The following is a 72,089-nucleotide window of genomic DNA, read 5'->3' as shown; positions in this document are numbered from 1 at the left end:
GAGATCTTATGAAGCTTGGGTCTTGAAAAACACTTCTCTTTGAGGTGGTCTTCTTCTTCATGATTTCTCCTTGATTTGATTTGTCTTTGTGATTGCCACTTTGGAAATCGTCTTACCTAATCACACTTGAAATATAATCATTAGTTCTAAACCTTGTTTTGTTATCATCAAAATCAAGATTAACCAAACCTTGGTTTTACACTTATTTTATAGCTTCCGACTATGAACAATTAACGCATATTAATATAATTTTCGACTATATAAGATTTTAGAAATTATAAATTTTTGGCAAAGAAATATCATCGTTTACAAGATTCTAACTTTAGCATTCTTAGCTTCTAGTAATTAAAAGTTTTTATATAGCTTCTGGTGATATAAAATTAAAATATTAATAATTACAAGCTTCTCGCTAGATCATTCGTAGTTTCTAACTATGAAAAAAGATTTGTAAAGTTTTTTATTATATGAAATTAAAATATCAATGATTACAATCTTTTGGGTTATGAAAACTTATTAATTTTATATAGTTGTTAGTTATGAGAAAATACAACATAATTAGAAAAATAATTGTGTGAATTATAAAATAATATAAACTTTATAATACATCATTGAATAATGTGTTTGAAAATAAACCTAAGAGGAAACAAATAATGATTTCATTTTTTTAGTAGCTCAAAAACCCTTATTCATATGGTAAGGGTATTATTCCCATGTTGGTAATAATACTATCATCCACCAACTACCATTAACGTTTATAATAATAAATGCTTTGCAAGGCTAACTATTTCTCAAGTTCTTCTCAAAGCTTAAGTGTCAAAATTAAGCCTATTGGAGACTTCACTAGATTAATTCGATTTCAAATATCAAATCAAATAATTATATACATTTTCAATTTAAAGAACATCACAAAAAAATTGCACTCACATATTAATGAATTAAAAATAAATTATTTTTAAATTTTTATAATTTTAAATACATTAAAAATAAATATCATAAATTTACAATTTACCTTTCGAAATATAGATTTCTTATTTGTTTTATGTATAAATTTTTTTAGAGGATGAAAGGTCCCTTATTGTGAGGTATTTACTATTTACTTTTCAAACTCTCATCAATACAATGACAAAAGAATATTAGTACCTTTGTGTGATCATATAGGATTGCATTGTTTCCTTCCTTAATGGTTGTCCTAATGTTCCTTGCATCTAAACGAATTTCAGCATCAAGGATCTAGTTTTTACCCAAAACATTAAGTGCAACAAACTCAAACTTTGTAATTTTGACATTATCCAATAATTATATATTGAATAATTAAATTAGGATTATATAAAAAAACTATTGCCCAATAAATTAAATTTATTTTATTCTAAATATTGTAAATGAATAAAATACAAATTATATATGGTGACAATAAAAAAAACATCAATATTCTCTAACGCATAACCAATAGTTAAAAGTAGTACAAAATTTTGTTTTATATAGTTTTTGGTAAAGTTTAGAGTAATAGCTTTTAGCTAATGCTAATTTTCTCCTTTCCTATTTTATAGCCTCGACTATAAACAATTAACACATAATAATATAATCTCCGGCTATATAAGATTTTAGAAATTATAAATTTTTGGCAAAAAAAATATCATCATTTACAAGATTCTAACTTTAGCATTCTTAGCTTCTAGTAATTAAAAGGTTTTATATAGCTTCTGGTGATATAAAATTAAAATATTAATAATTACAAGCTTCTGCGAGATCATTCATAGTTTCTAACTATGAAAAAAGATTTGTAAAGCTTTTGACTATATAAAATTAAAATATCAATTATTACAATCTTTTGGGTTATGAAAACTTATTAATTTCATATAGTTGTTAATTATGATAAAATACAACATAATTAGAAAAATAATTGTGTGAATTATAAAATAATATAAACTTTATAATACATCATTGAATAATGTGTTTGAAAATAAACCTAAGAGGAAACAAATAATGATTTCATTTTTTTAGTAGCTCAAAAACCCTTATTCATATGGTAAGGGTATTATTACAATGTTGGTAATAATACTATCATCTACCAACTACCATTAACGTCTATAATAATAAAAGCTTTTCAAGGCTAACTATTTCTCAAGTTCTTCTCAAAGCTTAAGTGTCAAAATTAAGCCTATTGAGACTTCACTATATTAATTCGATTTCAAATATCAAATCAAATAATTATATACATTTTCAATTTAAAGAACATCACAAAAAATTGCACTCACATATTTATTAAATAAAAATAAATTATTTTTAAATTTTTATAATTTTAAATACATTAAAAATAAATATCATAAATTTACAATTTACTTTTTGGAAGATAGATTTCTTATTTGTTTTATGCATAAAAAATGGAAAAGTAAAAAAAAAAATTACTTATACAGGGTGGATCGAGATGGTAAGGACAATGATTGTACCGCACTAAATCCGATCCCAATTCATTAAAAAAAAAAAAAAATTCAAACTTGTCCCGAACCCATTTAATTTTATCCCACAAAACAGCCGCATTAGAAGCGGATCCAATTGCCATCTCCATTGCCATCATGGCAATAACTTGAAAGTGTAAATGGATCCTTTAAGTTGTACACGTTATGCCTTACTATAATATGAGAAATAAACAATCATAGTCAAATTAAATTAAACAAGTCGAGTAATGGATGGTTGAATCAAGCTTTGGGACATTCAAAACCATGCTTTTTTCGTGGCTCATAAGTAATTGACGTTGACCAGTAATCCAGTCAAAAGTTGATATATATATATTTTTTTTAAGTTGTATGCAATAACTTCTTGCCTCTTTATGGACATTGGCTTATTTAATGTTATAAATTCATTTTATTTATGAAATAAATTTGAAAAATAATTTTGGTTTTTTTTAATTGATATAATTATATTTTTCGTTGAATCTATGATGCTTTATTTTTCATTCAAGTGCTTTTATAATTTCAATCATTTTAAATGTTATATTTTTTATTCATTTAAGCCATTGATAATAAAAGCTTACTCTATGATTTCTTAAGAGGAAAAAAAAAACAAAAATCCAGCAACAAGGGTCAACCATGTCAATTGCATCCGACGGCTGTGATGAGCCGAAAACAGAAGAAATTTCCCAAAAAAGCCCTACTCCCAGGACCCAACTCAATAGAAAATCAACATCGTGGGTCAGACAGTCCCTTCACGTGACCACACTCCTTCCTTTTTTCAACAGGAGGGTCCTTAAACCCAACCGATCACAAACGAGGAGCGGAGCCACTCTTCAACATCCCCGTCAAAGGACCCACAAATGTCACAGACCAATAACAGAGACCCACGCGTCCGATGGAACATTACACATAAAGCATTTGCTTTTGCTTCCCTTGGATGCTTCCGTAGACTGTCGGCAACCTCTGTGCTTAGCTGTCACTAGACTTATCTGACAGACTCAACACGTGTGAGGCCTCTCATTGGTCAACAAAACTTCCTGTCATTTCTCTACTGTCTTGTAAGCAAACCTTTTCATTGCCGTATAAAACCCCATCCCCGCGCTACAGCGTGTTTGTGTCGGCAGAATATAGTTCACAGCCCTAGATATTTTCTCTCATTTTCCCGAGAAAAATCCATTTTGAACGCTCAATTGTAGTGATTTTTCCGGCAAAGATGATGAAGGGGAGATCGGATTATAGTGGGTGCATGAGCGAGGGCTCGGCGACGACGACGTCGTCTACGTCTAAAGATGAAGAGATTGAGTGGGAGATGAGGCCCGGAGGAATGTTGGTGCAGAAGCGAACCGAGAAATCGGATTCTTTGGCTCCGAATTTGTTGATTCGCGTTGCCTATGGTGCTCTTCGGTACGAGATCTCCGTCAATTCTCAGGCGACTTTTGGTATGATTGATCGATCTGTGTGTCTTTTTATGTGTTATTTTTTCTGTTTGACTGCCGAGAAAATGGAGGAGAGGAAACGAAAATGCTGAATGGCACAGTCCTCTTTGATTCCTGAAAACAGAGGATTTTCACGACACGTCTACATGAGAGGCGTTGCATGTTTTCTTTTCCTTGTGTCTTTTTGTTTTATTGGTTCTTTTTTTCTTCCCTCAAGATCTACGTTTTATTTTTCTGTTATTTTCTTCTCCCTCGTGTTCTCGGCAAGCAAACAAGGTAATACCATTTTCATGCCCTAGAAAATCGCAATTTTGCATTTCCTTTTGTGTTGTCATCCTTTCTCGGGAAGTTTCATGCGTTCATAATTGTTTTGGAAGGAGCCAATTTTATCTGACCATAATGGCCTCATCAAGACGAAAAAATCACGAAGTTTGTATAATGTAGCAGGCATAATAATTGCAACTTTAGAGGGTAATATCGTAAATGTGGTTATGCGTGGTGGCAGGAGAGTTGAAGAAGCTTCTGACGGCGGAGACTGGGTTACAGCCGGGTGAACAGAGGTTAATATTCCGAGGAAAGGAGAGAGAAAATGGGGAATATTTGGACATGTGCGGCGTCAAAGGTCGATCAAAAGTCATACTAATGGAGGATCCATCGAGCAGAGAGAGGAGAGCCATCGAGATGCGCAGGAACGCCAAGATCCAGACCGCACATCGCGCCATTTCGAACGTGTCCATGGAGGTTGATAAGTTAGCGGAGCAGGTAAGCCAATCTGATGAAGTTTACTACACATTACAAAACTCACTATTAGTTATTAATTAAATTAAAAAAAATAGGAACACGTTTTGGAGGCATTTTTGTAGTGGTACGACTCAATGGCATCCGTTAGATCTGGAGAATAATGATGTGTTAAAAAAGTTGGCGGACAGCATTGAGTCATAATCCCACAGCTGGCAGCGATGGGGTGCGACATCAGTATATAATATGGTTTTTGTGTCATCATTGGCCCTGGAATCTTGACCGTCAAGTGGCTATTAAATGGGCCCAATCACCTCTAAAGATGAGATAGTGCCCTGTTGCCACTCGGTGGGCCGCCCCATCCAGAGTGGCAGCTTCAAGCTTGTCCCTTTCATATTCATATTCAGTAAATACACTATAACGTAGTTGGTTGAATGCCCCGAATAATTAGTGAATTTTGAAAATCATGTGTTTCTTCTATCTTCCATAGGTTTCTGCAATTGAGAAGTCAATTTCGAATGGGACTAAGGTACCAGAGGTTCAGATCACTACATTGATTGAGATGCTCATGAGACAGGCTATCAAACTGGATGGCATTGCTGCAGAAGGAGATGCGTCTGCTCAGAAAAATTTGCAGGTACATTTTGCCATTGTTTGCTCCGATTATTTCCATGCGCAAATGATAATATTTTCATCCTTTTGCCCATTGATGCCATATGGGAACCCGCAGCCTGCCTTTTCAGCTTGGGAATTATGATGGAATTTGTGGTGCCACTAAATTACTAATACCATCTACATATACAATGTGACCACCCAAGTTGGGAAATAGTGAAATACTGTAAAGCATAATGCAGATTTCACCTTTATTTTGGCTCTTGAAATAAAAATAATAATTACTCTTTTCAAAATGCGGGAAGTACATTTAGGCTATGTTTGGTTCCCGGAAAATTTGAGGGAAAATACGAGGGAAGGAAAAGTAGAAGGAAAATAAAAAAATAGATTAAAAGTTGATAAATTATTTTTTTTGTTACTTCAAACTCATTTTATTTATTTTAACTCATCAATATAAAAATTAAATAATTTAAAAATACATAAATTTTTAATTAGTTTTAATTATATTTGATTTTCTTTGATATTTTACATAGGACAACCAAATATGAGAAAATCATTTTCCTTAGCATTTTTTTTATTTCCTTTGTACTTTCCGGGACCAAACATAGCCTTAGTAACCAATCAAAAATTTAAACGTGCAAAACGAGTAAAGACTTGTATAATGCTAAGGGAATAGTGCCTTAGCTATCAACCAATAATTTTTAAGTGTGGAAGCGATTATCTTATATCGACAGTTGCTTTCGTTGCACTTGCACCCTTTATTCCTTTTCCATTATGCTTCAGAATTTATGAATTTGGATGTTGTAGATGTGGACTCCAAAAGAGTATAGCATTGATACTAGATCGCTGTTTAACGTTATCTTTGCAGGGTAAGAGAGTGCAGAAGTGTGTGGAAACGCTAGATGTGCTGAAGATATCAAACGGGAAAGTGAAGCCTGTGATTGTCACAACCAAGTGGGAGACCTTTGACCCTCCTCCAACCACAGCTCATTGGGAATTTTTTGATTGATCTTTGATTATTTTCCATTTTTGTTCATTCATCATTTTTATGTATTTAGCTCGAGAGATGCATGAGCGAGCAACTCTACTTGTACTTATGGCCCTTCCTTCCCATGAACTTGCCAATAAGCATCGGTTAATTAGATAATTGCAGTTTTGTTGAACACTGGTGTATATCTATATATATATGGCTATTTCTATCAGAAATTAGAAACAAGTTTGTGCATTCAATCAGCTCTCTCAAGCCTAATTAAGAATAGTAAATTATCATTTTCGAATTTGTATTTCTGTCCAGTATAGGAAGAACTGGAAACTGTACTTGGGTACAGCAACCCCAAAAACCAACTTCCACTTTCCACAAGTACTAAGTACTGATTGATAAGAAGAAACCAAGAAAGATAAAAAAAAAAAAAACATCGATTGCCACCGTCTCATCATCCTCACTACCTATTCTTTTTTTCACATGCAGCAGCACCTCCGGCTCTTCATTGTGCCAACATTGTGCGTCATCTGCTATCACTACTATGCCCTACAACCACCACCCCCATTATTCCACACACCACCATCTCCTACCTCCGCCAAGCATTTCAACATCACCATCATATCACTTTCACCTACCAGTACCACTACTAAAATCTCAACACTTGTGATTATTCCCAACACTACTTGTGCACCCACTTCCTCAACTCTTCACCCCCTTTGAAGGCATCGATCGTCTCATGGTGATAGGTCCATAAGATTTCAACTAATATTGATATCGATATTGAAATATTGAAGGTGGATGGACACAATGAATCGGCTTGAGGGCTGTCATCAAAGAGCTCTAAGAGTTAAGGTGCTTCAACACAAATGTAGCCCATGTTCTATGGTGGAAGAGTGAAGCCAATAGGTTAACAAGAAAACCTACTTTCCGTCTCTTCCCGGTTCTCACAGCTTGGGACCCAAGTCATATATTTTATCAAGTACCATGGACGTGCAGGCTAGCACGATTATTCCTTGACTTTGGTTACAGTTATTACTTTTTAACTTGAGGTTTAATTAAAGGAATAAAATGATTAAGATGTTGGTGCAATAGGGTGAGAAGAAGAACCAAAAAGCCCTGATTCATTTGGTTCTCTCCTTCACTAACTAAATCATTGAGAGCTCTAATGTAACTTTTTGTACAATGATACACAACACAACTCGAACATTGAATGAAGTTAGTTTCAGTATTAGACAAATGATCATTTTTCAGTCGTCAGATTCGAAGACTGAGAGAAAGGATATGGATCGAAAAGGAAATGTGGATAGAGTTGAAAGGGCAAATTTCCTTTTACAGCTTATGCACTTGTCTTAGTCTACCATACCAATGCCATGAGCTTGAAACCAATTATAAAAGGCAGACTGATGGATGATGCGGGACCTGCGGGAGAATTCTTGGACTTTCTGTCTTTGTGGATGCATTCATGTGTGGTTGCTTCTCCTTTTAGCTGTAATGGGCTAATGCAAACCCAAGCATTGGCTTGAGAATGTCCTCCATGTGCCATGCCCGCTTTTATTGACATCGAAACATGAAGAATGTTTGGATGAGAGCTAAAATTATACAGCAACTTATCATATCTCCTACAGTCCATCATGACAGTGACTAGACTACATGTAAGGGAGAGACCCAAATTTATTATTTGCCTATATTGCTCTGCTAATGCTATTGCTGTGGAAAGTCTGGACAAGAGTGCTGAATTATGGGCTGAATAATATATTAATAATTGGTATGGTGATAGAGATTTGAAAGCTACTACACCTAATTGCTTGATAAAATTCCCAGTTACACCTTGCTTTTTTATTGAAGTTTTGGTTTTGGTTGGTATTTTTAAGCTTTTGTCTCATTCTTACAAATTAAAATATTTTTCATCCTCATTACCTCGGAGGTTGTCAACTTCTTTAATGGGCATGAAACCTAAAAAATGGCTTGAGAAAGTTGTCCATGATCACTTCATGTGCCATGCTTGCTTTAATTGATATTGAAGCTTGGAGAACTTTAGGATGAGGGCTAAAAATTAATTATAGGGCAACATGTCATATATATATATATATTAAACATCCCAGCATAACAGTGAGGAGTAGATGCTAGCATCATTTCTCTATAATGCACTGATAATGTTATGAACAGTTGGGACCAAGGCCTAAATCATAGGGCTAAGAGTACTTAGTGACAATTAATGTGATTTCCTGAGAAACCCAGGCCTAACTTTTTCACAAGATTCGGAGTCAAAACACAACTTCAAAGCAATCAAAGCTTTCAAGTAACTACTGCTTGTATTCATTGAAAAAGAAAATATTTCTGCTGATTTAGGGTTAAGTACTCTATCAGTAGTGCTGCCGGAGACATAGTGTGATTACATTAATATGATATAAAATAAACTTAATATTCTAACATGTTGAACCCCTGTCTCCTATCTGTTGAAGGGTAATATTGTCTAAAAAAAAAATCGTATTTCATATTTTTAAGAGAAAATTCATTTGATCAAATTAACCTTATCAGGTTGATGAAAACCCTTCCAAAATCGAAGGATAAAAGTAAAAGGGCAATACTAAAAGGAGGCTCCTTCCTCACACACCCACGTATCTCATGCACTCGAATCAGCTGGGTAGGCAGCCCTCAATCCCAACCCATAGCCCCAGAAAACATTTTGCTTTCACAATCTCCACGTCAACCTGCCCAGAAAGCCCCAAATCCTATATTCTCAAGAAATGCATTGCTCTTTTGTTAAGCTGTGCTTCTTCCAAATTCAAAGTCAGGCAAATCCATGCATTCTCTATCAGACATGGTGTCCCCCTCACCAACCCGGATATGGGCAAGTACTTGATATTCACCCTTTTGTCATTCTGCTCGCCCATGTCCTATGCCCACCAAATCTTTTCCCAAATCCAAAACCCAAATATTTTCACGTGGAATACTATGATAAGGGGCTATGCAGAGAGTGAAAATCCTATGCCAGCCCTTGAATTGTACCGTCAAATGCATGTATCTTGCATTGAACCTGATACACACACTTACCCCTTTCTTCTCAAGGCCATTGCTAAGTTGATGGACGTTAGGGAGGGGGAAAAGGTTCATTCCATCGCTATAAGAAATGGGTTTGAGTCGTTGGTGTTTGTTCAGAACACTTTGGTTCATATGTATGCGGCTTGTGGGCATGCTGAGAGTGCTCACAAGCTGTTCGAGTTGATGGCTGAGAGGAATCTTGTGACTTGGAATTCTGTAATTAATGGATATGCTCTTAATGGGAGGCCTAATGAGGCTTTGACTCTTTTCAGGGAAATGGGTTTGCGGGGCGTGGAGCCAGATGGGTTCACCATGGTTAGCTTGCTTTCTGCATGTGCTGAGCTTGGGGCTCTGGCTTTGGGCAGGAGGGCTCATGTGTACATGGTAAAAGTGGGTTTGGATGGGAACTTGCATGCTGGCAATGCCCTTTTGGATCTTTATGCAAAGTGTGGGAGCATTAGACAAGCACATAAAGTGTTTGACGAGATGGAGGAAAAGAGTGTGGTTTCCTGGACTTCTTTGATTGTGGGATTGGCTGTTAATGGGTTTGGAAAGGAAGCACTTGAGCTTTTCAAGGAGTTGGAGAGGAAGGGCTTGATGCCCAGTGAGATTACTTTTGTTGGGGTCTTGTATGCTTGTAGTCATTGTGGGATGGTGGATGAGGGGTTTGATTACTTCAAGAGGATGAAAGAGGAATATGGCATTGTACCAAAGATAGAGCATTATGGTTGCATGGTTGATTTGTTGGGTAGGGCAGGCTTGGTGAAACAAGCACATGAATTTATCCAAAACATGCCAATGCAGCCCAATGCTGTTGTTTGGAGGACCTTACTGGGAGCATGCACCATACATGGGCATTTGGCTCTTGGGGAGGTTGCAAGAGCCCAACTCCTCCAGTTAGAGCCTAAACACAGTGGGGATTATGTGCTCCTCTCCAACCTCTATGCATCTGAGCAGCGTTGGTCAGACGTGCACAAGGTGAGGAGGACAATGCTGAGGGAAGGAGTGAAGAAAACTCCGGGGCATAGCCTTGTTGAGTTAAGAAATCGCCTCCATGAGTTTGTAATGGGAGATAGATCCCATCCCCAAACTGAGGAAATATATGTGAAGCTAGCAGAGATCACAAAGTTGTTGAAATTGGAAGGTTACGTGCCTCACATCTCAAATGTGCTTGCAGACATAGAGGAGGAGGAAAAGGAGACTGCTCTGTCTTATCACAGTGAGAAGATTGCAATTGCTTTTATGCTGATTAATACAGCAGCCGGCATCCCAATCAGGGTTGTGAAGAATCTGAGGGTGTGTGCAGATTGTCACTTAGCAATTAAACTTATTTCAAAGGTATTTGATCGAGAGATAGTTGTGAGGGACCGCAGCCGGTTCCACCATTTCAAAGATGGACATTGTTCTTGCAAGGATTATTGGTAAATCATATGATGTCTGGCATCCACGGAGTGTTTGTGTATTCCAAACAGCATCCATTGGGATGTTGAAGAATTGAACTTGAGAGTTGATGACAATCATCAAAGACCGCTGTTGAATTCTGTGTGGCATCAATGGCTGATTATTGGTGGAGAAGAAGCATCTTATCCATCATGTTCTTTTGCATGTATCAATTGTTTCTGTGCTAAAAGCTCTTAGAATGACCTTGGTTATTCTAAATTCCAACCACATCATTGTGACCTGTAACTTCTTAAATTTGAAAGTCAATAAGAGGCCATGGTTAATTTTTTAAAAATTTGAGAGAAAATGTAACGGAAATAAAATAGAGGAAAAATATATATATATAAAAATTAATAAAAAAAAATCTAAAGTTAACAAATCATTTTTATATACTGCTTTAAATTTATTTGATTTGTTTTAACTTTTGTATATAAATATTAAATAATTTAAAATGTATAAATATTGAATTAATTTTAATTATATGCATGTATTGTATTTCATTTAAGAAATGGAAAATGAAAATGTGAAAGGGAAATTAAAGCAAAAATGAAAATAAAAGTGTGTTTGGTAGTGATTTTATAAAATGTTTTGTCTTTCTAATACTTTAATAATAAAAATTTTTAAATGTTAAAAATATTAAAAATGTTTTTTCAAATCACTATCAAGGTTCTAAGTTGTGTTTAAATGTTTTATAGTAACGAAGGCAAAAGCAAGTAAATAATAATAATAAGTTAATAACATTAATAGCGAGTGTGGCGGGTGAAGCGGAGTCAGATTGGCGGGTTGAAATTTTGAAAAAGGTCCTAACCCCCAAAGCCCAAAATCAAAAGTGGCGCCACTTGTTTCTCCATCCCTTTAATTCTTTACATTTCAGAAGGAATTCGGATCCTTCATTTTTCTTCTTCCTCAATCTTTCTTCCTCTCTCTCTAAATCGCTTGCAGCAAAATGGGCGATTCTTCACACCTGGAGAGGATGGGGAGAGAACTCAACTGCCCCATTTGGTAACTACCCATTATCTCTGTAATCCCCACTTGCTTTCTTCTTTGCCTTCTCATTTGATTCACCTCCGTTTGGTTGCTGAGGAGCCAGAGGAAAATAAAAACAAGTCAAAATCTGTTTTCTTTTGTGCTTTCTGTTGTGTTTGGCTCAGTTGGGTCGAGCCCGTTTGTGTTCTCGGGTACTGAACAATGGGAAGTTTTCATTTTTTCAGAGATTTTTATCTATTTCCCACATTTTCTGAGCAACCAAGCAGAATGGTCAATTTTCCCAGATTTTTTCGGCAACTAAACGGACCCCAAGGCACAACTACTATGGTTGTTGCTGTTGATTTATCAAGAAATTTTGTATAATCCAGAAACCTGAACGTGTGTGCTTCTGTATTTATTAATTTTCTTTCAAAATTTATTTTTATTTTAACATTTAACTTCAATATTTTTCCTGGTTAGTTGGTTGCTATATCCTTATTACATAGGAACCCTAATCATATGTATGGATCGTTTTTTTCATTTGGGTTTCTAATTCATCAATTTGCTTTTTGTGGGTTTCCATGATTTTGCCTTAAAAGTTTACGAGTGTGACATTCTCTTATGGGACTATAGTGTCCTGTACCTCTAATGTATGTTCTGTTTACATTTTTCAGTTTGAGTTTACTAAATTCTGCAGTTTCGCTTACATGCAATCATGTGTTCTGCAAGTAAGCTCTTCTTGTTCATTTCGTGTCATTTTTCTTTTTTGGCTATATGTTTATTTGTTCTTAAAATCGAGAAATCAAACCTCATTCTGTGTTTTTTTGGTTGTTTTCAGTTCATGTATCATGAAGTCAATGAAGTCAGGTTCAAATTGCCCAGTTTGTAAAGTGCCATATGGGCGTCGAGGTATGCATAGCCATTGTACATAAAAAGTTATGAAATCTAAGCAGTCAGATTGGTATCATGCACATATTTGGGTCTATCTGCATAGGATAATGCTTATTACAAGGGAAAGAATTTTCATCATTGAAATATACTGTTGAATGTCATGTTAAAGGGGCTAAATTTTTAGCAGTTAATAACTGATAAATAGATAAATGACTGTTAGCATTAAAAGCAATGATGTATGTGGTTAGGCAAATGTAACCATGTTAATTGAAATTATAATGAATCCATTATAAATTTGTAATGGGTAAAACCTATTGATTTGTAACATGTGCCATGCCCACAAAAAAGACCTTGGGTGGCAAAAACCTATTGAATGCTTCAGGAACAAAAAACAGGCTTCTCATGCCATTTTCTAAAATACCATTTCAATCTTTTTCTGGTTTATCATTTTCATTAAATTGCACAAGTTAATATATACTCCAAATCCATTCATCCAAATCAAAATAATCTTTTTGCTTTTGTTGTTGCTAGATCTTTTTCTCTAAGTTTCTTTGTCTTGTATGCTTTGCTTATACCCTTTGCTGCAGAGGTTCGCCCTGTGCCTCACATGGATAGCTTGGTCAGCATCTACAAAAGCATGGAAGCTGCTTCGGGAATCAATATTTTTGTCACTCAGAATGCACCATCAACTAAATTATCAGGTGATACATGCATTCCAAATATGAGAATGTGTAAGTGTTGTGGGATCAATAGGTTGTAGTGATAAGAAAAACAAGGAAAGAATTAAATCGATATGACTGAATGAATGTGTGCATTAACATATGGGATTTTTGTTCCCTTTAACTAATATTTTGAATATGACATTTATGAGCCAAAAAAGAATGGACTGCCCATCCTTTGCATTACTATGCATGGAGTTCCTATCAGGAAATTTTTTGACTGTGAAATGTTAGTTTTTATGAAATACAGAAACAGTTTCAGAATGCAGTTGAAGATTTGTTTTGAGCTTTGCTCTTCACAGTCATATCTGCTGCAGTTCTGTCTATTTTGTATCATTAAGTCTGCATGATTATTCCTTTGCTGAAACTGCAATTTATTTGGACACCAATTTTTATGTTCAGTTGTAGTCTTGTAGAAGATATCCATCTGGCTTGAGAGAATTCTGCCTGTTTATCTCTGAGGGAGATTACAGTGTTTCTCTATCTTACATGTTTCTCTTTTGTTGTGCCTTGTCTCTATTTTAAAGATAAACAGCAAACTGAAGGTGATCAAAATTGTGGGGGACAAAAAGCAGATAATGCTAGTGAGGAGAGAGCAAAGAATCAAAGAAAACTGAAAGGGAAGGGACCAAAAAGATCACTTAAAACCAATCCAGAAGATTCTGGTCTCAATCCTGCAAAACCTTCCTTTCCAGGCAAGAAAAGGGTTCAGGTGCCACAGTATCCTCTGTCAGAAACCCCCAAACGGCCTGCAAAGTTGGATGGTGGTTTGAGTGAAATGAGCAAAGGTGGGCCTAAGAACAATTCAGTTGTACTAAATGAGAAACCTGCTCTAAATGACAATGGAGAACTGGTATTTTCACCTTTTTTCTGGTTGCGAGAGGATGAAGATGTAGAAAACTCAAGTCAGCAGATGGATGGGGATCTTGCCTTGAGCTCATCACTGCCAAATGTTCCTTCTTTCAGTGATATCAAGGGTTCAGATGATGAAATGCCTTCTGAATTGACCCCAAAAGTAAGTAGTCAGTATATTGCACTATGGACTTAATTTGGAAGTTCTTTGTAAACTTTACAAAGAATGTTTGGTAGAGGGGCTAGTAAAAAGCAGTAGATGTTCTATGTCTGTAACCAAATGTTAATAAGCTGTTTTGACATGTAATCTGAAAATAGTAGATATTCAATTTCTACATATTACTTAAGCCATTGCAAAAACTGGAGTGATTTGATAACTTAAATTTGATTTGTCATACCTTGATAATGTTATGTAGGGGAAGGTGGATACCGAATTCAATGTTGCAGACCCATTTGATAGTGAGATATTTGAATGGACACAAAGAGCTTGCTCCCCTGAGCTCTGTTCAAGTCCCATGGAAATGCAGGTATGGCATCATCTCTTTGTATTTCAGGTGTTTTTTTTTCCTAAAAATATATTATCCTTAATATTTTGTTAATTTCAGAAAAGAAAACCTTGCCATGTGCATTTGTCATTTTGCCATTACTGAAATTTGAAGTGAAATGCAGGTTCCAGATTCTGATGAATTTGATGAAATTCAAAAAGGGGAAAATAAACCAGATTCACAGAGTGCAACTAAAGAAGAGGAAGCTCCTAGAACAGAGAACATGAATGGCATGAACTGCAAAGAAGGAACAGGCTGTGCAGCTATGAGATTGCCTGCTATGTCCTCCCCAGAAACCAAAAATGCCAATGGTCAAAATGGGATTGGAATATCAAAAAAGAGAGGTAGGAAATCAAATAAAAAGGGTCAAAAGAAACGTGCCAAGAGAGGTGCTGATGAAGTTCTTGGAATCCATATTAATGCACAGAGTGTAGCTGAAGATTTTATTCCAGTACAAGATTGTGACAAGGATGGCAGTTCAAATTTGAGGAAAAAAACTCACAAAGGGTGTGAGAAGGCTTGCTTTGATAACAATGCTACTGGTGCAGCACCAGAAAATGTTTCCAGCGTATCTGTTGGATCAAAATCTCTGAATCAGGATGATGAGAATATAATTACTGCATTGCCTGCTTCATTAGTTAAGAAACATGTCAGTGATGAAAATCTTAACTTAAAGAAAAGGGGCAGAAGGTGTGATAATGTCAACACCCAGAGCCAGAAAGGTCATACTGTAAGATCTAAAAATCAGAAGTTAGAATCTGCTGAGGATGACATGCTTGGGAAAGGTGCAATTACCCTAAACCAAATAAATTATGATATGTTCTCCCATTCACCTTGTGTTTCTTTGCCTATGGCTGATGATGGGAAAGCTTCTGATCGTGGTGAGAAAGCCAGCAAACATGGCAGAATAATTAGTAAAGTTAATCAGAAGCATGATAAAAGATTGAGACCTTCAAAAAAGTTGAAGGTTTCAACAGATGACATCTCAAAATATGGGTTGATCGATGACACTCAAGAAGGCCATACCAAGGTTTCTGCAAAGAGTACCCAACCAATTAATAACAATCAATGCAATCCTGAAGTCAGAGTTCTTGATTATTCATCAACAGCAAAGAAGGCTCTTTCTGCCACTAGTGGAGGGGCTTTGCGGAAATGTGAGAGCATTCCTAATAAAATTAGTTGTGCTTTTTGTCATTCTGCTGAAGATTCAGAGGTATGCCTTGCCTTCATGTCAAATATATGCATCTCTTTCCCTTATGTATACGCTGGTCTGTTATTTGAATGCTTATACCAACAAAATACCTTTTTTTTTTCCCTCTTTTTTTCGTTGTCTTCTTATTATTTTGTAAAATCTGCAACCAAAATTACAGGCTTCAGGAGAGATGGTCCACTACTTCAATGGGAGGCCCATTGCAGCAGATCACAATGGAGGATCTAACATCATACATTCGCACAGGAACTGCACAGAATGGTATAATATCCTTAATTGTCAGATATGTTCAGATCAGCATGTAATACAGATGCATTTTTTCTACTATGAACCAGAATACATCAAATAGGATTATCATTTTACTATTGATCAAGATGCCTCAATTTTATGTCAATATGTTGTATGAAATCAAAAGAAGTCAGGTGAAATGCTTACTCAAAAAATTGTATCTCTATGAATTTATGGAACTTCTGATTTATGTAAAGAAACTCAATAAGAATCATTCTTTAAAACTCAGCAATTAGTTTTTGCTTCTAATGTTTACAAGCTCCATGTTGTTGATATGGTTTAGCCATTAAACAAATTTGTGCAGGGCCCCTAATGTTTATTTTGAGGATGGTACCGCAGTCAATCTCAAAGCTGAATTAACAAGAAGTCGGAGGATTACATGCTGCTGCTGTGGTATCAAAGGGGCATCTCTAGGTTGCTATGAGAAGAGTTGTCGCAAAAGCTTTCATTTTCCTTGTGCAAAGCTAACCCCACAATGTCGATGGGATACTGTTAAGTGTTAAATAGATTGAAATGCTGTCTAAAAAAATTCATAGAGAACATCAGGTCATTTCTTTTCTTTTTATCATGGGATGTGTCTACCTATTCATTTTTTTAATTGTGCTACAGGACAACTTTGTCATGTTGTGTCCTCTTCATGCCTCTTCTAAGTTGCCAAATGAAATTTCTGAACGTCCAGCAAAAACTAGAAAGAAATGCAGTACAAAAGGGTACACTGACATTTATATAAAACTCGTTTTAAAAGTTGCTGCGAGTGGACTTTCAAGTATTTCTGCAATATAAAAATCTCATTATATGCCTTGATTTTTTCCATTCTTTTCCAGACGATCAGACATTCAACGAGCTCAAGTTGCTGTTAAACATGACATCAGTACTAGTCAGCACTGGAATTCCCATGGATCACCTGGTAAATTGGTTCTTTGTTGCTCAGCTCTCACAGTTGCAGAGAAGGTAAAATACACATCTAAATAGGTTTAGGCTTGAATCTTAGGAAGTATAATTCCAATATTTTCTCAACTTCACATTGGAATTGGCAGGATATTGTTTCAGAATTTGAGAGGTTATCTGGAGTTACAGTGTTGAAGAAATGGGGTCCAGGTATCACCCATGTCATTGCATCAACAGATGAAAATGGAGCATGCAGAAGAACCCTAAAATTTTTGATGGGTATCTTGGAGGGAAAGTGGATTCTGAACACTGAGTGTTAGTATTAGTTTTTTTTTTTTTCTTACACAATGGATCAGTATCTCAGAGCTCCAGTGTATACATATATACACTGAGTTTTCTTTTCTTAATCTTTTTGATTTTTTATTATTACTTTTTTTTACAGGGATTAAAGCTTGCATGAAAGCGAAGGAGCCTGTTGCAGAGGAGCAGTATGAAATTGGTATTGACATTCATGGAATCAGAGATGGTCCTCGACTTGGGAGACTAAGACTCCTGAATAAGGTTATTTCTTGTAACCATCATTTGATCATCTTTCAATTGCATCTCGCATAGACTAATTTTGTTATTTAGACTCCCCTTGAATCAATCTATTTGTAGGTATACTTGTAACTTTGGCCCATCTGAAACATCTTCTTATATAAGTCTTAATGGTGTGATATATATTTCTATATTCTTTGAGGTAACTTTTGTCCTACCAAATGATTTTCAATTTTATTCTGAAATCTGTGGTATGCCATAGATCAAAATTCAGGGAGTTTTGTAATTTAGCATGATCTTTCTCAGAAATTTGAAGGTGGTTCAGTAATACCATCATGTATTATCATGACAATAAATTTCCACTAATTAGGTCATATGATCAGTTTTCCCTTTGTTTCTCCTTTCACCACTCAAAGGCACGAAATAAGCTAATTTGAAGTTTTCTTCATAATTCAATGTGGATTCCGAAGCTTGAGAAAATGATGTCTTTGTGTGGTATTTATATTTGTCTGCATGTACAAAGAACTGGACATTTTATTAACAAGTTTTATTCCATGCAGCAACCAAAGCTTTTCAGTGGCTTTAAGTTCTATTTCTTTGGAGACTTCATGCCTTCATACAAGGGCTACCTACAAGATCTTGTAATTGCAGCTGGAGGAACTGTTCTACATAGAAAACCCATTTTGGGAAACCAGGAAACTCTATCATCTGGATCCTCCATGTACGAAACTTTCATTATTTACAGCCTTGAACTGCCTGAGAAGTGTGGTCCTGACATGAAGAATCAGATTTTTACCTGCCGCCGATCTGAAGCTGAGGCCCTTGTAAGATCAACCGGAGCCAAAGTAGCAAGCAATTCATGGTTTCTGAACTCCATTGCTGCTTGCCAGGTGCAAAATGTTGCTGAGTAATAGACTTTCTTGATTCAGGATTCAATTTCATCCTTTATTCTCTCAAAAGTAAATGGTACCCTTGGCTGGTGATATTATGTAAAGGTTATGGTATGTCTATATGTTACAACTGGGAGTTTGCTTCAGATACAACATTGAGAATTTTATTTGAGTCTGAAGTATCTATCTTGTTGAGCAATTCAAAGCAGTATTTGAAAAATTCACCATCTTGTATCCTGTTGTATGCATGCATATTTAGGTATATTTATGGATGCATCACCCAAGAGGCTTTTGTGGAAACCTTTTGTATGCTACCTCTGCAACGAATGCTATGTATGCTATGATGGATTTTAATGCTAGAATTCTGGAACAAATTCTCAGTTCTAGCTGTGCTTCCTATACTGTTTCCAAACAGCATTCACTCTTTGGTATTGTGGTTGTGAGCCTGCAAGTAAGTAGAAACCAGAATCCTGCTCAAGGATGCATAAAATGGAAAGTGTCAGAAGTATTCAAGAAAATCTTCTCATTAACAATGGCATACAAGATGGGGGAAGAAGGTCAAAAAAGGGAATTACACAACTATTCCGGGGCAGGGGATATAGGCTGGAATGCTGAACCTGTTATTGGATCACTAATTACAAACACTCAAACCTCTTATTTAAAATTCCAAACTATGGGATAATTTGCATTTTCCTTGACAGGAAAAAACAAAACTAGCAGAGCCCCAATTGTCACTTTGTTTTCTTAGTCCTCCTTGCTTCTCATGCGAGAACTGAAGGGCTACTGGCTTTAATCACAACCTTTGGTTTTACACACTCACTTTTCTTCTGTCTATGCTTTGTTGCCTTGATTTCAAAGCGTTCAAACATATGTACCAATGCCGACATTTCCTCTTCAATATCCACTGCTTGTTCATTCCCTGTGATGATCCGCTGCCTGAAGCTACGGATTTGGTCTAGGCCAGCTGCTACATCCACCCCCACTTCCTCCAATGTCATGTGAAGTCCTGCATTCTCCTCCTGGGCCTCTTTCAACTTCCTCTTCAAGGATCGATACCCATCAATGGACTTGAGGAGCTTCTCTGAGAGCGCCTTGTTACGCTCTTGGAGGGCTTCATTTCCTAGAGTTTCCTCCTCTTTGTGCTCAGCCACAAAATTTTGTACTTTCTCCAACAGCATCTCATTTTGGGCTTTGAGGTCATTGACAAGCTCCTCTGTCCCACTCAATTCTTGGACCCTCCTTGCAAGTTCTGTTGCCATAATCTCCTTCTCCTTCCCCAAGCTTGAACACATTATTTCAAGGCTCTTCTGTGCTGCCAAGCTCGCATTCAGCTCCTTTTTCATCTTCTGTTTCTCCTCGCCTCCTGCTTCAGTAGGCTTTTTGTCTCTGGGGACATGGCCAGGCCTAAGGTCAGTGTTGCACCGCCTGAGCTCCGCCTCTCGTTTCTTGCTAAGAGTTTGGCACTTTTGGATTCTGAATTTAACATCATCAAGAATGTTTGTCATCATTCCTGCCACTCTCTGTAGTTTCCGCTCATCGTTAATGTCTTTCGCGCATGCCTCATTGTGATCTTGGATCAGTTTTAGCAGTAGCTTTATATTTGTCGAAACACCTAATTAAACAATGAGAAACACAAACAAAGAAAGCTTCAATGCAGCCTACATTTTGTGAAGAGACGAGCAAGATCCATCACACAATTCTTGAATTCCTTCATATCATGCACTAATTTTGAATGCCAAATTACTACCAATCCAAATGTGAAAAAAGAAGAAGCTGATCATCTGCATTTGATCATATCATAGACCCATAACACATAGCATGGTCATCTGCATTCTAAATTAAAACATATCATAGAAGCAAAAATCAGTGATCACCTTCTAAGCTCAAATCATCTGGGCGATCTTGAATATTCTGGTTGTGATTGGTATGATCATTCAAGGAAGAAGGAAGCAAATCAGGAGACGAAATGGCACGAACCCGGCTCATGTTTTCCAAGGAGAGTGAAGGGAGAATCTGAGAGAGAAAAATTTAAAGAGGAAAGAAGTATGATCAAAGATCAAACAAACAGAAGTAATCATGAAAATAGATATGAAAATGAGGAGAAAGAAATTAAAAAAGGGTGGTTATATTAAGAAAATATATTATTTGAGAGCAGATTGAGAGATCCAAAAAAGAGAGATTGCATGGGGCATATGCACCCTCTCCTTTCTCTCTCTTTCTGTGAGTTTTGTTGAACCCTTTCTTTATGTAATACTCCACTTTTGTTGAGCAGTCATGTGACATGTGGTTGGTTGATGTTGATTATTTCTGCGATGTTTTTGGTGATTGCTCGACTTTTTCTTCGTCCGTTGGTTGCTTTGACTTCATATGACACCACAGCTCTACCCTCTTACCATTTATCTGCATCTCTCCCCTCATTTTTCTTCTGGTCGTTCGTATCTAAATATAAGGATCCTTTCTCGACAGAAAAATCGCCACCAATCAGCTATTACCACTTGTTTTACCGAGGTTCCATGTGTTAGATTTTTTTGAAGTTGAGTTCCGAGGAATTTAATATATTTTTGTAAGATTATTATTTGAGTCGTTTCTACAAGTTTTTGAATTTGAGGTGTGAAATAATTGTCATACCATTAGAGTGATTTTTTGGGATGATACATAATATCTCGACTTCCGGCTCTGAACCCTAAACCTAAAAATTTTCATGATTTACAATTAATTAATAGACATTGTAATTTAATAAATGAAGTAATTTAAGGTCTTGAAGAAAGAAAAATAATTTTTGTACTAGAATTTTTTTTTAAAAAAAATAATTCAAAAAGGAATTTAAAATTTCAAATGATTTTTTTTTAAAACAATCAAGGATTGCAAAAAATCTCAATAGGAATTTTTTAATAATTTTTTGTAATTCTTATAGAAAAAATTTAATTTTTTTTTAACAATTCCTTAATTTCTCTAATACATTTTAACATTCTTTTAAAAAATAATATAAATTAGTTGATACAATATAAGAGATGTAAATATCATAAATATAAAACTTCATTTTATATATTAAACTGAACAATAAGGAAGAGTATTAAAGAAATTTTATGAATATTTCATTTATTTTAATTAATTTTATTTAAAATTTAAGAAAATAATTTGCTTTCAATCCTATAATATTTCATATAACTTTGGATCATTAAAAATCAATTACACGAGAGTTAAATATTCTAATATTGGTTTGTTTAGAGTTTTAGTTATGTCTTTTTATATAATTGCTTATTTTAAATAGTTTTAATATGATTGTTAAGTTAGTTTTCCCTTAAATTATTTAAAAAAATCGAAATATTGTAACTGCAAATTATCATCAAAATTTGTGTTAATTTCATTGATCTCTCGGGAGGTTTTGCTTAAATACACTTAGCACTTGATAATTTCATTACATGTCTCCCATATTCTTCTTATTTGACAATTTCATTCGCATTCATTCTAATTTAAAATGAGGGAAGTATTTGATAAATTTTCAAATCAATTGAAGCTAATTGTATTTAGATAAAACCTCAAAGGAAGTAAGTGAAATCATCTCAAAATTTTAGTATAAAGTTCTATATAATAAGAAATTAAAGAATTTTTACCCAAAATTTTGGTTTTCTCATGTTACAAAAGTTCTTAATTAGTGTTATCATGGAATTAAAATTGTTTGATATATGAAAACTAATTTAGTTGAATATTCTTAAATGCTGAAGATTTATTTACACTAATTATTATATATGTTTTTTTTTAATCCTCATATCATGTTAATTTTCAATATTTTGAGAAATTATTGGTTTTAAGGCGACAAAGAATTTCTTTTTCATATCCATCTTTTGAACCATGATATTTTATACCAAATATTTATTATTTGAAAGTGTTAGAAATTTGAGGCTAATCCAACCTATGGTAATCACCCTAGAGGGGGGAGTGAATAGGGTGATGGTCTCTTTTCGCAAATTTAAACAAGTGAATGCAAGAGACAATTATATGCAAGTATATAATAATCAATATATAGACAATTGCATATAAATTAAAGAGTAGGGAAGAGAAAATGCAAACACAAGAGTTTATAATGGTTCGGCGCAACCCGACCTACATCCACTCTCCTCTAGCTTCAATCCCGAACTTGAGGTTCCACTAATCCAAGGCTTCCAAACCAAGCCTTCAAGCAATACAATTAGATTATGGTTCCAATTCACCATCTTGGACTTTTGGCTCCAAGCACCCTTTACACTTCTCAAGAGATATCCCACTCTTGAACAACCCCTCAAGTGATACCCCACACTTGAGAAACTTTATCTCAAAGATTTACAAATGAATAATCTCTCAAAAATCCTAACACAAGAACTTTAAGCTCAAATGATACAAGAAAAACTAGGATTGAATGGTGCACTAAAGATATGCAAGTTTTGAAATAATGGTGCACTCAAAAAAACTCTTCCAAGGCTCAAATATAATCAAGAAAGATTTGGGAAGGTTAAGCTCATGAAACAATGAAGATTGGAGTCTTTTTATAGAAGAAAAAAGTTAAACTAGCCGTTGGGGGTTCGACCGGTCGAGTTAGGGGTCGACCGGTTGACTAGCCGTTAGCATTAAATATTTGGTAGATGACCGTTGGACCTCAACCGGAACTCGACCGGACCTCAACCGGTTGAGGTTCAACCTTGACCGGGAAGAGAAGACCACTGGGAGAGAGAGAAACTTTTTGGCCTCCCTTAACCGGTCCTCGATGGGACGAGCACAGCCGGTTGAGCCATTTTTTTGGCTCAACACCCAACCTTTTTCAACTTAAAACCTTTTAACACAAGGTTTTAGTTGAAAACATGAAATCATCCGATTCTTAAGATATTTAAAACAATATTACTCTTGGATGATTTTGGTGCATAAATAAAGAATGAAATGCATGAAAGTCCTAGTGCACCAACAACCTTACAAAGAGATCTTATGAAGCTTTGGTCTTGAAAAACTCTTCTCTTTGAGATGGTCTTCTTCTTCATGATTTCTCTTTGACTTGATTTGTCTTTGTGATTACCACTTTGGAAATCGTCTTCCCTAATCACACTTGAAATATGATCATTAGTTCTAAACCTTGTTTTGTTATCATCAAAATCAAGATTAACCAAACCTTGGTTTCATAGAAAGGTACAAGATTTGCAATTTTTATTATTATCTTTTGGAATTTTAGGCCTTGCTTTTAATTATGAGATGTATTTCTTTATCTCTATAAATAAGGAGTATCAAAATGTTTTTAATAAATCAACTCACTAAGCAAAGTCATTGAAGAGCTTTAGTCTCCTAACCTAGTTAAGTAGTTGAGGCTCATCCTACGAGTAATTTTTCTCCTAACCCTAATCATGATAATCATATTTATACCATGACAGATATTTTTGATGTATAAATGTTGGGGGATAAATAACCCCAACCAACCGCTTTGTCTAATGAAACAAAACTCTCTAAGGATTAGATGCAATTATGGTTTTTTGTTATTCATGATTATGGCTTAATAATTTATTATAATGAAGATTTATCAAAACTTCTCAAGGATTAGATGTAATAAGGGTACGTTTGATTGACGGAATAAAATAGGATATGTATATCATATGATCTTATATCCCATTGAACATGATATTTTAAGATAACATATCCAATGTGATATGTTAAGTTATATTATATTTATATTTAATTTGTAAAATGAATAAAAAATAATATGAAATTTATATTATTTTTATACTTAAAATTAAAATTACATAACATTCCAATATTTTCTATTTAAAAAATTAAAATTTCTCGTACATTTAACAATATTCATAATTAAAATATTTAAACTTTATAAATAAAAAAATTTATATTATGGTTTTCAATATATAAAAATAATTTATATATTATATATTAATATTATTTTATAATTTTTTTTAGTTTTTCATTTTTAATCATATATTTAATTTATAATAAAAATTATTATTTTGCAAAATGAGCATATAAAAAAAATTGATAAAAAAAATAAATTTATGATACATGAGATATGCATATCATATATCTTAGCATGAAGTTAACATATCCTATGTAGAAGAGATTAAAAAAAAGAGTGGATAATAGAGTCCATCGCTTATCTTATTCCATATTCGATCGAATATAGGATATGATAAGTGATGAAATAACTTATTATATCTAATCATCAACCAAACATGAAATAGAATATAATATCTTTTGTTTTATCCAATTTTATGTTATATCCAACCAACCAAATATGACCTAAGGCTACATTTGGTTGACGGGATAGGATATGCATATCTTAGGATACGATTTTCAATGGGATGTGATATATTTGGATATGCATATCTTATGGACATGATATTTTAATGTAGCATATTCAATGGGATATGCTATATTATATTATATTTATATTTAATTTGTGAAATGAATAAAAAATAATATGAAATATATATTATTTTCAATGTTTAAAATAAAAATTATATTACATTCAAATATTTTCTATTTAAAAAAATGAAAATTTTGTTATGTTTAATAATATTCATAATTCAAATATTTAAACTTTACAAATAATTTTTTTATATTATGTTATTTAATATATATAAATAAATTATGTATCATATATTAATATTATTTTATAAATATTTTTTTAGTTTTTATTTTTTAATCATAAATTTAATTTATAATAAAAAATTTATTTTGTAAAATGAATTTATTAAAAAATAAAAAATTGATAGAATAAATAAATTTTTTATTCAATGTATATTTTATATCTTATCTTGAGATTAACATATCCCATGTGAAAGGGATGAAAAAAAAAAGTAGATAATATATCTCACCACTTATCCTACCCCATGTTTGGTTGAACATATGATAGGATAAGTGATGTGATAACTTATCCTATTTCATCATCAACTAAACATGGGATATGATATAATATCCCCTCCCTTTATCTTGTCCCATGCTCCGACCAACCAAACATGGTGTAATAGTTTTTTGTTATTCATAGTGACAATTTATAGTTAGTAGATATTTGAAGAGAAGAGTTATGTATTAGGTTGATTTAGTATTTTCTTTATACTATTGTAGAACCCATTTTTTGGACCAATAGACATTTGTTTTTTATTACTATTATTTATTTCATTTTATGAGAATATATATATATATATATATATATATATATATTGCTTTTTCCTTGTCACCACTTTTTGGCCACCCGAGAATGAACTGGGTATTTTATTTGGGAGAGGGAGTGAACATTGTTTTGGAGAGGGGGGGAGTATAGAAGAAAACGAGCAGTGAGAGGGAGTTGGAGGAGATTCGAAGAATAGACCAAAGAAAAATAGAGAAAGAAGCTGGAGTAGAGAGTAGGAAGAGGGGATTCATTAGCCTACATCCTCTAAGAGGTAAGTTTTTCACGATTAAATATCTGCTCCTTTTTACATTTCTTTCATTTGCTAATATTGAGACTTGTTGGATGCTTTAGTGTGGCCACCTGAGCCCTATTTGCTCGCTATTGACTTTAGGTATGGATATCATGTCATGCATTTGACTTTTTCATTGATCTTTGAATTGTTTAGATTAGGTCAGAATGTGTTCATGTTTCATTTTTAATTAGTTTTGTTGAGATTAGTTTGGCTCTATTTTAGTTCCTTTGTAAGATGCCTGCAACCATGTTTTGATTCTTATTTAAAATATGTTTTGGCTCACTCACCTACATCTAAGCCCGTTGATTGAAACATCAAACGTGGCTTTTGCTAGTTCATTTTGTTCCCATCGTTTGTGCTTTGTCTTGCCATCTTCTTCTGTTTCTGGTATCTGCCCATGGCGCACATCAGGTTTCACATCTCTACCTGAAGGAGTTGGGAACTACATATACAATATTTTTAGTTCGTGGGTGTGAAGGGTTACAACATGCTCGTCAAGTTGTGAGAATGCTCAAAATGGGTCATGGGTATGGTTAGAAGTAGATCTCAACTCATTGATGTTGAGGGTGATTGAGGTTCTTTTGGGTGGTGTTGAGATTGTTACTCGCTCTAGAATCTTGCCTGCCTAATCTTCTTTAATCCGGGTCAACCGCCTATTACACTGGATTAGTTAAAACTAGAACATCAGAAGATGAGAAACAGAAAGCGAAAAGATGGTTGTTTGAACTAGGATGATCATGAGAGAGTGAGTTTTGAAAATGTCATTTATGAAGCTTGGTTCGACAAAATTTCCCTAATCATAGTTCTTTTCCATGATTTTAGATATTGCTACATGTAGAGTCTTCAAAGGCACTTGGATCTCATATGATCGCTTTTGTTTCAGAATCCAAGAGAATTCTTGTCGATACCTAAATATTCGTTTGTGGTGAAAATTCAATTCTGCATTCTTTAATAGACTCTTTGCTCATATATATACAATTTTGAAAACAAGGTGAATTTTGGAGATGGATCTATGGAGGTTCTGGCCACCACTTGGACACCAGGGAAAGCAGGACATAAGTGGTTTCGGACTCTCAACTCATCCATTTAGCAAAGTTCTTCGTACTATCATGAAACAGAGAACAACATAAGGAAGGATGGACTCATTCCTAATCCTGTCAATTCAAATTCATACGGTCATGGAGTAGATAACAATAGAAGGAAATAAGAGGCTCATTTCTAACCTTTTCAAGCCATCCCCTTTACCTCCTTTCTACATGCATCAAATCTGAATCCCAAGTTGAACAACTCCATGTTCAAAACCTTAGGACCAACCCACCATCTCCCCACCCGTCATACCCATCAGTTTGTCTTCCATCATGATGCCCACCAATCACTCCTCATTCCTACCCAACCTAGCTCCATCTCTTCCACCCAACATGGGCCCTTGAACACCACCCAGTTTCGATTCCTCAGCTCCAACTAATCTATACCACTTTCCCACTGGGCTCTTTCCCACCCTGTACCCACTTGTGCATGGGAACACATGGCCACCTTTGGGTGTGTCATTTTCAAAGCCAAACAACTCCATGCATAAAGCCTCAGAACAAACCCATCATTCCCCTAACCTTCATACCTATTAAGATCATCACCATACCCACCACATTCAGCTCATCTCTCGTTCCATACTCACCACCATCAACCTAACCCATGTCATCATTGCCCAAGACGACTTCGATATAACCATAACCACAGTTCAGCTGGTAGACATGTCCATGCACAACGTTACTTCCACTTAGCATGAAGAGAAATACTATGGCTTGTTGCAACAAGTCATCACAATTCTTGATGGAAAAAAAACCAGATATTGCTTGTCTTGCTATAAAAGTTGATGATTTAATATTAGAAGATGAAAATATAGAGTTCAGGTAAAAATGAATGATTCTACATTGGTTTTTCCCACCTATTTATTCATCCAAAATCGATAAACCACTTGTGTGTAGGCATCAGAATTCTCAAGATCCCAGAACAGGCTCCATGCTAATGGTAGCAGCAAAGTTAGCAGAGTCATGGAACCTAAAGCCTCTAGTAGTATGAGACTGTCATAGGAAAATTCAATGAGAAGAAACACAAGGTTGGACGCCATCTTCAACTGAGCATGTAATGTCGTATAGTTCTTCTCATTCTCAATACCCAAAGCTTGGAGGAAGATCTAAGGCGACACAATTTCAACAAGCTATGCACCTGATAATGGCACTATGTGCATGAAGTTTCTACATGCACGATTATCTTTCAATGCGCCACTCAAGAACACATGGCCCTTTTGAATCCGACGATGTTCTTATTTATGATAGTGAAATAGATGAGGGTTAGGCTCAAAGCAAATGTCTATCAAAAGCATGGTGTTCCACTCCGGATTCAGGTTGAGCATGACACATTGCAGTGATAATGGGCTTGTATTTGCTGAGAGATTTAGAAATTTTGCTAAGTCTGAAAAGGTTTTCAAAGCAGAATGTCATAAGGCTTGGGAAGAAAACATATGCCTTAAAGAAGAAGATCCAATGAAGAGCATGGATCCTTCAACTTATGTACCACGGGTATTGTGCGCTCTGGCTGGTTAGAACCATGCCAAATCTAGCACCAATCTTTCCATTTTTTATTTTTTATTTATTTTTTAATACTAAGGATATTAGGTTTCCAATGATGTAGAACTAGATTGGCATGGTGGCTTTAATGGTGCACTACTTCATGGACTTGCAAAAGACGTAACACTAGACACTTTGAATGTTTCAATTGGGTTTACTCTGTTTTTGGCTAGGGCTGTGATTGGTAATGTCATAGCTCCTATGAATTTGATAGTGATGATGGGTCTAATACTCCACACAAATACCCAGGTTTTGATTCATTGCTTTGCAAGCTATAAAAGCATGTCCCATGTTGGGTAATAATTGTTGCTTTGGATGCTAAAGTTGAAAGAAGTCTCACAAAGGATTGCCTACGACTCGGGAAACTTGATCTTAGTAGAATCTTCCCAACTCCCAAAAGAAACCCACAAGTTGAAATCTCATTTGAAGTTGATGGATGAGTGTATCTTAAATTCCAATTGGCTCTCTTATTGTCTTCGCTTTTGCAATCGCCAACTCCAATAACAGTCACAGTAAGCTCTAGGCCCCACTTGAAGATGGCTCACATAGCCACATTGCAATACTTGGGAGTCACTGCATGCGCCTCATTTGGAGGTGGCAGAATGTTGTAGCTCTCTTGTAGTACCATTGTCGGAAAACAATGTTCTATATGCTTCTGTGACTTATGACCGGGTGAAGAGTGCTTTTTGGAATTTTTGCTTTGAGTAGTGGGTTGAATATTAATGGTGATTCAGTTCCGAATAAGCTTGAGATATTGGGTTTTACCGTCTTGCTGAAAATGATCATGCTAATAATGGAACTGGTGAGAAAACAAAAATCAAATGAAAGAACAAAGACTGGAAATTCAAGGCATCACTTACTCTTCTTACGGCTGCATGCAACTCAGCTCATATAATGACTGAGTATTTTAGGTCACGTTATAATTTCAAGTTTGAAAAGTAAAAAAAGTTATTGGAGAACACGTGTCAATTTTGGATTGGCAGAATTCAAAATATTTTGTTAGTCAATTAAGCGAGTTGAATTTCTTTTGTGCTACGTCATCTTTATGATAGAAAATTTCTTAGGATTGTAGAAATTGAAAATTTTCAAAAACGAAAAGCGAAAAAAAAAACATAAACGAAAAATGAAAAAAAATGAATGAATTAAAATTAATTAGAACTAATTAAGTAAAATTTAAATTAAATTGCTTAATAATAAATTTGAGAAAATTAAAATTTTTGGGATGGTGTTTGATAATTTATTTTGTGTTGTTTAAAAAAAAATAATGAATTGAATTGAAAAATAAAATAACATAAAAACTATATATATATATATATATATATATAAGTGGAGTGTTGTGCTATGGTATTTTAAAATAACAAAAGAAATCAAATAATCATAAGACTTTTGAAATGGTGTTTAGGTTGTGGGCCACTTGGTGGTTGGGGGGTTTAAAAACAAAATGAAGAAGAAATGAAAAAGAAAATGAATAAAAGAAAGATGAAGATAAAGTGGAGTGAGAGTGGTAATGACTCTCAGGTGTAGGGAAGAGTGGTAGCGTCGTCCACTTTGGTTGACTGTTTCGACGACCAAACAAGTTCATTTTCACGTGAAATTTTGAGGAAGAGTTATACTTAACGTGACGCGACGAACATTCCTACGATGACGGATTTCGTTTTCAACGGTTGGATTGTTAGATCTGTGGTAGGGAGACTTAACCCTAAAACTTTTATTTAATGTTTTTTTCTTTTAAAAAAAAATATAAATCTCGTTGTTGGAAGGTAAATAGGTAATATTTATGATGTGAGAAAGTTTATTGGGTGATTTAGGAATTTTCCTTGGGATTTTTGTGTGATAATAGAAGTGTTTAATTGTGGAAAATAATTATGTTTGATTGTTGGAATTATTGGGGTTGTTGAGAAATTATGGAATGTTGGTGGAAATTATGCTTAATTGATATTTGAATTATTGCAAATTTATTTGGTTATTTTTGGTAATTTTAATTACGGAGAAATAATTATATTTGATTATTGGAATTATTGGGATTGTTGAAAAATTATGAAATTTTGGTATAAATTGTAATTTTAATGATATTTGGACTAGTGAGAATTTTATTTGATATTTGTGAATGAGAATAATTAACCTCATTGCATTTCATTTGCATCATGGTTGTGTGAAGGAAAATAAAAACTATGAAAAGTGCATGAAATGGAAAAAGAAAGAAAAATAAAATAGTAATGAAAAGTAATGGCTCGTGTGAGGCGAATTAAGAAGGGAGTGAAATCCCTAGGGTGAAAGACCTAAAAATCTACCCCGGGAAGACTCTAAATGGGGAGTGTATTTTGGTACGAATGCGTATCTGTGGACCCCGCATTTCGTGCTCATGCGTTTCCCACTCGATGGCGAGCTCGATTTTTATTTGATTTGAAAAATGATTTTTATTTGAAAAATTGATTTTATTCATTGTTTGAAAAATGACTTGGAGTCGCCACTTATTTTTGTTTTATTTTTAAAAGGGTAAACAAAATAAGAAAGAAAAACCCTAAATGTGACTCATTATTTTGAAAAAGGCGGTCTGCGAAAAATCGGATCGGGTTCGGGGGTCAGGTTACTTATCGGGAAGGTACGGTAAAGACCGTAGCACCCCTCTAAGTCCCTAAAGTCGGGTCTCTACTAATAAAATGAAGCTGACGTGGCAATTGATGAGGAAAACAATGAATACCCGGAACTATCATGCACATATGAGAATTAGAAACACACATAAGGAGTGACTATGATACGGGAAAATACGTACCTGGGTGGCGAACCAATATGCGCTATCAAGAGGAGGTTAGTGCATAATAACAATCACGAGATATGTCACAGAGCATAATAAAATCCATCATTCATGGCAATTAAATCAATCGAACAATTAATCATAAGGAAATCACTTATGTAGGGCCCCCACCAAAACCCGTTTATTCTTGCATGAATTAATTTCATAAATTCCATTATTCGGAATTACGGAATTTAAATTCATGTTTATTTTAAAACGTTTTAAAATCATGAAAAATTCGAAAGTGACTCGCCGAAAAGAAAATGGCGGCCAAATTTTATTGAAAATGAGATCTTGGTAACCTAAAGAAAATGCTCTAAGGATGAAGAAAAATATGGAAGATGGAATTATTTGAAGACCGGAAATTTGAAAAGTTATTTACAAGATAGAGTTTGGGAAAACTCTTTTGAAAAAAAAAACAGGGGATGAGGAAAGTAGCAGGATGACACGTGGCTTAAAAAAGAAAAGTTGCATGCCAAAGGTGGCCATGCAACTAGAAGTATGCAATGGTGGGCCCAGAGAAGAATGATTCTGGCAGAGATGCAGACTCCAATGCTCCTTGACATTCTCAAGCACATGGAAAGGCTCATATGGCCATGGTGATTGCTGGTTTTCTGGAACATCGTCTCACAATATTGCTAGTGACTGATCGGGTTCAAGGTGTGTCAATTTCAAACCCACTGAACATCGATTGGAGGAAGAATCATGGAAGGTGCCGCCCCTACCACATGATCAGAATTCAATGGCATCTACAACTCGTCATATTTTCGATGGACCCGGGCCGAGTGGGTCCTGATGAGAACTTTCAGAAGACACTGCCTTTGTTTGCCATGAAACATTGCGACTTGACCCAGATTTTGCATCATCAAGGTTCATTTCAGGTTCAACTCGTCTCTTCCATGTGCCAACTAAACTCTTAGCTTTCTTCTGAATATCAGAATTTTATGGCCGCGTAAGTGATTCATAAGCTTGCCAACACTGCAAGTCTGTAGCGCATGGAGATTCACAGGCAGCTTATCTAGTGCACTTCCTACATCTACATCCAATTCATTGCCCCCAATGATTTAACCTGGACATCATCCTTCTATCCAAATTTCTATAGCTGTTTGTCCCCTCATTTACAAGAATACATTCTGCCCATAGTTCTTTGCACTTTCCATCTCAATCGGCTTCTTCTTATAGACATGGCACCCTTATTAAAACTCCTCAACATAGCATCTTCGTCAGCATCAGCTGACATGAACAGAATCTTCAGAACCTTCAGTTCCAATTACATCTGGAACAGCTTGAAGCAGTGCAAACTTAGCGTTCTGGATATCAGAAACTGATCTGTACGAACTCCTGCTTTCAAAAGGGAATATGCGCCTTGATATAGTAGAGGTTTTGCCACAAATGGAAGCTGGGGAAATGCACCGATCATCTATGTCCCAGCAGGTATCAACATTATGACGTATGTTATCACAAGAACATCCACCATTTACGCTAGAGGCATTGTCATAAGGAGATTGGTAACCAGTTGCCTCTAAAGACCTCACTTCAGGAAAGCATGATTTGAAGGGAGAGGCTCTTTTTAAGCCTTGAGAAAAGAGACTTGTTGAACGACATTCTCTTTCTTCTATATCCAACAACTTGACAAGATGGAATCCAAGTTTTTGGAGTGGTACTTCAAATAATCCCCAGTGGCTGTACCGATTTGATCATGCGCATCTTTCAAGTTGTCACTGCAAGGAAATATCCATGTATGCACAGAGTTTCATGGATATCTAGCTAAGGTGTGCTGCTGGAGGGGTAAGAGCAGCAGACTTCAGCGTTTTGAACACTTGAGACATGTTGGTGTAGGTGTGGAGCTACCAGAATCTGATTTAACTTCTTTGCTAGATGGGAAATGGAGGATGACGCGGCTCCATGGTTGCATGTCCAAGATGGCTATGCAAAGCGAGTTATGCTGGTAGGTCCGGTGCGCAAGCGGGACTGCCATCTGAATCTTCCTTTCAGCTTTAACTTTCTTTACAGAAATTTCAGTTCCAATCTCAGCCTTAACTGTGTAAGCTTGAGTGGGCTACACCCCAGTGCTCCATCTGTAATCTTAGTATTGGCAATGATCATTCCAGAGCCACCCACGAATTCAACGGCGCGTCCCTTCTCTATTCTCTTGCTACGCTGGAATCTCAGTTGGGTAACACCTTGGTTTGTGGGCTTATCATAAACAATGCCTTTGGGCCCAGGCCTCTTCTAACCACCACGTCTAGCATGAATATGATAAATCCCATAACCCTGCTTAGTCTTATAGCCCATTGCAGCTCCAGATTCACGAGCACTACCCTGGGTAAAAATCTTCTACAATTTGCCTCGTGATAATGTTCAACGACTCGCTTCATCGACAACCCCGTGTTGAAACTGTGACTGATGCCAAACAGAACCTCTGGGGACGACTGCTGGCGTGTTTCATTAAACCTGGCTTCGGTTGTCAATTCATAAGAACCAAAAACCACCTCCATACTAGGTATTGGAGCCTGATTCAAGGGTCTACATCTGCAGAAGATTCTGATGTTTCCGATGCATGAAAAACGAAGTAGGGAGCGGAGGTCTTCCATAAAATAAAAAAAAACTCAGACCCAGGGAATTGGCATAGCAACACTTCACCATCTTGCTAACCATGACTGCTAAACAAGGCGAAAATCCAGATGCATAGCTGCCACTAAAGAACTCGGTTTATTCCAAATAGGCACTCTGTTACAATTTAGAGATTGGTCTGGTGAGGACAACTTTAGTCTCTCTTACAACCTCATTTGCCAAGGGAAATTGATTTGCCCATATGCATATTGTCCATGGGGAACCATGAATCTATGGTAGCGAGATGAAATACATAGCCATCTCTCCTCGAGCCCAAATCAGGATATACACAGAAAAATCATTCGGAATAAATCCAAAATTGGGAGTCATAAAAAGGGATATGGATTGGGGTGCTAGAAGTAAAGAGGTGTAAAAAAAGAATGGGTATAACGTGCTCAGAACAGAGCAAAGCCGGGTGAGCCTAGCATTAAGTGGATTCCCCTTTCATATTGAGATCCAGGGGTTCCGGCCACTAGTGCATCAGGAGAGTTTAAAATAAATACAAAAAAAAAAAGGAATGAGCCATATCCAAATAAGCAAATACCGAGGAAGGTAATACAACATCACACTTATACCCGAACAATCAACCAATGATCAGAAAAGAGAATAGAGACAGCAAGAGAAAATGTAAGATAGAAAGAAAACAGAGGAGTGAGTGAGAATAGTCCAAGAGATTACCACAAATGTACCTGGAGATGATCTTTCAAAGTTCTTCAGTTGTTCCTCCTCCCACCTCTACCACTCTGTCTTTTTCTTTCACTCTTCTCTCTGGATAACTCTCTCTAGCAGCCGTCCCCTAAAGCTCTCTCGTTTTCTCTCCAGAAAACCTGCTCTCTGTTTCTCCCCCGGTAGCTTCCTCCAGCTCCTCCAGCTCCTCCAGCTTCTCTGCAAATTTCCTTTTTTTCTCTCCTTTTTCTTTCTTCCATACGCTCCTCCCCAAATATCTTCTAACGGCCTGCTCTCAGACCAGCCTCGCACAGCTTGCACTAACGGCCATCAGATTTTTCTCAGAATCACCTTTACACGTGTCCTCCCCTGATTGCTCCTCCAACTCCACTATTGTGATTCTCTAGCAGCTAGTCAAAATGTGACACGTGGCTAAAAGCAAGCTGCAGAAAATGAGCCCCAAATGGGGGTCTACAGTATCCTTTGATGAAAACCTGAGAATGACAGTGCATTGTATGATTATGTGCCACATATTCACATGCATTTTATTTAATTGTGGAAAATTGTTGAATTGTTATAATTATAGAAATTAAAATTTTTGGGTTGATCAATTATGGTGAAATGTTTATTTTGTGTACACTTGAACTTTAGTAATTCCAATTAATCTCTTGGGTGTAAGGCACCTTACTGAGCAATGTGGAATGCTCACCCCTTCCTTTTTAAATCCTTTTAGATGCAGATGTAACTTCTAATGATTAGCAGATGGGACACATAGGGCATAAGGATGCCCCACGAGATTTTGGAGCAACTTAGAGGATTTTGTTATTCTTGATTGTGTTGGGTTATTGGAACATGTTCTAATAGATTTTTAAATTATGTAATTGTTTATCGACTGTACTTGGAATTAAACTTGCTCTATTGTGGACACTCTTTTTAGACTTTTGTTAGAGGTCTTATTGACATTAAATTGTTTGTTGTTCTTAAGTAGTTGTTGTACCTTTTTAAGTTGGAATGTTAATCGGAGGAAGTTTTACTGTGAATTGTGTTTAGAAAAAAAAAAAAAAATCAAAGCATTTTGGTTTACTGCCAATGTGGATTAGGAGGAACCTTTAAGGTTAAACCTTTGACCTAGGCTCATGGGCCAAATTTTGGGTTGCCCAGAATTGGGGTCATGACAGCTTGATTGTGAGCATATGAGACTATGCTGGAGGTTCCAAAGTGGATTCCTCATTCTGATCTTGCTCATTCCCTAGCATTTGAATTTCTCAAGCTCATTTCAGTTTCAGCTAATGGAAAAGCGTCATTGATCGATGTGGGGAAACTTTTTGCAACTCGCAAGCCTTCCTTGGGGACGAATGCTTCCAAGGATGAATCTTATTTCAACATGGCAACCGAATGAGCACTCAAATGGTTGGCCCATGCAAGAAAACTATGTGATTCAAATGAAAATGAACCACCAGTAGTGTAGTCCCAACTGCACCCTAGGCCCCACTTCCGCATGAGAATGCATGACCACCCTTAGCATGAAATCCCAAAGGCCACATGTTCTCATTTTTTTTTAATCCTTCACCATTGTTTTCAAAACTTGATTTTCAAATGGTTTTAAATCTCTTAAATTTATTTATTTATTTATTTTTTCTTTTTTCTTTTTTCTTATTCCTTAGAATCGTAAGTCACAAAAACCTAATTTTTAATAAATTTGCTGTCATATTTCATCTAAGCATGCATTTTGTGACTTTCTTTTGTTTTTAATAATTTTCATGTTTTTCACTATTTTTAATAAACATGAATGAATTTCCAAAATAAGGGAATTTGTGAAATTAATTCATGTAAAAATAAATCGGGCCTTGGTGGGAGTAGGGATGACAACGGGGCGGGTTTTTTCGGGTACTCGTCCCGCTCCACCCCTAATGAGATAGAGTTTAAATTTAATAAACGGGTTTGGGACGGGTATGATATTTTTTTTAAACTCGGGACGGGTTCGGGGCAGGTTCGGGTATTGCCCCATCCTGCCCCGTTTACATATAAAATTAATTTTAATTCAACGAGCTTAAATTCCACCCAAGAATCCTTCTTCCCAAACCCAGAAACCCCACCATTTTTCCTTCACAAAAGCTCTCAAAACTCCACCTAATCAGATCTGTCCAAGAACAATTTGATCACCAGCCTCTTACTCGATCAACACCCAGATAGGAAAACATGTTTTCCATTGCAGCAAGCTTGTACCCTCTCTATGTCAAAACTGGAGGGGTTGTTGCATGTGTGAAGCCATCTGTTTTTGCTTGGTTTGTGGCGAGAGGCCCAACTTCTTATAGCTTATCACTTGGGTTAATCATGTTGTCCATGGGTATCACATTGAAGCTTAGGGACTTCTTCAATTTATTAATCCAGAGGCCTTTTTCTGTGAGTTTTTTTATGGTTGGAGCTTTTGGGTGTTTTGGTATTTGATTGTTTTTGAGACATGGTGCTTTGGAGTTGCATTACAATCTGGGATTGTTTTGTGGGATTTGAGAAATGGCTGTGATTGCATTTTTGGATGTTTGGCAGCACAATGTTCTTTTTTTCTATTTTTATTTTTATTTTTATTTTTTTAAAAAAAAAAAAACTAAACGGGGCGAGGTGGGGTATGGGAAATACCCATACCCGTCCCACCCCGTTTAATTTTTTAAAGGGGACAAGGATGAGAATTGTTTTTAATAAACGGGGCAGGGTTGGGATGGGGGCGACCCGTCTCGAACCTGCTCCGTTGCCATTCCTAGGCAGGAGCCCAACATTCATGACACTCCTGACTCTAATTGCAATGTTGATTGAGTGATTAATTAATTGATTTTGTCTTGCTTTGTGATATGCATATGACTATTCTATAATTGTCCACTAACCCTGTTTCCATGATAGCACATTATTGATTCGCTACTTAGGTACGCATCCTATTCTTTCTCACTTGCTTAATCATTTTTTTCTTTCTCCGATATACACTATAATAATAGTATATCTTTGATTACTCTTTGGTATCCACGATTAACCGATCAATCGCCACACTTGCCTCATCTTGATTAGTAGAGACCCATTTTTTAGGGGCTTAGAAGGGTGTTACGATGGCTTATCACCGTATCTTTTCAATTGGTAACTTGACTTCCAAACCCAGACTTGATTTTTCACATACTTGTTTTTCCTTAAGGAGTACACATAAAGTTTTTCTTTCTTATTTTGTTTTTTCTTTTAAAAATAAAACAAAAATAATAGTGTATGTAGAATTTTAAATTAAGTGGGGACTCATGTAAAAAATGCGGGTCTACAACTACTTTTTATGCATGTAGAATTTTAAATTAAGTTAAATAATAGTGTATGATTTATGTTGAAAATAAAGGATGTAGACCCCCCCCCCCCCCGAGAGACAGAGAGCTGGCGTTTTTTTTCATTATTAAAATTTGCTGACCACCTGGGAAAGAGGTTGCCTTGGGCAGCCATGAGATGTGATCGCGCTAGGTGATGGCGGCGAGATGGGACACAAGACAGAGGGTTGGTGATGGCAGAAGAGAGGAGAAAAAGCGGGAAAACGGAGAGAGGAAGGGGGATTCGCAAAAAAAGAAGAGAGATCGGAGGAGAGAAAGAAGGGAGAAAAAAAGGAGAGAGGGCGCAGGGGAGATCAGGACGAGAGAGAGGAAGGTGACGCAGTGGAACATTCAGGTAAAGACCTCCGTTAATCTCATTTTTTGTGATTTGCTGTGGGTATCCAAGACCCCAAAAATGCTTGCTCTGTTTTTTTTTTGCTTCTTGCAACTTTGTTGATTTTTTTTCTGCAAGAGGTTGGATCCTCACCTTGGTTTGATGTTTGATCATGGCATTGAGGACTTCCAATGTCTCTCCACCCCTGCATAGCTGGACACGGTTGCATTAAACCCATACCATACCTTCTACCTCTGCCATTCCAGTTTCCTTTTGCGTCCTTTGCACCCCTTCCTCTCACCCTCGCATGGCCATGCATGGTCATGCATGACCGCCACCTTTCATACCTATCCCCCCACGGTCGTCGAGGCAGCCCGAGTCCGACTGTGGCAGCAGGGAGCCGCTTGAGGAAGACACGGGAAGACATGCAGCACGCGGCGGAACGCACCCTCGAGCTCGCCTGCGTCGCGCCCGACCCAGGTGGCGTCGCTGCCGAAGAGGGAGCCATCCAGGAGGAGTTCGCCCAGCTGCCGTCCTCTCGCGTCGGCGACATGGGCATGACCATCGTGGGAAGAGGAAGGTTCGATCTCAGCCGGTGGAGCGCGTGGATGCGTCGGGGCAGCGGTGTGCGCCGACTGCTAGCCTTATCCCGGCGTGGCGGAGTCAGCCACCGCCGCCGCGAAGAGAGGGCGTGATGGAGTTGCAGCTAGGTGAGGCGAGCTGGTAAGGGAGACGACTCCTTGGACCCCCCATGCATTGGACTTGGGCTTTTTTTTTTTTTAATAAATAGGATATGGATTTGGGCTTGATGGAGTTGGGCTCTTTTTAATGATTGGACATGGGTTTAGGCTTATTGGCTTTGGGCTTGATGGAGATGGAGCTTATTAGTGGGCTTAGGCCTATGGACTTGGGCTTAATGGAGATGGATATTATTATTATTATTATTATTATTATCATTATTATTATTATTATCATTATTATTAATTTAATTATTATTATTATTGTTATTAACTAGTATTATTATCATTCTTAGTAGATATTATTATTATTATTTATCATTATGGTTGTTATCGGATATTATTATTATTAACAGATTATTATTATTATTATTATTATTATTATTAGTGGATATTATTATTATTACTATTATTATTAACGGATATCATCATTATTATTAATTATTATTATTGCTATTATTATTATTATTACTATTATTATTATTATTATTATCATTGTCAATATTATTATTTGTTCAATTTTTCGAATCTTATTGTTATTGTTATTATTATTATTATTATTATTATTAATTCCACTTTCAAAACCTTATTCTTATTTTTATTAACCCAACCTTTTAAAATCTTATCATTAATATCTTATTATTATTATTATTATTATTATTATTAATTCCACTTTCAAAATCTTATTATTATTATTATTATTATCGTTATTATTAATTCAAACCTTCAAAATCTTATTATTATTATTATTAATTCAAACTTTCAAAATCCTATTATTATTATTATTATTATTGTTATTATTATCATTATTAATTCAAACTCTCAATATCTTATTATCATCATCATTATCATTAATTCACATTTTCAAAATCCTATTATTATTATTATTATTATTGTTATTATTATTATTATTAATTCAAACTCTCAATATTTTATTATCATTATCAATTCAACTTTTAAAATCTTATTATTATTATTATCACTATTTCAAAACCTTATTATTATTAGTATTATTATCATGATCATCATCACCATCATCGTCCACACCCTAAGCCCTTCTAATTCACCCTAAGCCCTTCTAGTTCCAAAACCCTTTTAATCCCTTTCGTTTATCCATATTATTATTATTATTATTGTTATTAAAAATCTATACTCTAGCCGTTTAATTTCCTGAAGTTCATTTATTAGTATTATTATAATTATTGTTATTATTATTATCATTAAAAATCTATATCCTCCTAATTTAATTTCCTAAAGTTCATTATATTATTATTATTATTATTATTAAAAATCTATACTATAGCCGTTCAATTTCTTAAAGTTCATTTCTTATTATTATTATTGTTATTATTATTATTATCATTATTATTATTATTAGTATTATCATTAAAATCTATATCCTCCTAATTTAATTTCCTAAAGTTCATTATATTATTATTAAAAATCTATACTATAGCCGTTCAATTTCTTAAAGTTCATTTCTTATTATTATTATTGTTATTATTATTATTATCATTATTATTATTATTAGTATTATTATTAAAAATCTATATCCTCCTAATTTAATTTCCTAAAGTTCATTATATTATTATTATTATTATTAAAAATCTATACTATAGCCATTCAATTTCTTAAAGTTCATTTCTTATTATTATTATTGTTATTATTATTATTATTATTATTATTATTATTATTATTATTGTTATCATTAAAAATCTATATCCTCACAATTTAATTTCCTAAAGTTCATTATATTATCATTATTATTATTAAAAATCTATACTATAGCCGTTCAATTTCTTAAAGTTCATTTCTTATTATTATTATTGTTATTATTATTATTATCATCATTATTATTATTAGTATTATTATTAAAAATCTATACTCTCTCTCAGTTCAATTTCCTAATATTATTATTATTATTATTATTATTATTATTGTTATCATTAAAAATCTATATCCTCACAATTTAATTTCCTAAAGTTCATTTCTTATTATTATTAAAAATCTATATTCTCGCAGTTCAATTTCCCAAAGTTCATTCCTTGTTATTATTATTGTTACAAATTCAATTTTCAAAATCTATACCCTTGTAGTTTAATTCCCTAAAATTCATTTCTTATTTTCTCTGGCAAATTTCATTTTAACTATCGAAGCTCTAAATTTAATTCCCAAGACCCCAATTTTCCAATAAGCTCCAAGAATCCAATTTTCGCTCGAATAGCTCTAATTCCATTTCGATTCCTAAATAATCCTCTGTTCTTCTTGATTTTACATAAGCAATAGTGAATTTCTTAATCCTAAAACACGGAATTTGTGAGACTAGTTCATGAGTAATAAATTGGGCTTTGGTAGGGGCCCTATGTTCGATCTCTTTCGATTTGTCAACTGTTGTGCTTAGTGTATTTTGCTTGAGTTTCGTTTTGCACTCCGGTATGCATGAGCTATATTTTGTATTCATTAATTGTGCACTAATCCCGTTTCTTGATAACGCATTATGGCTCGTGGCTGAGGTACGCATCCATTCCCATTCTAGTCAATCTCTATTGCGTGTTTTGATTCTCATATTGTGCATGATTTAGGTGAGTATCCATTGACTTTCTCGTTGATTGCCACGTCAGTTTCATTGTATTAGTAGAGACCCGATTTTAGGGACTTAGAGGGGTGTTATGGTTTTCACCGTACCTTCCCGATAAGTAACCTAACCCCCGAACCCGATCCGGTTTTTCACAGACCACATTTTCCAAAGTAAGGAGTCGCGTTTAGGGTTTTCTTTCTTATTTTATTTACCCTTTAAAAACAAAATAAAAATAAATGGCGACTCCAAGTCAATTTTAATCAACAAATCAATTTTTCAAGTAAAAATCAAGCTCGCCATCGAGTGGGAAACGCATGAGCCGAAATGCGGGGTCCACAAAGGATTTTTTAGAAAATGATTCCTTGCATTTGATTGCAGACGTAGGGTTGAGTTTGTTTTAGTTTAATTTTAGTAATAAAACTTGACGTCCACGTAAAAAAAGTTAAATGATGAAATGGAAATAATTTATTTATGTAAAATATGATAACCTTAACTCGAATTAAAAATATTAAAATTATGAATAGATAATTGGAATGGCACTTCCCAGTTTTTTTTTTTTTTAATTAAAAAGGGGTTTTTTTGTTTTAAAGGGATAATTGTTTTGAGTCAAGAAATATTATATTGTCTTTGGCAAGTATATAGATTAATTAACCTCTAGAAAATAGAAGATATTTTGTCAATTAAATAAATATAAAACAAATCTAAGAAATGTTATCATATTAGGGTTTTTACTCTTATAAATAGGGGAAACTTACTATTTTCTGTTGCAAAGTTGAAAATTGTTGTCTACGATTTGAGAGAGAAAAAGGCCTTGCAATGGAGTGGAATTGGAGTGTAGGTATGAGGTTTCTACCGACTGATGAAGAACTCATAAATGAATATTTATGGGTGCGGTTGAATAATGGAATAATTCATGGTGGTATTATCAAATAACTCAACGTTTATGACTATGAGCCTTGACAACTTCAAAGTAAGCATGAAAAATATTATTATTTTTTTGGAAGCTATTATTTATTTAGTTTAGGGTTTTAAGGATGAAAATTCTTTTCAAAGTTGTTAAAGTATTTTTTTATGGTCTATTTGATGGAAATTCTTTAGAGAAAAAATTGATATAATTTTTTAAGATTGCTCATTATCACATACCTAGGTGTGCACGCGACCATAATGTAACACCTAAGTTTGTGACAAGAAGTGTCGTATTTGAGCTTAAGAAACATTTAATTCTATGACATCATGATAAATATTATTGATATAATTTTGAGATTTGTTTTAGGGTTTTAATTACGGAAGTTTTTAGAAGAAAAGAATTTTATGTATTTTAATATAATTGGTCCTTTTAAATATTTTTAATATGATCTTACATTCTTTAGGGTTTTAAAAACTTAATTTAAAAAAAATCAAAACATGTTCTAAACTTCATTTGTAAAATTATTGATGTTAAATATATATATATATATATATAAAAATTTAACTCTAATTATTTTTTACTTTTGAATTTGTAGGTCTCGCTTTTAACCATGGAGTGTATTTTTTTTACACCTATCAGTAAGAAGCATCACAATGGTTCTAGAATAAACTGGCTTACAAAACAAGGATATTGGAGGACTTCTCAAAGTTGTAGTCTTGTATTAGATAAGAATGGGAAAGAATTTTCTTACAACATAAAGTTGAGATTGCTTTAATTTAAGTTTAGTAATAAACTTTATGTTTGAATGTATTATATATATATATATATAAGAAAAAAAATTATATATGAACAGTTTATTTATCAAGAAAAGGCTTCCCACAACACAAAATGATAAAATAGAAAAATTTTGTAGACCTCTTTTAAAAAATTATCTACAATATAATAGGTGTTATTATAAATTTACTATTATTTAATTAAATGTCAAAATTACCAAATTTTTATAAGTCTCTAAATGTACTTGAACCCACCATAAAAAAAATTATAAAAGGTTTAAAAAAAAAATAATAAGTAAGAATATTAAAGAGATTTTTTTTATATGAAATTAATTTTGTTTACATCATAATATATATATATATAATTAAGATGATCGAAACTTATATTTACAAATTATAATTTTTATTAAATTAATTTTCTTATGAAAATAATTTTTATAAAATTTAATAATTTGCTTTTATTAAAACTTTAAAATTTTGGTTTTTGTAATTTCAAAAAGTAATCGTGTATTTAATTTGAAAACTTTAACATTTGTATTTTGAAATATATTATAAAGATTTAAAATATCTTATAATTGAGAAATTAAATAAAATTATAAACACATGAAAAATAAAATTTTAATTTATTTTTCCATTATAAACATTTCGTAATTAAAATTAATTAAGCTTAAAACTTAAAAGTTAAAGCATCTAAAATATATTTTGAAATAATACATTAATAAATTTAAAATTTTAAATATATTAAATATGTTAAACCAGTTAGAATCATATTAATATGTTAAACAAGTTAGAATCATGTTTAATAGATTTATAAGTTAAAATCATGTTAATGGATTATCCGTGTTAATTCATACACAGTTCAATTTAACTCATTTATTAAACAAGTAATGTCGCATTACCCGCACATTATTAAACATGTCGTTACAAATTGAGTAAATCTTCTCTATTTTTTACTTCAACTCAACATGACATGACCTATTGTGGTCCTAACCACCAGTTTATTATAGTAATAGCACGACAGGAGCTATTTTACTTATTTAATAAATGAGTTAAGTTAGATTTTATATAAATGAACATAAATAACCTATTAAAATGATTTTAATCTGTTAAATATATTAAACGGGGTTATAAGCCAGATAATTTATTAAAAATTTTGAATTTATAAAATATTATTTTTAAAATACTATTTGGTGTTTTAACTTTTAAATTATAATTTTTTTTAAATCTTAATTAATCTAGTATATGTTTGGATACTTTTTTTTTTTGGTATGAAATTAGAAAATTTTATATAAAAGTAGAACAACTTTTACAAAAAGTATAAATTTGCATTTTTTTTTTTTTTTTGGTAAAAATTGTTTGATAGCTCAATTTTTTAAAACCATTTGTAAAATTATTATATCTAAACCTACAAAAGTTCTTAATTTTTATAGAAATTATTTACAATTTTCTAATTTTAAAAACAGAAAACATGGATTCTATCCAAAGACACTTAATTATTTAATTTTAATTACATATACTTAGTAATATAGAAAATAAATTAAAATTTTATTTACATTTGTTTAGTATTTTACATAATGTTTTAATTATAAAATATTTTAAATTTTTATAATGAAATATTACTTCCGTTATTTAATTTTTTTTAACTATATGATATTAAATTTTAAATTTTAAAATAAACAAAAGTATTTTATATTTATATTTAACTTTTAAAAATAAAATGAGTGATAAATGGTTATGTAATAAATGAGTTATTTTACACAATAAAGTAAAAAGGTTAGATGAGTTTAAGAGTTAATTTTGTGTATAAGATTATTTAAAAAAAAAAAAACCTAAAATTTTAATTTATAGTGTTGAAAAAACACCATTAACTAAGAAATCTTATAAAGTACTTTTCGATATATACTGAAAGGTATATCATATAAATATTCAAAAAACATTACCAATCAAATGACGTCATATATATAGTTTTGTATCGGAAATATTTAACGGTGGGGATGAGAAGTTAGATAGGTTATAATCGGGGGATTTAATATTTTCCGGAAATGAAATTTAAAAGTACACGGCGTTGATGCTTTGAGAGTAGACCAAACCTTGACATTTGATATCATGAAATTAAGAATGTAGGAGCACAAAATGCCAAAGACGACATCAAATCTCATTTCCTTTAATCTCAACCGACCCTCTTCCCAATCCCCGATTCCTCTTACCATTTTCCCAAAAACCCTAGACTCAAATATCTCTCCCCAGAACATTTTCTCTTTTTCCAAACATGGATCCCCCAACTCCAGATTCAACCTCCAGAGAAGAGGAAGAGGAAGAGAGAAATTGGCAGGAATTGCCCCGAGATGTGACGTCAATGATACTCTCCAAGCTCAATGCCGTGGAAATCTTATCTAGTGCCCAGTTCGTCTGTTCTTTCTGGCGTAAACTGTGCAGAGAACCTATGATGTGGCGAAACATAGATATGCACAATCTGGGTGATCTTTGCGACTTGGGATACGATCTCGAGGAAATGGCAAGGCACGCTGTTGATCGAAGCGGTGGTCAGCTGCTCAGCATCTGTATCGAAGACTTCGCTACTGATAATCTTCTCAATTATATCATTGATAGGTAATATTTGCTCTTTTCATATTTTTTGAATTTTTTTCTATTATAGTCTCTTGAATTTCATTTCATTTGGATTCTATGAGCCATGGTGTTAATTGGGTATGATTTCCATTGCGTTTTTCCTCGGTCGGGTTTGAGGTTTAGTGGAATTCACATACAGTTCCAAACAATCGTGTTTAAAGCAATCAAGTTGCGAATTTGGAATTTTGGGCGTCCAAATTCCAAGTGTAGGGCCACAATTACATGCAATCAAAGAAAGATTTAATGCTTTTGCGCTGATCGAGGCTTGCCCTATTGCTTAATTGAGCTATGCTCAGGCGTGCTAAAAGTTATCATGATTTCTTGATGTAAACAAATATCCCAAAACAAGGAAAAAAAAAAAGGGTTGTGGGAACGTAGTAATATATTTGTACTAACAGTTGGCTAACTTATCTAGGTAAGTAGAGTTTCAGGTCTCCAGTATTGGAACATTTGAGTGTGTCTTCTAAATGAGGATTTTCCCTCTTAATTTCAGTGACATCAAATTATGTGGACTTGTGATGCCACTGTATCCATATTGCTTTTGCCAATGCTTGGTAGCTGACTTATTCTATTGTAAAGGGCTGTATTTGAGGCACTTTTCTGTGATTTTTCCATGAAATTTCTGAAGTTCACAGAAAATTGTCAACAGTTCAATGGGTTAGCAAGCTTAAGATTTTTAAGAATTTACATGGTTTTAAATTGTTAAGCTTTGCATGTCAGTCTAGCTACTATTAGGTTACTAATGTAACAACTTCACATTTGGCCCACCATTAGTGTTTTCAGTTTCAGGAAGAACAGGTCCTTGTGACTATGCAAATTCAATTGTTCCCATGTTAGTCTACAAAGGCCGCAGTAGTCTTCAAGATAAATTGCTTTCTGTCACGACACTCTGAGGTAGAAAACATTTCTTATAAGCTGATTGTAGCGGTTGAAAGTTCCACCAACTTCTTTTTGTTACAGAGTTTCTGGCATGCAATTTTCTTTTCAATTTTTTTTTGTTAGCAATCCCTGTATAGTAATTAGGCTGGTTACATCAGAAAGATTCATTACATGCCTCATTATTTGCACCAGACATTGTTTAATAATGCACCTATCCGATATAAGTTATCAATCTAATTTGACTTTTGTGTTTGGTTGCCAGTACTAGACTGGTAATTCACATCTGTATAGTATCATTTACTCCTTTTTTATCTTATCTTATTTTATTTTATTTTATTTTTATTTTTATCTTAGGTTGATGTGTATTATGTAGGGAGATTTACCTTTGACAGATAGGGAATAATGACGATGGCAGCTATCAGCCAACATATGCTGTGCATATGTTTCCCTTCTTTTTGTTTTGTGGGGGAGGGGGAGTAATCTGGGCACTAGAATTCCTAGATCAATGGTTGTAGTGCATGTACTTTCTGATTGAAAAAATAACCCAACCTGAGCACTGCATCTAACTAGACACTCACATTTATATGTTTGATATTGCTGGTATTTACGGTCTTTTTCTTCCGTGTTTACAGATCCAGTCATATCAGACATCTTAGACTTGTATCTTGCTATGGCATTTCAGATGATGGACTGAGTGAAGGGATTAAAAGGCTTCCATTATTAGTTGAGATTGACCTTTGCTATTGCTCATTCTCAAAAGAGGTCCTGGAAGCTATTGGGCAGTGTTGCCCGCGGCTGAAGTCATTCAGATTGAACTGCCAGGGCTTCAGACACCCACACATAGAGTGTGATGAGGAGGCCCTAGCCATTGCACAAAACATGCCCGGATTGAAAAGCCTTCAGCTGTTTGGGAATAAGCTGACAAACGATGGTTTGCTGGCTATTCTTGATGGCTGTTGTCATCTTGAATCCCTTGACCTGCGTCAATGTTTCAATGTAAATTTGGGAGGGAATTTGGCGAAAAGATGTGCTGAACAGATAAAAATTTTGCGATATCCCAATGACTCCACTGATGACTACGAGTTTGATGCTGAAATTCATGATGATGCTTCTTTTGATGAAGAATACCCATCTGGGATTTCTGACCTTGATTTATTGTCTGATGGTGACTACTATGACTTCTCTGATGGCAGCGATTTCTCTGAATATGATCCCTCTGATTATGATCCATATGAGCCACATCATTTTTATGATTAATGGTTTGTTGATTAAGTTAAAGTCTTCCCATTTGAGGAAACCCAGGCTAAATGTGTACAATGCAATTAGCCCCATTCTTTCATCCATTATAAAATTTCCATCTCTGGAAGGGAGTTGGGAGGGGGAGGGGACTGGGGGTTCATTGAGTTGTCTTTATTGCGATATCGCTATGTTTTATTGAAGGGTTACAAGAATATAATTCCCATATGGCCAGTTTCAGCTTCATGCCACTCAGGTTAGATTCCAGAGTTTCATCGACAAACTTGGACAACCAAATAACTGCATTGCACTCAAGTAGCCTGGATTTCCTCTCGCTAGACCATTATAATGAATTACAAGTACTGATTTTCTTTTCTTATTTATTTTTGTTTTTGAAGCTTTGTAGGCGGGGGATGCAATAATCCCCATCATTTGCTTCTTGGGCGAAGATATCTGAAATGGCATTAGAAGGTTCCAGCAGTGCTCTTTTTGCAGGTTGCTGTTGATCTAACAAATGTGAAACAGGTTTTGTTATCAGCATCTAGGAACAACAGTATGTTTAAGTTGCCCCTAACCAACCATCAGCATTCCTGTTTTCTTTGTCCATATTATACTCACTTTTCTGGCTTTCCTTTATCCGTCTTTCAGACATATTTCGTTCTTATTTTGATAAACATCTAGTGTTGTTTTATGCTTTGGTGACTCTTCTATTTTGCCTATCATGGAATATGATGTCATTGGGTTACTTCACAGGCATATATTTGATGTACATGAAAAATATTGAGCTGCAACCAGTAGTAATGGTGGTGATGGTTCATTTGTTGACTGGTCTGTCTTCTGTCAATCGTGAAGAAGGCTATCTTGTGTGAGCCTGAGGCAAATGTTGTGGCCTATGGTGGCTGGCTTGCAGTGGTGCTGCCACCACCATAGCTGCTGTTCTCCTTTTTTTAATTATTTTTAAATTTTAGATGAAAAAGAAGAAATGCGAATGGGAATGGAAGGTGAAGGGAAGAAAACAGGTGTGAAGGAGATGAAGGGGAAGGAGATGGGGGGATTAGGGGTAGGGCTTTAGTGGTGGGTTTAGCCTCCAGGAGGTTTAACTGTGGAAACTAGTACCTCTTGAACTGCAGACTAAAATGATTGGTGGGCTGTAAACGTGTCCTAAATTGGAGTGGCAAGAATTATAATTGTGAGAGTAGAATAATACAAAGACAGCTTGATTAAAGTGTTTACTGGAGTTTGAAAATATGGAGGCTTAAAGTGCAGGCTGAGTATATGTAGTTGAAAATGTGGGGAGATCTGTTTCAGTGGCTAAATGAGTGGGAATCAAACAAGATAAAGAGCACAAGCCCGCAATGTCTGAACGGATGGTGAAATGGACATGAAATGATGGTTACCAACTCTAACCATTTTTTTGAAACATCATTAAAGTTGATAATGTCAGCCTCCACCAGTGTCTTTTCTGAACCAAATGATTATGTAGAGCAAACCTCAGGTTTTCACTAACCACTGTCCATTTTCAGGATCCTGTCTTTTATAATTATTATTGTTATTCAAAACTATATAGTGCAAAATTATTTACATGTTTACGTCATCAGCTATTCCTGGGTTCCCTCTTCCCTCCATTTTAAGTTTTCGGTTTTCCATTAACAAATGTTCAACTATGTACAACCTTCTAGGAAATATAATCTGGCCTTAGGAGATGGAGATTCCTTTCTCATTTCTTAAAGTAGAATTTTGATTCATAGCAATTCACATATACCTTGAGCCATTGCTCAAAATTGAAGGGTCGCACTTGATTTAGTTACCACTGATTACTTCTTCCTTCCTCAAATGTGTAAATAGCTAGATGTTGTTCTTCTATTTGTATACTTCCATATGAAGATGATTGTCCTTTGCTTGTGGTCGACTTTAGGTATCCCGTATGCATCCATACCACATTCTCTAAGGGTGAGCATATGAATTGGCTTATCATACTCCTTGCCTAGGATATATAAGGTCTTGTGTAGGATAAATATATTAGGGCCTCCTTGGTTCTACTTTCAAGAACTGTTTTTTGTTCTTGAAAGCAAAAAACACAAAAAAAAACTTGTTTGGGAAAGGGGGTGTATTTTTGTTTTTTGTGTTTTCTGTGTTCTTAAAAACCATTTTTTTGAGAACAATAAAAAAATGTTTTCATTGTTCAAATGATAGATTGTTTTTCGTGTTTTCTCTTCCTTCTTTTTATGTTTTCTTAACTGTTTTTTGTGTTTCCACAATGATGAGTTTCACCCAATCACCACACCCTCACCTACAAACTCTTTCTTTTTCCTTAAATTATTGAAATTAATATACTTACACATGATGATAAAGTCATCATTTGTTTAAGAAAATTATAACTGGTGTAAAAATTTCTAAATGGAATAATTTTTTTTTAATTTAAATGAATTGTGCATATGAAAATTATTTATATATTTATAATATCAAGTTAATGGAAGAAAACACTTTATTAATTAAAAAAAATAACTTTCAAACATGTTTTTTGTTTTACCTATTTTAAAAACTTTTTTATTAACTCAACCAAACATGTTTTTTTTTGTTTTTAAGAACAAGAAAACTGTTTTTCAAAATTTAGTTCCCAAACGTTTTTTTTTTTTTTTTTTTTTTTTTTGAGAACACAAAAATTGTTCTCAAAAAAGGGTTTTTCAGAACAGTTATAAAAAACAACAATCAAATTAGTTTCCCAACCGGTTTATGATACCTTCCTTTTTCTATTGGGTTTACCACCATGATTGCTCTCACTTTATGATTTGTAATAATTTGTGTTTTGGTTAGTAGCATTTTTCACGTACTTCCTCGTACTTCCTCATTCGATTGTAAGATCTTACCTTATATTTTAGAAAAAAGATTTAAAAAACATAGGGTGAGACAATTTTGACTTACAATGGTATACGTGCAAATGTGGAGGGATTTGGTCGGTGGAATTAAACAAAATGTAGAGCAGAAGGCAGCAAAGACGGATCGATTTTGAATTGCACTTTGGCTTGATATCATGAAATGGAGATGGGGGGAAAGCCATGATGAATATCTTACATTTTGCATGCAGGCAGGTTTTGATGCCTAAGAGTAAGAGAACTCAGCTCCAAAAACTGAAATGGAAGATTCTAAATTTTTTAATTAATTAAACGTCTTTCTTTTCCTCAATTCCTTAGTAGAAACTAAGTTGAACTCAAGCTTTAAAAGGGTGCCTTTATAGCTTTTGAATATAAGTAATCTGATTCTGAACTAAATTTAGGTTTCATAACCATTACCTTAATTTTTTTGGGAAACTTGTGTTTTGATGGGGGGCATTTGGCAAATATATACTTTTTGGAACCCAACTTTATGAAATCTAAAAATCTGTTTTTAATATGAAAAATTATATCTTTTTTATATCTAAGCCAGGTGCATTTTTTATACTGAGATTGTCCTCTTTTTTTTTCCTCCCATACCCACCATCCGCCTCTCCCTCCCTCCCTAGTGAAATTGGCCGACTGGTGTCATCATCGACCGCCACTCACACCTTTCTCCGGTCGGCAATCTCCCCCTCTCTCCCTTTCCCTTCCCTCTTTCTCTATCTTTACTTCCCTTTCGACATCACCAAGAAAGAAGAAGGCGGTGGCAATGGTGGAGAACCAGGGCTGGAGGGAAGAAGGCGCAGCTAGTTGCCATTGATGGCGGCAACCAGCAACTCTCGCAATCATTAACGGCGACGGCGGAAGCAGAAAAAAATCCCCATTTGATCCCCAAGAAAATCCATCCCCCATTTGATTTCCGGGAAAATTCATCCTCGTTTGATTTTCGAGAAAATCCATGCAAAACCCCAAGGAAAACCAAAAAAATTGCTTTTTTTTTTCTCCCTATGTTTTCTAGATATGTTCTAGGGGTCTCTTTACTTTTGTGCCATTGGATTTAAATTTCATGAACCCTAAATCCACGATTTTTGAGCCAGGCTGAAAAACATAACCTTTGCCTGTCGACCGGTGATGACATCGATCGGCCGATTTCACTGGGGAGGGAGGGAGAGGCAGATGGTGAGTACAGGAGGAAAAAAAAAAGGGCAATTTCGGTACAAAAAATGCAACCGACTTAGAATGCATAAAAAAGATATAATTTTTCATATTAAAAGCTGATTTTCAGATTTTATAAAGTTGAGTTCTGAAAAGTATATATTTGTCAAATGACTTCATCAAAACACAAGTTTCCCTAATTTTTTAGCATGAATTTATTAGGATTTTAATTTTCTAATTATATCTTTTATTTTTAAAAAATAAAATGAAATAAAATAAAATTAGGGGCCACTCTAAAACTTTTTCAAAATAAAAGAAATTCTTCATTATAAAGGAGTTTAGTCACCAACATTTTTCATTTTTCATCACTTATTCCTTCTACTTAAATCCATCCTTGAGCAACTAATTTACCATTTTATCATATGAATTATAAAAACACAAAGACACAAACAAAAAGAGATGATTAACATAATAAATCAATAGGATATTACATATTATAATAAATCTTTTAAAATGGGACTGAAAGATGAACAAAAAAATAGTAAAGAAAGTGATTTTCTCATGCTTAATTTTATTATAAAAACTATTTTAAAAAATTAAAATTTTATATATTTTTAAATTACATAATTTTACATAAAAGAGAAAAAAATAAATGAAATAAATTTGAAACATGTGTAAAAAGAATTAATTGATTTAATTTTTTGTATTTTCCTTTATTTTCCTTTTCTCCTAATTTTTCCTTTTTACTTTATTTTCCTCAAATTTTCCTAAAACTAAACATAACCTTAGACTTTTGTTGAAATAATATTAATCCACGTAAGAATAAGAGCATAATTATTATAATTGTTGTGACGTAAAAATAACCCATACACAACAATTCTAAGTGCCTATTCACAAACGTTGCCTTCACATATTATTATTTTTCCTTTTGTCATTTATATTATAATACCATATAATTTTTGTTATTATAATTATCATAATTTCTCCTTTTTGCTTTTTTTTTTTTATATATAAAAAAAATTCTTAATATAAATATGATTTAACAAATAAATCCAAATATTCACTATTTCTATTCCATGTATAGAATTAGCCTAGTTGCACATACTTTTTCAGTCTCCTATTTCAACTCTATATAAACCTTGGATGGGGCATGTATATTAAATCGTCATGAAGGAGAATATGAAGGGAGGAATGGTCGGGAAGTTTGTAATGGTTGGTTTGATGATTGGGTTGTTTGTAGGGCAGTCCACAGCCTCTTTTGGAAGCTGTTATTCCAATTGTTTTTCTCTCTGTCTTCTACATTTAGACTCTCCTGTCACATGCTCCGTTAAATGTCTGGCAAAATGCATCAAAATTACCTCGCCTCTCCACCCTGATTCCCTTCACTTTTGCAAACTTGGTTGCGCTCTCAAATTGTGCTCTAATATCAGCACCAAACAAAATCCCGGTATGTCTTTTTTTTTTTTTGAGATAGTAACGGGTCGGGTTAATTAACCAGTTGGTCCCATTCTAATCCCGTTCATTTTATTTAAAATAATTCTCATCTTCATCCTAATAAAAGATTAAACAAGGTGAGACATGATGGAATACCGTAAAAATATGATCCATTGTCATCCCTATTCCTTCTTAGTCCCTATCTGGTTTCTTTTTCTAATAGTTTTCTTGTTTGTATTTTCCAGGTGTGGCAAAGGTGGAAAGCTGTGTGAAACTCATGCCCAGGGACATGCAGCGAGAATTATTTATCTCCAATAAATTAAGCTTCATATTCCCTTATAGATAAGGGTGAAGTAATTGTTCTGATTAATGATCACATTTTCAACTTGGTGAATAATTTTATCTAAAGATGCTTCAACTTGATTGTTGTTAGTTGAGGTTGTTTAATGATGGGTTGCTAAAGCAAATAAATGGACACATTCTTCTTCTCTTTTTTTTTTCTCTATTTTTGTTTTCCCTTTTTTGAATTATACGTTCATATTTGCATCACAATTAGCCCTTTTACTCCATTTTTTGATAGTTTATTTTTATTGTACAAAAATGTGAGATCATAATAGAAATAAATGATATCAAAGTATAAAAGAAAATAATATCAAGATATAAATAAATAAAATAAGGCATAAAATAATAGGATTTGTATGATAAAAATTAAATGAAACTTGGAGTACATAATAAAAACTGTTAAGGAGAGTATGATATGCATATTGAACTCAAATTTTATAAACTTAAATTTTTAGGAAACTTGATAGTTCATTATGATATCAAAACCTTTTTGTTAAAAGTCAAAGTTCATGTCACCTCTCTGCATTTTTTATCTGTATTCACGAATATGTAGTCACATATGAAGTGAGTGTTAAGAAACATAATATGTATACCGAGCTCAAATCCTACATGCTTAAACTTAAAAAAAAAAAAAAATTTTAAATCACAGGTATGTTGGTATGATATCACCTTATTGATGATATATTTTTCGATCTATGCTGAAAATACGCATTTATTGATGTTACCTCTTTAATGGGCACCTACTTTGTTTTTTGTGTTTTCTATTTTCTCAAAAATCACTTTTTTGATAATAATAAAAAAATGTTTTCATTGTTTTTTTCACTGTTAAGATAATAGATTGTTTTTCGTTTTTTTTTTTTTTTTTTTTTTTTTTTTATGTTTCTTATATGTTTTTTATGTTTTCACAAAGGTAGGTTCCCCCCAACCATCACACCCTCACCTACAAACCATTTCTTCTTCCTTAAATTATTGAAATTAATATATTTACATATGGTGACAAAGTCATCATTTGTTTAAGAAAATTATAATTGGTGTAAAATTTTCAAAAATTGAATAATTTTTTTTTTTAATTTAAAAGGGTGTTAAAAGGGTGCCCTTTATAGCTTTTGAATGTAAGTAATCTGATTGTGAACTAAATTTAGGTTTCATAACCTTTACCTTAATTTTTTGGCCATGAATTCATTAGTATTTTAATTTTCTTATTATATTTTTTATTTTTTAAAAAATAAAAATAAAATTAGGGGTCACTTTAAAATTTTTTACAAAATAAAAGACATTTTTCATTATAAAGGAGTTTAGCCACCAACATTTTTCATTTTTATCACTTATTCCTTCTACTTAAGTCCATCCTTGAGCAACTAATTTACTATTTACCATTTTTATTATATGAATTATAAAAACACAAGACACAAACAAAAAGAGATGGTTAACATAATAAATCAATAGGATATTACATATTATAATAAATTTTTTAAAATGCGAATGAAAGATGAGCAGAATATAGTAAAGAAAGCGATTTTCTCATGTTTAATTTTATTATAAAAAATATTTTTAAAAATTAAAATTCATTAGAGTTTTATATATTTTTAAATTATATAATTTTAGGAAAAAGAAAAAATAAATAAATGAAATAAATTTGAAACAGCGTGTTAAAAGAATTTATTGATTTAATTTTTTTATTTCCTTTTCTTCTAATTTTTTCTTTTTACTTTATTTTCCTCATATTTCCTAAAACTAAACATAACCTTAGACTTTTGTTGAAATAATATTTGGAAAAATAATATTATTGAAAGAAAATTAAATGCATCCACGTAAGAATAAGAGCATAATTATTATAATTGTTGTGAGGTAAAAATAATCCATACACAAAAATTCTAAGCGCCTATTCACAAACGTTGCCTTCACATATCATTATTTTTCCTTTTGTCATTTATCTTATAATACCATATAATTTTTGTTATTATAATTATCATAATTTCTTCTTTTTTCTTTCTTTTTTTTAAAAATACATACATATATATATATATATATACACATATATTTCTTAATATAAATATGATTTAACAATAAATCCAAATATTCACTATTTCTATTCCATGTATAGAATTAGCCTATTTGCACATACTTTTTCAGTCTCCTATTTCAACTCTATATAAACCTTGGATGGGGCATGTATATTAAATCGTCATGAAGGAGAATATGAAGGGAGGAATGGTCGGGAAGTTTGTAATGGTTGGTTTGATGATTGGGTTGTTTGTAGGGCAGTCCACAGCCTCTTTTGGAAGCTGTTATTCCAATTGTTTTTCTCTCTGTCTTCTACATTTAGACTCTCCTGTCACATGCTCCGTTAAATGTCTGGCAAAATGCATCAAAATTACCTCGCCTCTCCACCCTGATTCCCTTCACTTTTGCAAACTTGGTTGCGCTCTCAAATTGTGCTCTAATATCAGCACCAAACAAAATCCCGGTATGTCTTTTTTTTTTTTTTTGAGATAGTAACGGGTCGGGTTAATTAACCAGTTGGTCCCATTCTAATCCCGTTCATTTTATTTAAAATAATTCTCATCTTCATCCTAATAAAAGATTAAACAAGGTGAGACATGATGGAATACCGTAAAAAATATGATCCATTGTCATCCCTATTCCTTCTTAGTCCCTATCTGGTTTCTTTTTCTAATAGTTTTCTTGTTTGTATTTTCCAGGTGTGGCAAAGGTGGAAAGCTGTGTGAACTCATGCCCAGGGACATGCAGCGAGAATTATTTATCTCCAATAAATTAAGCTTCATATTCCCTTATAGATAAGGGTGAAGTAATTGTTCTGATTAATGATCACATTTTCAACTTGGTGAATAATTTTATCTAAAGATGCTTCAACTTGATTGTTGTTAGTTGAGGTTGTTTAATGATGGGTTGCTAAAGCAAATAAATGGACACATTCTTCTTCTCTTTTTTTTTTCTCTATTTTTGTTTTCCCTTTTTTGAATTATACGTTCATATTTGCATCACAATTAGCCCTTTTACTCCATTTTTTGATAGTTTATTTTTATTGTACAAAAATGTGAGATCATAATAGAAATAAATGATATCAAAGTATAAAAGAAAATAATATCAAGATATAAATAAATAAAAATAAGGCATAAAATAATAGGATTTGTATGATAAAAATAAATGAAACTTGAGTACATAATAATAAAACTGTTAAGGAGAGTATGATATGCATATTGAACTCCAAATTTTATAAACTTAAATTTTTAGGAAACTTGATAGTTCATTATGATATCAAACCTTTTTGTTAAAAGTCAAAGTTCATGTCACCTCTCTGCATTTTTTATCTGTATTCACGAATATGTAGTCACATATGAAGTGAGTGTTAAGAAACATAATATGTATACCGAGCTCAAATCCTACATGCTTAAACTTAAAAAAAAAAAAAAATTTTAAATCACAGGTATGTTGGTATGATATCACCTTATTGATGATATATTTTCGATCTATGCTGAAAATACGCATTTATTGATGTTACCTCTTTAATGGGCACCTACTTTGTTTTTTGTGTTTTCTATTTTCTCAAAAATCACTTTTTTGATAATAATAAAAAAATGTTTTCATTGTTTTTTTCACTGTTAAGATAATAGATTGTTTTTCGTTTTTTTTTTTTTTTTTTTTTTTTTTATGTTTTCTTATATGTTTTTTATGTTTTCACAAAGGTAGGTTCCCCCCAACCACCACACCCTCACCTACAAACCATTTCTTCTTCCTTAAATTATTGAAATTAATATATTTACATATGGTGACAAAGTCATCATTTGTTTAAGAAAATTATAATTGGTGTAAAATTTTCAAAATTGAATAATTTTTTTTTTTAATTTAAAAGGGTGTTAAAAGGGTGCCTTTATAGCTTTTGAATGTAAGTAATCTGATTGTGAACTAAATTTAGGTTTCATAACCTTTACCTTAATTTTTTGGCATGAATTCATTAGTATTTTAATTTTCTTATTATATTTTTATTTTTTAAAAAATAAAATAAAATTAGGGGTCACTTTAAATTTTTACAAAATAAAAGACATTTTTCATTATAAAGGAGTTTAGCCACCAACATTTTTCATTTTTTATCACTTATTCCTTCTACTTAAGTCCATCCTTGAGCAACTAATTTACTAATTTACCATTTTATTATATGAATTATAAAAACACAAAGACACAAACAAAAAGAGATGGTTAACATAATAAATCAATAGGATATTACATATTATAATAAATTTTTTAAAATGCGAATGAAAGATGAGCAGAATATAGTAAAGAAAGCGATTTTCTCATGTTTAATTTTATTATAAAAATATTTTAAAAATTAAAATTCATTAGAGTTTATATATTTTTAAATTATATAATTTAGGAAAAAGAAAAATAAATAAATGAAATAAATTTGAAACAGCGTGTTAAAAGAATTTATTGATTTAATTTTTTTTATTTTCCTTTTCTTCTAATTTTTTCTTTTTACTTTATTTTCCTCATATTTTCCTAAAACTAAACATAACCTTAGACTTTGTTGAAATAATATTGGAAAAATAATATTATTGAAAGAAAATTAAATGCATCCACGTAAGAATAAGAGCATAATTATTATAATTGTTGTGAGGTAAAAAATAATCCATACACAAAAATTCTAAGCGCCTATTCACAAACGTTGCCTTCACATATCATTATTTTTCCTTTTGTCATTTATCTTATAATACCATATAATTTTTGTTATTATAATTATCATAATTTCTTCTTTTTTCTTTCTTTTTTTTAAAAATACATACATATATATATATATATATACACATATATTTCTTAATATAAATATGATTTAACAAATAAATCCAAATATTCACTATTTCTATTCCATGTATAGAATTAGCCTATTTGCACATACTTTTTCAGTCTCCTATTTCAACTCTATATAAACCTTGGATGGGGCATGTATATTAAATCGTCATGAAGGAGAATATGAAGGGAGGAATGGTCGGGAAGTTTGTAATGGTTGGTTTGATGATTGGGTTGTTTGTAGGGCAGTCCACAGCCTCTTTTGGAAGCTGTTATTCCAATTGTTTTTCTCTCTGTCTTCTACATTTAGACTCTCCTGTCACATGCTCCGTTAAATGTCTGGCAAAATGCATCAAAATTACCTCGCCTCTCCACCCTGATTCCCTTCACTTTTGCAAACTTGGTTGCGCTCTCAAATTGTGCTCTAATATCAGCACCAAACAAAATCCCGGTATGTCTTTTTTTTTTTTTTTGAGATAGTAACGGGTCGGGTTAATTAACCAGTTGGTCCCATTCTAATCCCGTTCATTTTATTTAAAATAATTCTCATCTTCATCCTAATAAAAGATTAAACAAGGTGAGACATGATGGAATACCGTAAAAATATGATCCATTGTCATCCCTATTCCTTCTTAGTCCCTATCTGGTTTCTTTTTCTAATAGTTTTCTTGTTTGTATTTTCCAGGTGTGGCAAAGGTGGAAAGCTGTGTGAACTCATGCCCAGGGACATGCAGCGAGAATTATTTATCTCCAATAAATTAAGCTTCATATTCCCTTATAGATAAGGGTGAAGTAATTGTTCTGATTAATGATCACATTTTCAACTTGGTGAATAATTTTATCTAAAGATGCTTCAACTTGATTGTTGTTAGTTGAGGTTGTTTAATGATGGGTTGCTAAAGCAAATAAATGGACACATTCTTCTTCTCTTTTTTTTTTCTCTATTTTTGTTTTCCCTTTTTTGAATTATACGTTCATATTTGCATCACAATTAGCCCTTTTACTCCATTTTTGATAGTTTATTTTTATTGTACAAAAATGTGAGATCATAATAGAAATAAATGATATCAAAGTATAAAAGAAAATAATATCAAGATATAAATAAATAAAAATAAGGCATAAAATAATAGGATTTGTATGATAAAAATAAATGAAAACTTGAGTACATAATAATAAAACTGTTAAGGAGAGTATGATATGCATATTGAACTCAAATTTTATAAACTTAAATTTTTAGGAAACTTGATAGTTCATTATGATATCAAAACCTTTTGTTAAAAGTCAAAGTTCATGTCACCTCTCTGCATTTTTTATCTGTATTCACGAATATGTAGTCACATATGAAGTGAGTGTTAAGAAACATAATATGTATACCGAGCTCAAATCCTACATGCTTAAACTTAAAAAAAAAAAAAAAATTTTAAATCACAGGTATGTTGGTATGATATCACCTTATTGATGATATATTTTCGATCTATGCTGAAAATACGCATTTATTGATGTTACCTCTTTAATGGGCACCTACTTTGTTTTTTGTGTTTTCTATTTTCTCAAAAATCACTTTTTTGATAATAATAAAAAAATGTTTTCATTGTTTTTTCACTGTTAAGATAATAGATTGTTTTTCGTTTTTTTTTTTTTTTTTTTTTTTTTTTTATGTTTTCTTATATGTTTTTTATGTTTTCACAAAGGTAGGTTCCCCCCAACCACCACACCCTCACCTACAAACCATTTCTTCTTCCTTAAATTATTGAAATTAATATATTTACATATGGTGACAAAGTCATCATTTGTTTAAGAAAATTATAATTGGTGTAAAATTTTCAAAATTGAATAATTTTTTTTTTAATTTAAAAGGGTGTTAAAAGGGTGCCTTTATAGCTTTTGAATGTAAGTAATCTGATTGTGAACTAAATTTAGGTTTCATAACCTTTACCTTAATTTTTTGGCATGAATTCATTAGTATTTTAATTTTCTTATTATATTTTTATTTTTTAAAAAATAAAATAAAATTAGGGGTCACTTTAAAATTTTTACAAAATAAAAGACATTTTTCATTATAAAGGAGTTTAGCCACCAACATTTTTCATTTTTTATCACTTATTCCTTCTACTTAAGTCCATCCTTGAGCAACTAATTTACTAATTTACCATTTTATTATATGAATTATAAAAACACAAAGACACAAACAAAAAGAGATGGTTAACATAATAAATCAATAGGATATTACATATTATAATAAATTTTTTAAAATGCGAATGAAAGATGAGCAGAATATAGTAAAGAAAGCGATTTTCTCATGTTTAATTTTATTATAAAAAATATTTTAAAAATTAAAATTCATTAGAGTTTTATATATTTTTAAATTATATAATTTTAGGAAAAAGAAAAATAAATAAATGAAATAAATTTGAAACAGCGTGTTAAAAGAATTTATTGATTTAATTTTTTTTATTTCCTTTTCTTCTAATTTTTTCTTTTTACTTTATTTTCCTCATATTTTCCTAAAACTAAACATAACCTTAGACTTTTGTTGAAATAATATTTGGAAAAATAATATTATTGAAAGAAAATTAAATGCATCCACGTAAGAATAAGAGCATAATTATTATAATTGTTGTGAGGTAAAAATAATCCATACACAAAAATTCTAAGCGCCTATTCACAAACGTTGCCTTCACATATCATTATTTTTCCTTTTGTCATTTATCTTATAATACCATATAATTTTTGTTATTATAATTATCATAATTTCTTCTTTTTTCTTTCTTTTTTTTAAAAATACATACATATATATATATATATATACACATATATTTCTTAATATAAATATGATTTAACAAATAAATCCAAATATTCACTATTTCTATTCCATGTATAGAATTAGCCTATTTGCACATACTTTTTCAGTCTCCTATTTCAACTCTATATAAACCTTGGATGGGGCATGTATATTAAATCGTCATGAAGGAGAATATGAAGGGAGGAATGGTCGGGAAGTTTGTAATGGTTGGTTTGATGATTGGGTTGTTTGTAGGGCAGTCCACAGCCTCTTTTGGAAGCTGTTATTCCAATTGTTTTTCTCTCTGTCTTCTACATTTAGACTCTCCTGTCACATGCTCCGTTAAATGTCTGGCAAAATGCATCAAAATTACCTCGCCTCTCCACCCTGATTCCCTTCACTTTTGCAAACTTGGTTGCGCTCTCAAATTGTGTTCTAATATCAGCACCAAACAAAATCCCGGTATGTCTTTTTTTTTTTTTTTGAGATAGTAACGGGTCGGGTTAATTAACCAGTTGGTCCCATTCTAATCCCGTTCATTTTATTTAAAATAATTCTCATCTTCATCCTAATAAAAGATTAAACAAGGTGAGACATGATGGAATACCGTAAAAATATGATCCATTGTCATCCCTATTCCTTCTTAGTCCCTATCTGGTTTCTTTTTCTAATAGTTTTCTTGTTTGTATTTTCCAGGTGTGGCAAAGGTGGAAAGCTGTGTGAACTCATGCCCAGGGACATGCAGCGAGAATTATTTATCTCCAATAAATTAAGCTTCATATTCCCTTATAGATAAGGGTGAAGTAATTGTTCTGATTAATGATCACATTTTCAACTTGGTGAATAATTTTATCTAAAGATGCTTCAACTTGATTGTTGTTAGTTGAGGTTGTTTAATGATGGGTTGCTAAAGCAAATAAATGGACACATTCTTCTTCTCTTTTTTTTTCTCTATTTTTGTTTTCCCTTTTTTGAATTATACGTTCATATTTGCATCACAATTAGCCCTTTTACTCCATTTTTTGATAGTTTATTTTTATTGTACAAAAATGTGAGATCATAATAGAAATAAATGATATCAAAGTATAAAAGAAAATAATATCAAGATATAAATAAATAAAAATAAGGCATAAAATAATAGGATTTGTATGATAAAAATAAATGAAACTTGAGTACATAATAATAAAACTGTTAAGGAGAGTATGATATGCATATTGAACTCAAATTTTATAAACTTAAATTTTTAGGAAACTTGATAGTTCATTATGATATCAAAACCTTTTTGTTAAAAGTCAAAGTTCATGTCACCTCTCTGCATTTTTTATCTGTATTCACGAATATGTAGTCACATATGAAGTGAGTGTTAAGAAACATAATATGTATACCGAGCTCAAATCCTACATGCTTAAACTTAAAAAAAAAAAAAAAATTTTAAATCACAGGTATGTTGGTATGATATCACCTTATTGATGATATATTTTCGATCTATGCTGAAAATACGCATTTATTGATGTTACCTCTTTAATGGGCACCTACTTTGTTTTTTGTGTTTTCTATTTTCTCAAAAATCACTTTTTTGATAATAATAAAAAAATGTTTTCATTGTTTTTTTCACTGTTAAGATAATAGATTGTTTTTCGTTTTTTTTTTTTTTTTTTTTTTTTTTATGTTTTCTTATATGTTTTTTATGTTTTCACAAAGGTAGGTTCCCCCCAACCACCACACCCTCACCTACAAACCATTTCTTCTTCCTTAAATTATTGAAATTAATATATTTACATATGGTGACAAAGTCATCATTTGTTTAAGAAAATTATAATTGGTGTAAAATTTTCAAAATTGAATAATTTTTTTTTTTAATTTAAAAGGGTGTTAAAAGGGTGCCTTTATAGCTTTTGAATGTAAGTAATCTGATTGTGAACTAAATTTAGGTTTCATAACCTTTACCTTAATTTTTTGGCATGAATTCATTAGTATTTTAATTTTCTTATTATATTTTTTATTTTTTAAAAAATAAAATAAAATTAGGGGTCACTTTAAAATTTTTACAAAATAAAAGACATTTTTCATTATAAAGGAGTTTAGCCACCAACATTTTTCATTTTTTATCACTTATTCCTTCTACTTAAGTCCATCCTTGAGCAACTAATTTACTAATTTACCATTTTATTATATGAATTATAAAAACACAAAGACACAAACAAAAAGAGATGGTTAACATAATAAATCAATAGGATATTACATATTATAATAAATTTTTTAAAATGCGAATGAAAGATGAGCAGAATATAGTAAAGAAAGCGATTTTCTCATGTTTAATTTTATTATAAAAAATATTTTAAAAATTAAAATTCATTAGAGTTTTATATATTTTTAAATTATATAATTTTAGGAAAAAGAAAAAATAAATAAATGAAATAAATTTGAAACAGCGTGTTAAAAGAATTTATTGATTTAATTTTTTTTATTTTCCTTTTCTTCTAATTTTTTCTTTTTACTTTATTTTCCTCATATTTTCCTAAAACTAAACATAACCTTAGACTTTTGTTGAAATAATATTTGGAAAAATAATATTATTGAAAGAAAATTAAATGCATCCACGTAAGAATAAGAGCATAATTATTATAATTGTTGTGAGGTAAAAATAATCCATACACAAAAATTCTAAGCGCCTATTCACAAACGTTGCCTTCACATATCATTATTTTTCCTTTTGTCATTTATCTTATAATACCATATAATTTTTGTTATTATAATTATCATAATTTCTTCTTTTTTCTTTCTTTTTTTTAAAAATACATACATATATATATATATATACACATATATTTCTTAATATAAATATGATTTAACAAATAAATCCAAATATTCACTATTTCTATTCCATGTATAGAATTAGCCTATTTGCACATACTTTTTCAGTCTCCTATTTCAACTCTATATAAACTTGGGGCATGTATGAAGGGAGGAATGGTCGGGAGGTTTGTAATGGTTGGTTTGATGATTGGGTTGTTTGTAGGGCAGTCCACAGCCTCTTTTGGAAGCTGTTATTCCAGTTTTTTTTCTCTCTGTCTTAAACATTTAAAATTTCCTCTCACATGCTCGGTTAAATGTCTGGCAAAATGCGTCAAAACTCCCTCGCCTCTCCACTCTCATTCCCTTCACTTTTGTGAACTTGGTTGCCCTCTCAAATTGTGCTCTAATATCAGCACCATACAAAATCCCGATACGTCTTTTTTCTTTTTTTCTTTTGAGATAGCAACGGAATGAGTCAATTAATTGGTCTCATTCCAATCCTGTTTATTTTATTTAAAATAATTCTCATCTCCGTCCTAACAAAAGATTAAACAAGGTATTGATGCTGTTTCAATTTCATTCATTTTATTTAAAATAATTCTCATTTTCGTCCTAATAAAAGATTAAACAAGGTGAGACATGATGGAATGCCGTAAAAATATGATCCATTGTCATCCTTATTCCTTCTCTCTTCCTATTCGGTTTCTTTTTCTAATAGTTTTCTTGTTTGTATTTTCCAGGGGTGGCAAAGGTGGAAAGCTGTGTGAACTCGTGCCCAGGGACATGCAAAGAGAATTATTTCCCTCCTATAAATTAAGCTTCATATTCCCTTATAGAGAATGGTTGATTTGTATGATAAAAATAAATGAAACTCAACTACAAATATATTGAATTCAAATTTTATAATTTAAATTTTTTAAAATTTTGATAATTTATTATGATATCAGAACTTTTTTGGTTGGAGGTCACAAGTTCATATCGCCTCTTTGTATTTTTTATTTGTATTCTCGAATATGTAGCCACACGAGTGTTAAAGAAACATAATATGTGTACTAAACTCGAATCCTACACCTTATTAATGATATATTTTCGATTTAAACCAAAAAGACATATTTATTGATTTTACCTCTTTAATGAGCACCAACTTTGGTATTTGGTCATTTTTATGGGGCATACGAAAATGGAAGAAAGGCCTTGTATGGTATGATTATTATTGGAAGTAAAAATTGAAATGGGGTTGGGTGAGATTAAGAGGAATTATGGTTGAAATGAGTAGGGATTGATGAGAGGATGAGTAGGACAAGTGAGAGGAATGCAGGCCTACGTATCATCTTAGTGAAGAATAGAGCGTAGGCACAAGTTACGGAGCATGGGAGTGACATTGACAACGCCGTCTTTGGCAGGACGCTGGAGCCTGGAGAGAGTACGTTCTCTGAATCCAGAGATCACCACTAGCGGTTTAACTAACACATTCCCCCACCCCCTCCATTTTTATTTTATTCAAAATTAATTTATTTTAAGTAACGCTTTCAAACTCATTCTGAACTATCACGTAGAATTATCTTTTTGTTTATTTTATTAAAAATAATTTTTAAATCTTAAACATACAAAATTTAAATTTAACTTTTAATTCTCTTCAACGTATAAATAACAAATTAAAGTTAATTTATTTGACAGCACGTTCTTGAATTAAAACACAATAAAGTATTTTTCATCATTAAATTCAATTACTTTTAATTAAATTTATCATTCAAAATTAAAATTAAAAGTGTATTTTATTATTACTTTCACATAGATTATTAATTACAATGGTGATGTGTATTGAATTCTCAGAATGATCACGAGACATTTATAGGCTTTTTGACTATATTTCAATTAAAAAAAATGTGATCTTATCAGTATGAATTTATCGATGATCAATCGATTACTTAAAGAGATACTCCTTAGCGAGCAAAGTTACGTTCTTTTAAGGGTTCCTAATTTTGGTATCACCAAAAACCATGAATTAAAGTTTTCTTAGATATTATTTTATTTATTGAATAGGATTGTTATATGAGATTTATCCATGATTTCTTGCGTTGACCCAAGTGTCCAAGCTTGCTGATAAAATGGGCTTGACCTTGCTTAGAGGCCCAACTCATTCGAATTTTGGGCCAGCCCCTTGAAACATGAAACCGTATCCACCACGATTCGACAAAAATATACTTTGATTCGATTCGGCCCGGCCTCACATGTAAAGATGATTATGATCCTACCTTTCTCACAAATTAATTTAAATTATTATTTAAAAAAAATTTATAGGATTGTTTGAAATGGCCTTTTTATTTTCTAAAATATTTAAATAAAATTCTCAAATATGAGCTCCATATTTTTAAATTTAATTTATCTATATTTTGGTTTTTTTATCTTAATTTTATTTCTTTTATATATTGGTTATGTTTGATTGATAGGACATAATATGATTTATATATATATATATATATTTATTTATTATTGGATATCATATCTCATTGAATATGGTATATATATATATATATTATGATATAATTCCCGATAAGATATGATATATTATGATATAAATATTAGATGGATATGATATTTTAATGTAACATATCTAATGAGATATGTTATATTATATTTATATTTAATTTTTTAAATGAATAAAAAATAATCTAAAATGTATATTATTTTCAACGTTTAAAATAAAATTTATATTACACTCAAATATTTTTTATTTAAAAAATGAAAAATTTGTTATATTTAACAATATTTATGATTAAAACATTTAAATTTTATAAATTAAAAAAAAATCATATTATGTTATTTAATATATAAAAATAATTTATATATCATATATTAATATTATTTTATAAATATTTTTTCAATTTTTATTTTTTAATCATAAATTTAATTTATAATAAAAATTCTTATTTTGTAAAATGAGTATATTAAAAAATAAATAAATTAATAAAATAAATAAATTTGTGATACATAGGATATATATATATATATATATCTTATATCTTATCATGGAATTAACATATTTCATTTGAAATGGATAAAACAAAAAAAAAAATAATTTGATAATATATTTCACCACTTATCTTATCTCATGTTTGATTGAACATAAAATATGATACATCACTATCCAAATATAAAATAAAATATAATATTATTTCTCTTATCATATCTCATAGTATCTTTGATCAATCAAACATAGTCATTAGAAGGATATAGTATAAGATACGATAAGACTTATCTCATGTTTGATTGATAATAAGATAAGTTATCTTATCACTTATGTTATATTTAACCAAACATGTGATAAGATAAATGATGTAATATATTACCCATTTTATTTTTTTCTCATGGAATATATTAATGTATGTTATGATATGAGATATGCATATCCCATATATCAAAATTTTATTTTATTTTTATCAATTTTGTATTTTTTTTAATATACTCATTTTACAAAATAAGAATTTTTTATTACAAATTAAATTTATGGTTAAAAAGGAAAAATGAAAAAAATATTTATAAAATAATATTAATATATGATATATAAATTATTTTTATATATTAAATAACATAATATAAAAAAATTATTTGTAAAGTTTAAATATTTTTTAAACTTTACACATGAGTAGGGATTGATGAGAGGAATGCAGGCCTACGTATCATCTTAGTGAAGAATAGAGCGTAGGCACAAGTTACGGAGCATGGGAGTGACATTGACAACGCCGTCTTTGGCAGGACGCTGGACCCTGGAGAGAGTACGTTCTCTGAATCCAGAGATCACCACTAGCGGTTTAACTAACACATTCCCCCACCCCCTTCCATTTTTATTTTATTCAAAATTAAATTATTTTAAGTAACGCTTTCAAACTTATTCTGAACTATTACGTAGAATTATCTTTTTGTTTATTTTATTAAAAATAATTTTTAAATCTTAAACTGACAAAATTTAAATTTAATTTTTAATTCTCTTTAACGTCTAAATAAAAAATAAAAGGTAATTTATTTAACAACACGTTCTTGAATTAAAACACAATGAAGTATTTTTCATCATCAAATTCAATTACTTTTAATTAAATGTATCATTCAAAATTAAAACTAGTAGTGTATTTTATTATTACTTCCACATAGATTATTAATTACAATGGTGATGTGTATTGGATTCTCGGGATGATCACGAGACATTTATGGGCTTTTTGGTTATATTTCAATTTAAAAAAATGCGATCTTATCGGTATGAATTTATCGATCATCAATCGATGACTTAAAGAGACACTCCTTAGCGAGCAAAGTTGTGTCCTTCTAAGGGTTCCTAATGGACATGTACCTAATTTTGGTATCATCAAAAACCATGAATTAAAGTTTTCTTAGATATTATTTTATTTATTGAATAGGATTGTTATATGAGATTTATCCATGATATCTTGCGTTGACCCAAGTGTCCAAGCTTGCTGATAAAATGGGCTTGACCTTGCTTAGAGGCCCAACTCATTCGAATTTTGGGCCAGCCCCTTGAAACATGAAACCGTATCCACCACGATTCGACAAAAATATACTTTGATTTGATTCGGCCCGGCCTCACATGTAAAGATGATTATGATCCTACCTTTCTCACAAATTAATTTAAATTATTATTTTAAAAAAAATTATAGGATTGTTTGAAATGGCCTTTTTATTTTCTAGAATATTTAAATAAAATTCTCAAATATGAGCTCCATATTTTTAAATTTAATTTATCTATATTTTGGTTTTTTTATCTTAATTTTATTTCTTTTATATATTGGTTATGTTTGATTGATAGGACATAATATGATTTATATATATATATATATATTTATTTATTATAGGATATCATATCTCATTGAATATGGTATATATATATATTATGATATAATTCCCAATAAGATATGATATATTATGATATGAATTTTAGATGGATATGATATTTTAATGTAACATATCTAATGAGATATGTTATATTATATTTATATTTAATTTGTGAAATGAATAAAAAATAATTTAAAATGTATATTATTTTCAACGTTTAAAATAAAATTTATATTACACTCAAATATTTTTTATTTAAAAAATGAAAATTTTGTTATATTTAACAATATTTATGATTAAAACATTTAAATTTAATAAATTAAAAAAAATCATATTATGTTATTTAATATATAAAAATAATTTATATATCATATATTAATATTATTTTATAAATATTTTTTCAATTTTTTATTTTTTAATCATAAATTTAATTTATAATAAAAATTCTTATTTTGTAAAATGAGTATAAAAATAAATAAATTAATAAAATAAATAAATTTGTTATACATAAGATATATATCTTATATCTTATCATGGAATTAACATATTTCATTTGAAATGGATAAAACAAAAAAAAAAAAAAAAAATTGATAATATATTTCACCACTTATCCTATCTCATGTTTGATTGAACATAAAATATGATACATCACTATCCAAATGTAGAACAAAATATAATATCATTTCTCTTATCATATCAAACATAGTCATTAGAAGGATATAGTATAAGATAAGATAAGACTTATCTCATGTTTGATTGATAATAAGATAAGTTATCTTATCACTTATGTTATGTTTAACCAAACATGTGATAAGATAAATGATGTAATGTATTACCCATTTTATTTTTTTCTCATGGAATATATTAATGTATGTTATGATATGAGATATGCATATCCCATGTATCAAAATTTTATTTTATTTTTATCAATTTTGTATTTTTTTTTTTAATATACTCATTTTACAAAATAAGAATTTTTTATTACAAATTAAATTTATGGTTAAAAAGGAAAAATGAAAAAAAATATTTATAAAATAATATTAATATATGATACATAAATTATTTTTATATATTAAATAACATAATATAAAAAAATTATTTGTAAAGTTTAAATATTTTTTTAATCATGAATATTATACTCATTTTACAAAATAAGAATTTTTTATTACAAATTAAATTTATGGTTAAAAAGGAAAAATGAAAAAAAATATTTATAAAATAATATTAATATATGATACATAAATTATTTTTATATATTAAATAACATAATATAAAAAATTTATTTGTAAAGTTTAAATATTTTTTTAATCATGAATATTATTAAACATAAAATAAATTTCATTTTTTAAAACAAAAAAAAAATAGAATGTGATATAATTAGTATTTGAAACACTGAAAATAATATATATTTTATATTATGTTTTATTCATTTCACAAATTAAATATAGACATAATATAGTATCACATATTTTATTAGATATGTTATCTTAAAATAACATATCTATATGATATTTATATCTTAAGATATCATATCTTATTCAGAAATCACATTTTATCCAATGATTCAATAATATTATTACTTCAATTCTAAGCTCTTAGTTACTTGGACCGGATGAATGTTATCAATGGAATAATTAAGTCATAATTCATTGGTTGATTGTATCATTAACCATTTCTTTATTTTGGTGCGAGGAACTTATCATGAAACCACTGATTTCTGTCACTTCCGTTATTGCTATTGGATTGGTCGTAGGGCTTCCGTTATTGTTGTTGGATTGGTCGTAGGGTTTGCTTCTATTGGACCTGGCATTGGTCAAGGTACTGCTGCGAGCCAAACTGTAAAAGGTATCGCATGATAGCCCGAGGCGGAGGGAAAAATATGAGGTATTTTATTGCTTAGTCCGGCTTTTATGGAAGCTTTAACAATTTATGGACTAGTTGTAGCATTAACACTTTTATTTCCGAATCATTTTGTTTAATTGTTTAATCCTAAAAATATGAAAAATACATATTTATTTATTTTTCCTTATTTTATTTCCTTGGATCTTTCGCTTGCTTTTTAAAATTATATCAACATTGAACTAGTACAATTACTTATTCGTTGAGATCGATATATGATGATATCCTAAAATATAAATCTTCTATCTTATCATACCCCACTAACCAAACTTAGCATATATGCTTTTAAGAGCACTGATCTGATAATCAATGAATGAAAATGAAAGAAAAAAAAGAAAATATCACACATAAAAATGTGTACATGCATGTACTCTGAAGAGGAAGGTAGCTTTCATGAGGCCCGGGGACTTTAATGCTACACCACCAGTCTTTATCTTAGAGATTAACATATCAAGCCTTTTAATGTCATTTATGGTTTTGAATATGACACTTGAGATTATAAACAATGAGAGGTATTGTCAAATAATTAGGAGAATAATCCACTTAATTTAATCACTCCCCTCGTGTTTTTTTTCTTCCTTAATTTGTGAAAACTATCAATAATTAATGTGCTTAGGAGTAGGTGCTCAAGGCTCAAGATACTTGAACCAATTGCATCAAAATTAACTTTATTTAGAAAATTTAATTGCACACCATTCTCCCCAAATCTTATAATAATTCTCTTTGTTGTATTATATTGGTTTCCAAAGAAGGTTGCAGGACGAAGGGTTTGATTGTGTCGGCAGAAAATGGAAAAAGGTCAAAGTATTTGAATATAGGATGGTCTTAGTTGGCCCAATTTTTAAGAAATATGGGTAACCCAAAGAAAATCAACCCCAAATCTCTCTTACCCATGAATATTATTGGAGTGGGCTAATTTATTTCTACAATAAATTAAGTTCCCAAATTGGTTATTACTTATTACCACTTGAGGAAAGACAACTTCACAAACTCCCATTTGAATCTATCCACTAATATTAAAGGCATCTTATATTTGACTCAAGAGTCATTGACCCACACCCCTCATTTCTCTTCAACATCATCACCATTATCATTATTTCTAAGCTTTTCAGCATCCCCTTCAAATCATTGATGCCCCCA

At 32.1% G+C, this 72,089-nt stretch overlaps 5 protein-coding genes across 5 annotated transcripts; 4 read left to right on the top strand and 1 right to left on the bottom strand.

Moving 5' to 3' along the window:
* Positions 1-3,552: 3,552 nt before the first annotated feature.
* Positions 3,553-6,442, top strand: LOC117924266 (BAG family molecular chaperone regulator 3-like). Its single transcript, XM_034842859.1, has 4 exons — positions 3,553-3,889; positions 4,392-4,648; positions 5,115-5,261; positions 6,105-6,442. The coding sequence occupies exons 1-4, from the start codon at positions 3,664-3,666 to the stop codon at positions 6,243-6,245; spliced, it is 771 nt and encodes a 256-aa protein (XP_034698750.1). The 5' UTR covers positions 3,553-3,663; the 3' UTR covers positions 6,246-6,442.
* A 2,335-nt stretch (positions 6,443-8,777) lies between these two features.
* Positions 8,778-10,946, top strand: LOC117923469 (pentatricopeptide repeat-containing protein At4g21065). Its single transcript, XM_034841768.1, has one exon. It carries the CDS (start codon positions 8,844-8,846, stop codon positions 10,683-10,685), a length of 1,842 nt encoding a protein of 613 aa, XP_034697659.1. The 5' UTR covers positions 8,778-8,843; the 3' UTR covers positions 10,686-10,946.
* A 656-nt stretch (positions 10,947-11,602) lies between these two features.
* On the top strand, positions 11,603-18,786 carry LOC117922959 (protein BREAST CANCER SUSCEPTIBILITY 1 homolog). Its single transcript, XM_034841200.1, has 14 exons — positions 11,603-11,702; positions 12,341-12,394; positions 12,505-12,575; positions 13,145-13,258; positions 13,804-14,291; positions 14,545-14,655; positions 14,798-15,886; positions 16,044-16,144; positions 16,476-16,662; positions 16,781-16,881; positions 16,996-17,122; positions 17,209-17,374; positions 17,502-17,620; positions 18,157-18,786. Exons 1-14 carry the CDS (start codon positions 11,647-11,649, stop codon positions 18,505-18,507), a joined length of 3,135 nt encoding a protein of 1,044 aa, XP_034697091.1. The 5' UTR covers positions 11,603-11,646; the 3' UTR covers positions 18,508-18,786.
* Positions 18,787-18,994: 208 nt separating this feature from the next.
* On the bottom strand, positions 18,995-20,692 carry LOC117923523. Its single transcript, XM_034841850.1, has 2 exons — positions 20,361-20,692; positions 18,995-20,098 (listed from the first exon to the last, which is right to left on the bottom strand). The coding sequence occupies exons 1-2, from the start codon at positions 20,470-20,472 to the stop codon at positions 19,248-19,250; spliced, it is 963 nt and encodes a 320-aa protein (XP_034697741.1). The 5' UTR covers positions 20,473-20,692; the 3' UTR covers positions 18,995-19,247.
* A 24,660-nt stretch (positions 20,693-45,352) lies between these two features.
* LOC117924316 (F-box protein SKIP19-like) lies at positions 45,353-48,808 on the top strand. The gene is made up of 3 exons (XM_034842924.1): positions 45,353-45,884; positions 47,414-48,040; positions 48,416-48,808. The coding sequence occupies exons 1-2, from the start codon at positions 45,544-45,546 to the stop codon at positions 48,036-48,038; spliced, it is 966 nt and encodes a 321-aa protein (XP_034698815.1). The 5' UTR covers positions 45,353-45,543; the 3' UTR covers positions 48,039-48,040; positions 48,416-48,808.
* Positions 48,809-72,089: the final 23,281 nt, after the last annotated feature.

The sequence above is a fragment of the Vitis riparia genome, chromosome 10 (assembly GCF_004353265.1).
Source record: "Vitis riparia cultivar Riparia Gloire de Montpellier isolate 1030 chromosome 10, EGFV_Vit.rip_1.0, whole genome shotgun sequence".
NCBI classification, from domain to species: Eukaryota; Viridiplantae; Streptophyta; class Magnoliopsida; order Vitales; family Vitaceae; genus Vitis; species Vitis riparia.
The sequence above is the reverse complement of the archived record's forward strand: the minus strand, read 5'-3'. Positions and strand labels throughout refer to the sequence as shown.

Coding starts and splice junctions, on each gene's coding strand:
- LOC117922959 (XM_034841200.1), top strand. CDS start 11,647: ATGGGCGATTCTTCACACCTGGAGAGGATGGGGAGAGAACTCAACTGC. Junction 14,292..14,544: donor CTTCTGAATTGACCCCAAAA/GTAAGTAGTCAG, acceptor AATGTTATGTAG/GGGAAGGTGGATACCGAATT. Junction 14,656..14,797: donor CAAGTCCCATGGAAATGCAG/GTATGGCATCAT, acceptor AGTGAAATGCAG/GTTCCAGATTCTGATGAATT.
- LOC117923469 (XM_034841768.1), top strand. CDS start 8,844: ATGCACTCGAATCAGCTGGGTAGGCAGCCCTCAATCCCAACCCATAGC.
- LOC117924316 (XM_034842924.1), top strand. CDS start 45,544: ATGGATCCCCCAACTCCAGATTCAACCTCCAGAGAAGAGGAAGAGGAA. Junction 45,885..47,413: donor CTCAATTATATCATTGATAG/GTAATATTTGCT, acceptor CCGTGTTTACAG/ATCCAGTCATATCAGACATC.
- LOC117923523 (XM_034841850.1), bottom strand. CDS start 20,472: ATGAGCCGGGTTCGTGCCATTTCGTCTCCTGATTTGCTTCCTTCTTCC. Junction 20,099..20,360: donor AGATGATTTGAGCTTAGAAG/GTGATCACTGAT, acceptor TTGTTTAATTAG/GTGTTTCGACAAATATAAAG.
- LOC117924266 (XM_034842859.1), top strand. CDS start 3,664: ATGATGAAGGGGAGATCGGATTATAGTGGGTGCATGAGCGAGGGCTCG. Junction 4,649..5,114: donor TTGATAAGTTAGCGGAGCAG/GTAAGCCAATCT, acceptor TATCTTCCATAG/GTTTCTGCAATTGAGAAGTC. Junction 5,262..6,104: donor CTGCTCAGAAAAATTTGCAG/GTACATTTTGCC, acceptor TTATCTTTGCAG/GGTAAGAGAGTGCAGAAGTG.